The sequence below is a fragment of the Astatotilapia calliptera genome, chromosome 2 (genome assembly GCF_964374335.1).
Source record: "Astatotilapia calliptera chromosome 2, fAstCal68.1, whole genome shotgun sequence".
NCBI lineage: Eukaryota > Metazoa > Chordata > Actinopteri > Cichliformes > Cichlidae > Astatotilapia > Astatotilapia calliptera.
The window spans coordinates 8,176,015-8,248,103 of record NC_137423.1 but is presented as its reverse complement, the minus strand read 5'-3'; the positions used below and the strand labels follow the sequence as shown (position 1 = coordinate 8,248,103).

At 38.7% G+C, this 72,089-nt stretch overlaps 1 protein-coding gene and 1 long non-coding RNA gene across 2 annotated transcripts in view; one reads left to right on the top strand and one right to left on the bottom strand.

The window, feature by feature from the left end:
- The first annotated feature begins 34,637 nt into the window (after positions 1-34,637).
- LOC113028821 (uncharacterized) lies at positions 34,638-39,030 on the top strand. Its single transcript, XM_080305060.1, has 7 exons — positions 34,638-34,796; positions 34,953-35,047; positions 35,437-35,538; positions 35,656-36,399; positions 36,496-36,638; positions 37,023-37,138; positions 37,492-39,030. The coding sequence occupies exons 2-7, from the start codon at positions 34,987-34,989 to the stop codon at positions 37,616-37,618; spliced, it is 1,293 nt and encodes a 430-aa protein (XP_080161186.1). The 5' UTR covers positions 34,638-34,796; positions 34,953-34,986; the 3' UTR covers positions 37,619-39,030.
- A 26,233-nt stretch (positions 39,031-65,263) lies between these two features.
- Positions 65,264-72,089, bottom strand: part of LOC145430282 (uncharacterized) — a 17,061-nt gene continuing 10,235 nt past the window's right edge. The window contains exon 2 of the long non-coding RNA XR_013910752.1: positions 65,264-72,089. This exon is cut by the window's right edge and continues 524 nt beyond it. This is a non-coding gene — a long non-coding RNA (uncharacterized LOC145430282).

Genomic DNA, 72,089 nt, shown 5'->3' with positions numbered 1-72,089 from the left:
CAGCAGGGAAGCTGGTCAGAGTTGATGGGAAGATGGATGGAGCCAAATACAGGGCAATCTTGGAAGAAAACCTCTTGGAGTCTGCAAAAGACTTGAGACCGGGGCGGAGGTTCACCTTCCAGCAGGACAACGACCCTAAACATAAAGCCAGGGCAACAATGGAACGGTTTAAAACAAAACATATCCATGTGTTAGAATGGCCCAGTCAAATTCCAGATCTGGCTGTAATGTGACAAAATGTGGAAAAGTTCAAGGGGGCCGAATACTTTTGCAAGCCACTGTATATGTAGATTTTAAATTTAGCATCTGTACACCATCACTCTTAAAGTTTTTGCATATTAGTGTAACTTTGGACCTCGTAATGAATTTTTCACTCAACAGCAGTTGGAATCCACTCCACATCTTTCATTTGTTAAATTTTTATTGAGTATGACCTCAACTGGCCAAGAAACTGCTTATTGGTCAATAGCCCAATTACATATGGGGCACTGAAAATGGGAGACTGTGTAAAAAATGGCTGCAATACCTAGACAGTACGTTTGTCTGACACCGTGAAATAAAGCTGAAAGTCTACACGCCAATCCTAACTGCCTGATTTAAAATGCACCATGGTAGCATACAGAGGCAAAAAATGTAACCAGTGTCCACAACCTCATGTCCCTAACTGTAAAATGAAAATGTCAACTGTCATTTTTTGGGCCTAATGTTTTTGTATTGGTTTGTATTTGACCACACCACAAACAAACAGGACAATGTCACTTCATTCCTTTCTCATTTAGAGATCCGCACTGCTTTAAACTATAATTACCATAATGCAAGATTGCTAGTATATGTACAATGATGCTTTTACACAATTATAGACAAATGTCCAGGATAGCACTATAAGAGTCTTTTTGCATTCTGTTTTTGATTCTTAGTAAAAACAGCAACATACAGACGTTCAGGTGACAATTAAAATCTGCCACAAATCTACACAGCCGATACCTCTCAGCCAAATAAAGCAAGACCACTTAAAGACAATAAATATTGCAGGGAATATCTGCCATTCTACATGCAATACCACAGCTGACCTACAGGGGTCAATGCTGCATCATTAAAAAGTCTTTGATCAGTACCCCCGAGCTCCAGTGAGACAGTGCAAGTTTTTAACCCCCACCCCCATCAAGAAATAAGCAGGGAAACTAAAAACTGTTTATTCCTCAGGACACAGGCCTGTTTATAGCCGAGTTATGTTAATGGAAATATGGAAAAACCAGAATATTTTTATGGGAGTCCAGAGGGGAATTGGCCAGTTCTCTGCCTTTTCATCTCACAAACCGCAAATAGGAATGCCAAAATAACACAGCACTGGCACAGAAGCCATAAATTTCATTCATTAATTGCTTCGGTTATTTGTAAGACAACAAAGGGATTGCATGTGTGTGTATAATGCAAAAATGGCAAGATAATCAGACATTTATATGCTTAATGAACTATCACGTAATTTTTGCACTAGAGGGGTCACTGATATTTGACTGGTTTTGAGAAAATGCTGAAACCAACACAAAGCTATGAGAAGTACCAATTCAAATGCATTTTAGTTGACTTCTGTAGTCTGTAGCTAAAATCTGTGTGATTTATTTAAAACTTCAAATACCTTGCCACCTTGGCTGTGCCTGTTATTATGCAGTATTTCCAGGGAGCAGATGGAGGTTACACAAAGCAACCAATTTAAATTAACTGAAGTCATTTAAATAACAATCTGACCTTTGATAGGTTCAGATGGGGATCATGCAGTGAGGTGGCTTTCCTATACAAACACTGCAAATTGCTTTGCTGTGCAGATGATCCTGAGTGGAGATAAGAAAAATGAAGACGACTGCTTCTGGATTCCTTTGAAACTGATATGAAACTGTACTCTGACTGAGGCTGCAGAGGAGTGAGGCGGACAGTGACAAATCACAGCGAGTGGAGTGTGCTGCTGTTCATTAGACCCCTTATTCCATTTCACACTAGCACTGGGCCCTGTTTTTTTGGACGTCCTTTAGAAGTGCTGGGTTAGAGATTTTGCATTTGCCCTGAACATGGTTGAAGGACAACTTTAAACATGACAAAGATTTAAATGTGCTGCTCCCTTTTTTTGGTTAAGAGTTTAAGATCTGTCCGTGTGCTTTACTTAATATTATTAAAGTGTGAAGGATTAACGATGATGCTGTATAGGATAGCTGGCACTTAAAGCACATCATTGGCAGAGTCTTACAGGTTGACTTATCCAACATACTTTACTAGGATATTAAAAAGAAGCTCCTGTCACTGGTTATGAAACACTGTTCAATGGAAAGCTACACCTCCTGGATGGGAAAACTAGCTAATGCTACTCTGCAAACAAGACCTAACCAAGATACTGACATAACTACTCAGGACTGTGGTAAATGTTGGGTGTGAAGACAGTTGATTTAATGTTTTCTGTGTGTTTTTTTTTTATATAAATGTAGATGACCCCCAATCCTCCCTCAGTTATGCTGCAATAGGTCTAGGCTGCTGGGGGATTCCCATGATGCATTGAGTATTTCGTCTTCAGTCAGTTTTCTCACTCACTATGTGTTAATAGACCTCTCTGCACTGAATCATACTTGTTATTAATCTCTGGCTTTCTTCCACAGCATGTCTTTTATTCTGTCTTCCGTGTCTCACACCAACCGGTCGCAGCAGATGGCCGCCGCTCCCTGAGCCGGGTTCTGCCGGAGGCTTCTTCCTGTTAAAAGGGAGTTTTTCCTTCCAACTGTCGCCAAAGCTATATAGATAAAATTGAATTGAACTGAATGTTGCATAAGCTATAGCTTCAACCTACACCCTTTCAGTTTGTCATTTGTCTTCTTTTTTATCATTTAATTTCTTGTAATATAAATGAACTGAACAAAGATACAGATAAAGGATAAAATTGTCATGTATACATTTAGCAAACTATGTTTTTTCCTCCATCAAAACTCTCCACTGGTATCTGTAAAACCAAACCCTGCTTTGTTTTTACTTAAAAGAAAATCATTTAAGTAGACATTTCTAATTTCTGCAGAAACAGTTTTTTTCCCAGTTTGAAAGTTCCAGGATTAAAATCCTCAAATCTACAATAATGTGAAGTAATAATTAGTATCTATTTGTGCTTCTTGCTAAGATTTGAGATTTTCAATCTATAACTGCTATAAAGCTTTTTTTTTTTAAAACATCTTATAGATGTTTATATGTAGAGTGTAGCTTTTCTGGTTTTCTGATGCCAACACAGTCTCATCGTTATGAGAAGTAACATTTTAATTCTTGTGTAGAAGTTTGGTCATGTTAGTGAGCAGAAGTGCTTCTTCATAGACCTGTTAAAACAGCATAAAACCTGAACATATCTTCCACGTTGAAAAAAATTCAATGAAATGTAAAATATCATAAATGTTGGTTTCAAAATCTCATTGACTAACAAAAAATGAAGATTTATGTCTATGTACACATAATTTTAAGTCACTATTTCATGAAAAGTTCAGCATAGGGTAACACTGAGCCACACGGTAAACATAGTAATCTGTTTGCCACATCAGAACATCCCATGTCCACTATTCTCATTTATCACCTCACCGTGTGTTCATCCTGTCTGAATTACCAAATATAAATACTGCCACGTTTTCCACTTCTTGCTGTTTTTAATCTTTCTTCTAATTTTCTGAGGTTTTAAAGATATACCTCACATTACAAGAAATAGCTCCCTTGTCACAATTCAAAACCTGAAATGATGGTACTATGTATGTCCTCAGCAGAGTGCCGTTTTCTAAAGCCATGGAAATATGTTAGTTGCAGGAAACCATACTTAGAAAGGTTTATGGTGTGGGCTTAATGAATGGCACAGTTGTTCACAGACTGGTGGCATCTTGGGTTAAGCACTAGTTGATAATCCTTCCAAATGTTCAGGTAATTCACTTGAGTCTGGCCCGACTGCTTTGTCAGCTGAGCTCATATTTGAATTATCCCTGCTGCTCAGCAAGAATCAATGACTAGTATGTGAGCTAGATTTCAGATTACACTGTTGCACTGGGCTTACATACTAAAAGGAGTTTTATTATGAAAGTATCCAGACTGTAAGACACAAAAGCAATTTCGCTAATTAGATTTTAACACTAGACTTGATGACTCGATTGCATCATAGAAGCTTACATGAGGATTACAGCTAAACCTTTTCCTACTGTTACATCATCAAAGACTAATTGTTACACGAGAATGTGCTGTCAGTAGTGATACTGTGCATGAGTTTAAGTCGTGTTTGGATTTTACTTTCATAATTCTGATTTGTGTTTTTAACCTTTGAAGAATAGGATCAGTACACAGAACTTAATCGTCTTTGAATGGAAAAGAAAACTGCCCGACAGCATATCAAATAATGAACATTACCTCAGTCAATGTTACAATTTTGTCTACATGTGAATAAAAATCATAATAAAACATGTTGCTGCTGGAGTTGATTACGAAGATGTTGTGGTCCATTAAAAGAAAATAATGAGGGAAAAGGATTAAATCCATAAACCAGAGGGGAACATGTTAGTTAGTAACACAGACTGTATGGATGTGGCCACAATGCCATTACTCTTTGCTTTATAGACTCATTTTGAGGCCTCAAATTTGCAAATTACCTTCTTGTTGTTTTAGCCTTTTTTAAACCAAATGCAATGGCCAAGTGGGAGATCTGACTGAGAAACTGAGGACAGTGAACGCTATGATATCCCAATAGCAACAAATTACTCTTATAAAATGAGCATCATGCTGTATTAAAGACTGAAATAGCAATTGTTTTCTGAAGTCACAGATCCAGACCTTTATATGCTGCGACTTTAGTTATTTCATTATTTTTTACAACTCCTGCTTGTCATGAAAGAAAGCAAAAATGCAGGTTTAAAAATGTATTCACTGGCTTTACTTCCTAGATAATCAGATTAAGATTATCCTCTGTAACTTGGATCCATGTGTTTCTTTTCACCTGAAGACTCTAATTTCAATATGCCGAGCATAATGTCTGGATGAGCAACAAACTTCAAAAGGGGGACGTGTCGCTTGCCTCACTTTGTCTGTTTAATTAGAAAAAAAAGGTAACTGATGTGCACACTTACAATTGCATGCACACATTATGTCTACAAAACAGAGGGTATAAACTAAGATGCACAGCAGGAAACACAATGAAGTGAATTTACATTTAAAAGAGTGCTGCAAGAGAAAAGCTCATATATAATTAATACATTTTCACACTGGGTCACCAAAAAGAATACACAAAAAAAAAAATCAAGGATAAAAAAACCTTCTTTAAACGATGTCAGGAACTGGCATGCATCATTACAACAATTGTTGTGGTTATGAAGAAATTAAAAAAGTTCAAACAATACATCTTAGCATGTCTTAGCACCGTATTCAAGGCAGGAGAGATACTTTTTCAAAGTGCACAAGCAGAATAATGAATTCACCACACATGGGGACAGATGAAGTTGCAACCCTGTGAGTCTGGAATTTCTCAACATGTCCATTTGTTTTGCAATTTTCCACTGAGATCATTCACAACCTGATAAACGACCTCTTTTTTAGCTCCAAAGAAATGTGTGGGGTATTTCCCAAGCTCTGGCTCGCAACTGCTTAGGAATTAAAGCCATTTTTATATAGAGGCCCCATTTTCAGAGGCTCAAAGGTAAATAGACAACTGACTAACAAGTAGTTTCAAATGTGTGGAACTAATTGTCACTGGAAAACTCAATATGATGTCCAAAGAGATGTTGCAAGTGGAGGAGGCCACCGTACTGTTAGGCTGAAAAACCAAAACAAACTCATCAAGATGAAGAAAAACTTTACAGCTGATAAAATCAACAATCTGGTGCATTTTGATTGGTAATGTCATAAATATCATAAAGTGGATGATCACAGATTGTTTCCTTGGTTATGAAAAACTCTTCACAACATCTAGACAAGTCAAGAAAACTCTTGAGGAGGTTTACAAATGTCATCAATGGAAATACAGAGGATTTACAAACCACTGGTTATACTCAAAAACTGGAAAGTCAGGGTTTGCCATAAAATATTTAAAAGAGCCTTAAAAACTGTTAATTTGTAACAAGATAAAATTGTATCAAAATGATGGGAAGAGAAAAAGAGAAAACCATGATGATGAAGGAAAAAGCTCATGATCTGAAGCACATCGGTCATCTTTGGTCCAACAGTGTAGAAGCAGTGTTTATGGCACAGACGTGGAACCAGGCCAGTACTGCTGATGTGACTGCCAACAGAAGTAGCATGATTATTTCTGTGAAATACAGGATTATATAGAGACCCAGAAATAAACAGCAACTGAAGGTGGCTCCAAAAATTACCTAGCAGAACATTCCAGAGAAGAAACGGAGCTTTTGGTGATACTCATGGCTTCTCAACAGTCATTGACCACAAACGACTTTCATCCAACTATTAAAAACAATCCTTTCATTTAAAATGTCAGGTTGTCCAATTACTTTGTCTGTCTGACAATTGGTGACTTTATATAGAAAAATGACAACACAGATAACAGAAAACTTTTGTTAAACCCTCTGAATAAAACCTGTAACCTTCTTTAAAATGCTAAATCGTGAGACTTCACTTGTAAAGGTACACCAGTATACAGTGTTGGGGAGTAACGGAATACATGTACCGCCGTTACGTATTCAAAATACAAAATATGAGTAACTGTATTCCGTTACAGTTACCGTTTAAAAAGGTGGTATTCAGAATACAGTTACTTTGTTGAAATAAATGGATTACACGGCGGTACTTTCCTGTTTCATTTTGTCGCGGGTCAGGACTGTTTGGGTTTTGTTTGACAGCTACGTTCTGTTGTTCCAGGCGGCAGCGTTATGGTTGCCATGGTTACAGGGCGACGCTCTCTCTCTCTGCGACTGTGTGTTTCCTGGGTGAGAGAGCGCCTTTTCGTTGTTGTTGTTGTTGTTGTGCTAAGCTAACAGGCAGAATGCTACAAGCATAGCCCTAAAGAATGTAGCATCATGGGCAGTGTAGTCCGTGCTGCAGGGAGAATGGACTGCCATACACGTTATGGGTCTGTGAGCGCGAGGAGGGAGAAAAAGGGGAGTGGAAAGGTATGAGCTGTCATCGAGGAAAAACGGGAGCTGGAAGCATGTAAATATAATAATAACCACTGCAGCCAAGAAGAGTGCCTGATGAGCCCAGTTGTAAGTAAGCTATTAAGACTCGACTGTACACCGTGTTCGTGTTTTCCTCCGAAACAATAAGTTCCGTTGGAGCAGCCTTTCAACGCCTCTCTCTGTCTCTCGCAAGAAAAGTTGACCCACACAACAAAGTAAAGCTATTTTTCGGCTACCAGCCGACAGGGACCCCGCCATATTAGTCAGAGGTCCCTTTACTACAGTTCGGAGTCGCGAACCTTCAGTAATAGTAATAAATCACACAGCAATAGTACATTCACGTTGTTGTAAAAAGCATGATAATATATTAAGTAATCCAAAGTATTCAGAATACGTTACTGTCATTGAGTAACGTAACAGAATACGTTACAGAATACATTTTGGGGCATGCATTCTGTATTCTGTAATGGAATACATTTTAAAAGTAACCTTCCCAACACTGCCAGTATAGCATTGTGAGCTCTACATTCTGAATGGGGAAAGTGACCTTATTCAATTAATATCAACTACTAATGCCCATTCTGCGAATACCCATCACCTTGTATCTCTGTTTTGGTCACCACCACCAACCCCTAAGGAAACACTTGGTTCTTTAATAATTAAATGCTCCAATGTCTTCACAACTACACAGTGTACAATGAGATTTTAAGATGATATGATTTTCTGCTTTTTGCAGAAAACAGATGTTTCAGGAAAGCAGCTGAGAAACCCAAATTTAGTAGATCAGTGAAAATCTCAAAAATTAAATTAAAGAGGCTAAAACTGTGCAGATGGGTGTTAATGCAATAATGTTTGTTTACAGCTTTAAGGAGGCTGAAAACACTTCTTCACCATTACATACTTTACATGGTTAGAGAGTTGCTTTAGAAATTATGCACCCATTATCTATTTATTCAGATGTGAAGCATGGATCTCTGTATAGTAAGTGTGTTATCCTTTGTGGCCATGTGGGAGCTGTGTATCACACTCACATGAAAGCCCGAGGCTGTCCCAGGAGAAGTGTGTAAATCTCTTACTGTACATTCAGCCACCTTTTTATAATGACTTCTGCAGTTCTATTATTACCAAGGCATAGATTTCATGTTTGTCAAGGCAGAAAATAATAGCTTTGAAAGTGTTACATTCCTCTATGAAAAATGTGAAAAAGAAAAGCTCAGCTAAAATGTGCTGACTGTGGGCGAGTGCACACTGTACCTCCCACGAAGAAGAGGGGATACCGTGATTTGTATGCCTCCAACCACTGATCACATATCGTGAATGGTGTCGCGATGGGGTAAAAGGGAGCAGGGGTACAGATGGATCCCTGAGGCACCTCCATTAAGCAAAGTTTAACAAGGTAAGCATTTCTTGTGTTACACTGGTGTCAAATGCACTGCTGCCTGTAAAGTGCCTAGGGATACATTTTTCAAGTGTGAACACAAAAGGTACAATAAGACTTTGGCCTTCAGCCATATGGGAAAATAGTTGAATGAGAAGAAAATCTATTTATAACATCACATTTGCCATGCTCAGTAGAAACCAAAATAAACGTCTGTGTGTATGATAAGCTAAAAACAACTTTGGAAAGAAAGGTCTATTTAGCCAGCTTGAAAAGGAAATTGGGGACTCATTAGCCATCAGGAAGCTGGTCCTGAACATTGGCAAGCTCCCGCAGAGAGTTCCACTGAGGCTAGGAGATGTTCTGTAATTTCCAACCCGGAGCTAATCTGTACAGCATGCTGTGTGGTGAGATTGCGATTTCTACTTGGGGCGGATGGCGTGGTGGCGGTGGTGTTGGTGGTGCTGGGAGGGGGGGGATGATGGATTTGTTGCATTTGAACTCCCTCATGTCTTCCTTGTCACGTCTGTAATTAAATATGTGCTCCCTGGGAGACAGAGGGGTACCGAGTAATAAAAAGCAAGCTTTGTAAGAGTCCCTCTCCCTCTCTCTCTCTCTTTTGATGTTTTAGTTTGTGTTTGTTGGCATAGTGACAACCCCCAAGACATGCCTTACATGCAGTTTTAATGCTTGTAAAAGAAAATCTCAATATCAGCCAAGAACCATATCTGCTCATATGGTAAATGGTAAATGGCCTGTATTTGTATAGCGCTTTTCTAGTCCCTAAGGACCCCAAAGCGCTTTACACAACCTGTCATCCACCCATTCACACACACATTCACACACATTGCAGTCAGCAAAGAATGTGGTATAATGTTAATTAAATGGCTGTAATGCACATTTCCTTTCATATAGCCTAAGAGGAAAAAATAAATGGAGGTACTTTCTGTATTTACAGCAATTTTGAAAGACTACTGTATGTCCTAATTAAATTTTTTCCACTTTTTTTCTCTTGTGGTAAATATGAGGTTTGAAACTGCAGAGCAGAGAACGCTCAGGGGTCATTAAAGCATAGTACTGAAAAACAACAACAAAAACTGGCAGTCACACTCTGTCTGTTATATTTTATAGCCACTATTTAAATTTTCTTTGTTAGTCTGTTTTGTGATTCACCATTGGATTTGTTTTTGTCCAACTGGAAGTTCAAAGGGTTCAAAATTTTGGACTTTCAACTGTCAACGGATCAATTTTTATAAAGTTGGTATTTACTTAAATTTCCTGCTCTGAATAATCAAAAAAGGTATCAGTTTTAACTGGTGTTCTTGAAATCTTATTCTGGCAAGAACATTCGGATAGAAAGAAAATGTTCTATGTGAATCATATCCCCAGAACACTTGATTTATTGAAAGTTATTGATCTAACTCATGGATGTTTTTTTTAGGGAGGATAATTTGTTTTAAAGGGAAGGTGTAGAGCCAAAGATGTTGTGTGAGATGAGAGGTACATGGAAAAAAGAGAAGAAAAAAGCATAGGAAGTTAGTTGTTGTTTGGTCCACTTATCAGCACAATCAGCTGTTTCAACAGCAGCTGCAACCTGTAGTACATGGAGCAATCAAGGCAGGCTAACCCCCTTAGTGCATAATTGCTGCAATTTGTGTCAGAAGTCAGACTCATAATTTAGTATCAAAAATCTGAACACATGTATGTGATACTAGCCTAGTCTAACAGCTGTTTGTGAGGTCATTACAAAAATCAGTCTACTGTTTAGTGTGGACGCGTTATCACTGCCTTTTTCATGTCACTGAGCACGAGTTATTATTAAATGTAGTTCAATAGCAAGTATATATTTCATGTCAGGAACATGTGAAATATACCATGTGTATATCACCATGACAAAAGAAAAAAAAATCTTCATGCTTCAATCATTTTAGGACAAAAAGAGGTTGGATCAAAATTATCGCAACCATGTGCAATGAACTTACAATCTCATTGGACCAAATCTGCAACCACTCACGGTTGTTGTGGTCGTTCAAAATGGTGATAAAGACAGACTCTTTAATTTGGGAAGGAGTTGAGTTGCAGAGTCATTACAATGTGTTAGCAATCACAGCATGATCACAGAAAGGATTCCCTCTGCCACAAACCCTCTAACCTCTTTTTGGCCTTTTTAAAAGTGGAAAATATGAATTTTATGAAGAATAAAGAATAAAAAAAAGAATGCCATTATTTGAAAATCTCATAAACTCATATTTTAGTCACAATGGAACATAGAAAATACATTACACGTTTAAATGGAGAAATCTGTTCTAAGTGTCATATCTCAGAAAAGCTGGAACTTTTCTTTGGAAAGTTGAAAAATGTTTGCCTTGTTTATCTCTGTGTAACATCCCCACTTCTTTTAATAACATTCCTGGCAACTGAGGAGAACAGCTGCTGGACTTTTGGGAGAGAAATGTTATCCCATTTTTGTCTGATGTAGGCTTCTAGCTGCTCAGCAGTCCTGGGTCTTTGTTGTGTTTTTCATTTTCATTTCACGATGTGTCAAATGTTTCCAGCTGGTGAAAGGTCTTGACTGCAGACCTCCAAAGCTATGCTGTTCTAATTGCTGCAGGATGCAATAGTATGCAGCTTAAAATATTCAAGACTTTTCCTCAAAAAGATGTCATCGGATAGGAGCATATGTTGGAAAAGGGTAATTAGACATAGTTTAAAACAAACAAACAAAAAACTTTGTTGGATACCCCAAATAAATAAATGTTCTTGGGAAGAAAAATGCAGTTTTTGCAGGACTCACTCAAGATCCAATTTTGGGGGTTTGCTCAGTATCACGGGCATTTGCTTTTAATTAGAAAAGTAATTCAATACAAAAGAGTTGTTTCTTTTTTATGTAAATAGGTTCATTTTATGGGTCATTTTGCATTAAAAGTCCCTCGGATTACCATTGTCAGTTGCACTGTAGCCGTGTAAGTAATGTGTAATTTATTATAGAGCAGCACGTTGGTCATCGCGTGTTAGTACCTCAGCAAGTTTAATAGTTTCATAACACCCCATAATAAATCCCTTCAGACCAATCTGATTCCGTTGTTTGCACTCCTTATTTGTTTTCCCAGCATACAGAACTGGCTGTTAGAGCCGGAAGAGCTGATTTATTTATTTAAATAAGGCACTGCATGAAAAGTGCACACAGCTGCCTAAGCCTGAGTACATGAACCTTACTAAAACTGTAAGTTTGAAGATTTAGATGCAATGTTGAAGCTATTTAAATAAAGTTTTTAGAGGGCAACTCCAGTACAGATTAAGTGTGTATTAGAAAATAAACATTAATCAGTGGTTGACATTACATAGGCTGCTAATGTGTGCTGGCTAGCTGGTTAAAACCGTAGTTGTTTGTACAATGCAGCATTTGCTATTTGTTCCGCGTCCAAATTTCCTCACCAATTCTTTTATTCAAAGTCTCAAGTCACAAGTTATGTTTTTAGGTCCATTCTTGCCTGTGTCTAGCTGAAAGACTATAATTTTTGTGACATGAGTCTAAAAGTCCAGGACTCAACTCTGCTTAATTACTGTATTCGTTCGCTACACTGAACACAGGAAGCTGCTCGCGATGGCTCCTGAACAGTTCAGATTACAAAAATAGCTTACTGTGATAAAATCTCAAAGTTACTTGAATGTTAACAGTTTGGTTGTTTGTCCGTAAATGCGTAACAATATGTGAAATAGTGTATCTGTGATGTGTTTCGACAACAAAAGCAAATTAAGTCCCAACAATGTGGGCCCTGCACTGCCCGCCAGCATATATTACTGGCCATAAATCCAGTTTTATCGCTCCTGCATTCTTGAGGATAAATGTCCTCTCTACAAAGTGATATTAGGTATCACTGTGCAAACACAAAAGCGATGATATTTCCTCTATCTCATGCATTGCTCATACAGAATCTTTGTGATCAGGGTTGAGGGGTCGTTTAGCGCTCAGCTTTTATCTCATATTTCAACAGAACAAGGAGCCAATTTGCCTCTGTGCTTCACTGATGCAGGTTTATTGTGATTGTCTCGTCAGCAGTTTCATATAATCATAATAATTATGTGACACTTTGCATCATGAAGTGCTTTCTAGAATATACATGTTCTACACTATTGAACACGTTGAAATAAATCTTCATTTTCACCAGACTAGAAAGTCAGAGCTGGATCTGATATTGCCATTTTGACAGCCTTTCCAAGATCATATTTCAGGTCTAACATGTTCATTCCTTCTGCATATAAATGACTGTACAGTTTGTACAAGGGAGTGGAATACATTCCTCCCACAAACTGCCCATGCCTATACCCTATCTCAGCAGCCATCAGACTAGATAATGCACACCGGTTCCACTCTGCTGCTGTAGAGATTGCAGTTTCAACAAAATAAAAAATAGTCGGGAAAAAATGCAGTGTTTGTCATATCTGCCCCGATGCTCACTGTGTGAGAGCGTGGCTCCTGTGTTTCTCTGTACACAGGTTGTTGAGCAAACTTGTTATGATGGACTTGGGTTTGTGTTGTCAACTCTGCAAATGATCTGTGACTGAGGCTGTCTGCCAGCCCCGATCATGCAGATACTGCCATAAAGTCATGTTTATCAGTTTTGTTTTATATTTTGTTTGTCCTCAGACTGGGAATATTCATAATTGTATTCAGGAATATGCAGTAAATCAGAGAAATTATACTATTCCTTTCCAAGAAGAATCTTGTGTTTTTCTCAGACATAGACATAGTAGCTTTAAGTTAGCATGAGCAGCCTAGCCATGGCAGTTTTACCAATAAGTAGTAAAAAATGTTCTCTGTCAAAAGTTTTCTTCCTCTACAACAAAAAGTGGTGGATGATGTTTGAGGTTTCAGTGTCACAGACCTGCCCTGAGTTGTTTTAACGCTCTAGAAGCCCGGGATGGCTGAGCACGCATTCTCTGTCCTGAGTTTTCCTTCTCTATAGCGAGACCATCACGCTCATTAGCCACATATATAAAAAGGAGCAGCTCTTGCTCTTTGTCCTTATGTCAACTTCCTAAGTGTGGTAAAGAGGGTATAAATTTGTTGACTTTTAACTGTATTTTACAGCTTTTCCTGCTGATAAAGATGCCCCCACACAGCCATTTATACTATCATTCATCCATTCGCTTCCGCTTATCCTTTTCAGGGTCGCGGGGGGCGCTGGAGCCTATCCCAGCTGTCATAGGGCGAGAGGCGGGGTACACCCTGGAAAGGTCGCCAGTCTGTCGCAGGGCCAACACACAGGGGCAGACAACCATTCGCACTCACATTCACACCTAGTGGCAATTTGGATTATCCAATTAACCTATCCCCACAAGTTGCATGTCTTTGGACGGTGGGAGGAAGCCGGAGTACCCGGAGGGAACCCACGCAAACACGGGGAGAACATGCAAACTCCACACAGAAAGACCCCGGCCTGATGGTGGAATTGAACTCAGGACCTTCTTGCTGTGCGGCAACAGTGCTAACCACCGTGCCACCGTGCTGCCATTTATACTACACCAAGGTTAAATGATTTTTAATTGGAGATTATGTATCGGAATTTCAGGAGTGGGACCACGCCTCCAAACACGCTCCTTCTGGTTGTCATCTATATAGGTTCCCCCAGTTCTGCAAGCTGTTCATTCTCGTTTACGTGCCCCACCCTCCCTCCCTCTTTGTTCTCAATTCTTAAACTTCTTCACTCCTATTTAGTACACGAGGATCTGCCAGGCCCAGGAGCTGTCGCCACTCCCCTTCGAGGCCTTCCTGTGTGTGAACTGTCTACTATAGAAGTTTGGACTAAAAAAAAAACAACCTATCACTAAAGCTCTTATTGTGGAAATACAGGTGCTATGATATAGTCAACTACTAAAGCTTTTTCTGTAATTTCATATAGAAAACTGAGATTTACTATCAAATTGCACATCTGTATCTTGTATTAAAGCATTCAGGGATCAAATGTGCAGTTAAGCATCTTCCCACTGACAGAAAGTAGAATTTCACTCATCTGACCTAGTTAAGTGGGCTGTATATGCCCTGTGATGTAAAGTGAGTATGACATCCCAGGTCAAGATAATATCACAAAATAACCAGGATTTATTCAATTCTCTTGATTCATGGAATTAAATTATGCATGGTGTGGCCTCTGTTGGAGGTATGCAGTCTTAGACTGCTCTTGTATTATCTGCTTGGGATGTTTGCACTATTGGTGAGAACCATAATTTCTCAATAATTGAAAACTGAAAAAGTCTCAAATAATAAACACTTAAAAAAAACTTTATTAACCAGGAACTAAAACACTCGAGATTAAAGGGTTGAATCACTGAGTGTTGGTTGTGAGCTGGCATTCCAGGCTCTGGTTGCCCAGGTAATAGCCCTGTTACGTTTGCTGTGCTACCTGTGTAGTGGGCGCTGCATGACAAATTTAACATGACATCTTGTGTCTTGTGCCGCAAACTTTGTGGCACTTCTGCCGGCCATGAACTTCTCGATTTCTGTAACCTGACACGCTGAGTCTGCCACACCTGGGTTAAAAACACCTGTGTGCGATTGTGTTGGTTTTTACCAATGCCATGGACTGATATTCCAGTACAGAAGCTCAGGGACATACAAATATGTCTGTCCATGGCTCAAGGAAGCATTAGCCTAGCTTGATTTTCAGTAGCAACATTGTAGCTTCCAGAGAAAACCTGTGCAAGGATGAGAACAACATACACAATCCCGAGACAAATAATGTGTCTAGGTATTTACTTAGCAAACAATTCTGTCACTTCATATGCAATTTACTTTAAATTAATCCTTTATGTGCGCCCAAAATGCTACATTTGACCTTAGTTCCTATAGAGGAAGAAAGAAATTGGAGGAGCAACTTTTAAGAAGTATGGAAATTATACTGTAATAATATTAATAATAATAATGACTTAGGTTTGTGTAGCACCTTTCAAGAAACCCATGGATGCTTTACACAAGAGTAGCTAGACGTTAAAGAGGCTAGAGGTTGAGGGTTTTGTTGAAGAGGTGAGTTTTGAGAAGTTTCTTGAAGGACTCCAGTGATGGGGCATTGCGAGTTCCAGAGGTGCCACAAAGGTATTCCCCAAAGTTATTGAGGTTGGTGCAAGGGACAGAAAGGAGACCGAGGGCTAAGGGCTGTAGCAGACTGTGTGTATGTTTGCAGCAGGTCAGAGAGATACCGAGGTGCCAGGGCATTGAGGGATTTGTAAGTAAGAAGAAGGATCTTGTAAGTAATGAAAGCCTTGACCGGGAGCCAGTGGACACTTATGAGGGCGGGGGTGATATGTTCCAAGAACCTAGTGCCTGTTATAAGCCTGGCAGCTGAGTTCTGGACATACTGGAGCCTATCCAGGGCTTTAATGGAAATCCCAAATAGGACCTCATTGCAGTAGTCCAGCTGGGTCGTGACAAAAGCATGGATGAGGGTCTCTGCCAGAGGTGTGGACTCGAGTCACATGACTTGGACTCGAGTCAGACTCGAGTCATTAATTTTATGACTTTAGACTTGACTTGAAAAAATGTTCTAAGACTTGTGACTTGACTTGGACTTTTACACCAATGACTTGGGACTTGAATTGGACTTGAACCGGTTTACTTGAAAAGACTTGATATTTTACCCCAAATATAAAATTTAACATGCATATTATATGGAGATTGAAAATGTGACGTCATTCACGGGTAGAACCGCAAAGGATTCTGGGAACTCGTGGCAAGCGGTACTAGCGCACGCAGGCTTTCAATTGAAATCAGTCACACAGCGATAAAAAGAAACACAAAAATGTCAAGAAGCTGTTGTATTATTAACTGCAATAGCCGGTCGCATGACAGCCACGGGAAGCCGACGGGTAAAGAGATCGGTTGTTATCGGATTACATCGTTGAAGAGAAATTGTTCGAGCCATGTTTCCGAAGTAACAAAGAGGCGACTGGATTGCAGCCATTCAAAGATCAAATATAACGTCCTAGAACACTCCAGCTCACAGGTTAGTCTGCTCCAAGCATTTACACAAAGGTCAGTCTGCTGTTGTAGTTAATGCGTCATTTTTCTTAACATAATTGGTGATATAGGTTACAAGCAAGTCTGGCGCTGAACAGAAATTGTCGCGCTATGCTCCTTTGTTTATTGTGCATAAATAGTAAATTATCCTGACACAATATTGCGTTTCGCTTCTGTTATTATGGTACACTGACAAAAACACATACTTTTATTCACAGGATAAAACAGGGTTTTTGTATCACTAATTGTCCAGTACGATTACAGCTAGGGTTGCCAACCGTCCCTTAAAATACGGAATCGTCCCGTATTTCGAAACAAAAGTACACGTCCCGTATTGAGCTAATAAGGGACGCACTTTGTCCCGTAATACAGTGAGAATCAAAAGTAGTCTATAAATGTTAATGGAATTAACACTTTGTTTGAAAACATAATTCCCAGCCCCTCTCCTGCTTTGTGACCAATGAGCTGACAGCACACTTATGACAATTCGAGTATGACAATTCAGATTACCGCTCATCTCATTGGTCGAGGAAAGGTCGCTTGCGGAGAAAATACCGGAAGACAACAGATGACCACAACAAGAAGCATGGCCAACAGGGGAACAAACGCCGACTCTGCGGTGCAAGTCTCGGATGACAGTACACCTAAAGCTGGGCAGACACTGTGCGATTTTTTCAGTCACGTTATTCAGCTCCTGCTCAAACTGCACGATTGACTCGCAGGGGTTAGAAGTTCGTATGTCACGATGTACTCTCACACTATACCGCCCGATGCTCTGATGCGACCTGAGAGCTCACACTGTGCGTCCATAACATGAAGGTTATAACAGAAAATCTGTCGCTCGCTCTCTCTGTCTTTCACTCACACAGACACACCACCACCATCAACTTTGCTAAATTGCTAATGAAAAACATTGATCAGGCAGCTGTGATTGAGCAGCGATGTAGATCCAACTATTTTCACGGTTGTTGTGGTCGTGATAATTTTGTGATGCCACATCGAAAAGGCTCGGATGAGCTTTCCAAAGTTCTACAAGTTGTGCCTCCATCGCTTGTGTCCAGATCACACGCTGCACAGCCGTGCTGCTCCATCTTTTTCACCAACGTTTACGTTTGCGCGTGAGCAGTGTGAGCCCCTGTGGTGAGACCCTCACGAGCGATTGATGATTGGGAGCTGGTCGTGAGGTGTTAATCACTTCTCTTTACCCCACGTATACTACACGACGCACGATGAAGGCCAAAATCGGTCCGATCACTCAAAAATCGGCTCAAAATGGGCCTAAAACCGCACGGTGTAAGCCCAGCATTAGAGCAGCAATGTTTGTTCCCCTCAGAGAAAGGGAAGAATGGGAAAAGGAAAACACCTGGCTGGAAAACGTTAATATGGGCATGTGCAGTGAATATCAGCGCTATGTGGCCAGAAGTGTGATAATATAATTTATTTTGTGTAATAAACAACTGCAAGGATAGATGATTACAACAAATTGATGACTAATACATAAAAGTAATACATAGATGAATAATGATGATGAGTTAAGATGCGTAATCATGGGAACAAGCGGGTTTACAAACAGGAGCAGCTGATTAGCATTAGAAAAGCTGAAATAATACCTCAACTGAAGCCAATTGTACTAAATGCACTAAATGCGCACTGTTACAAGAATATTTTTCTTTCTATTGTTTTCTATTATTTTAAGTTAAGCAGGACAGAGTGCTTTTAAAGAAAGATTTACTTATATTCTCAAAAGTTAAGCATGACAGGCTTCTGTTTAAGAAAGAGACCTGTTTTACTGTGTTAATGTTGTCATTTTGAGCTAAAAATAAATGGCTAAATGATCATTTGTTTCACATGTGTTCCTATCACAAAGAATAGAATATGCATCTACTTAAATCAACTTCAAGTCAAATGGTTAAAAAAATAATTTCACACACAAAAAAAGAGCTAGAAAATTCACCACACTGGGAAGGGTGAAGACAACTGGGTCGCCCGGCCCTGGCCACGAGGTGTCCCTTATTTATTTTTCAGGGAGTTGGCAACCCTAATTACAGCATACAATATTATTGTCACTGCTACATTTCTGTGATGCTACCAGAAATTATTTCCACTACTAATTAATTACCGTTGAGCTCAAAGGTCCTATTTATAAACGGTTAACGAATGTGTATTTATGAAGACGATTTGTGAGACTGGTAAACTTATGATACGTACGATGGTCTTTCGTTCTACACGATGCATTTCAAGGTCCTGCACCCATCCGTCGGTAAACTGTACCTGGGCTTGTTGCAGTGACCGGAAGTTACTAAACTTCATGAGTGTATGCACTCACTCCAAGAACCGTATAATTATAAATATGCATATAAATATGCTAAGATGAGATAGCTGACTTCATCTAACTAGCAAATGTTTTCCAGGCTACGTTGGTGATACAGTTTTTTTTAATGTGTATGATATTTTTGTCATGCGATTTTAAAGCTGGTCCTACAACCGCATCCAAGAATAACATGCAGCGTATCTCAGAACTGTCGGTGAAAATTATTCTTGGAGCTAAGTTTAATTGAGCTGCATTTTAAAGAGGTGCAATTTCACAATTTGTGTATATTTTCTAAGTTCACTATTTTGTATGTGTTGAGAAAAACACAGATTTTAAAATTACATGGTCTAATATTTACATTTAGCATATAACTGCAACATTATTTTTTCGTTTGTTTTTTTTAAAGACTCGAAAGGACTTGAAATTCAAGGTTTCAGACTTGAGACTCGACTCTGACTTGCCTGACATTACTTGAGACTTGACTTGAGACTTGAGGATAAAGACTTGAGACTTACTTGAGACTTGCAAAACAATGACTTGGTCCCACCTCTGGTCTCTGCTACAGAGTCAGTGAGTGGTGGCTGAAGTCGAGAGATGATCTTTAGGTGGAACAAAAGCTGTTTTGGTAACAAATTTGACATGAGTAAGGAATGAAAGAGTGAAGTCCAACATGACACCCAGATTGCAAACCTCAGAGGAAGGTAAGATGAGGCAGCCTGTGTCAATCTTCTGTAGTAGGGTTTGGGGCCACAACCAAGAGCTCTTTTTTTATTACTGTTAAGCTTGAGCAGGTTGGTTGACATCCATATTTTGATTTCATTCAGGCAGTTGACAAGTGACTGTGGGGGGAGCAAGGTGGAGGGTTCGGTACTGAGATAAAGTTGTTTATTATTAGCACGAGAATGGAAGCAAGGACCATGGCGACGGATGATCTGACTAAGGGGGAGCATTATGATGGTGACCGTGGGGAACACCATGGTTAACTGGAGCAGAGGTGGATTGGGAGTGTCCCATGGTGTCAAACTATGTTCTGTTGGAGTGGTATGACTGAAACCAGGAGAGTACTGTATCGGTGAGACCAAGATAGTTGGTTAGGCTGCAGAGAAACATGGTGTGAGAAATGGTGACGAAGGCTGCAGAGAGGTCCGGGGCGATGAGGATGCAGATGTGGCCAAAGTCAGCTACTTGACCATATATATTTTAAGAAGGACAAACTATGCTCAGGCCAGGAAAAGCTATCCAATTCCAGAAACAGACCATTGACTCTTTCCAAGCATCTACAAAGGTGACAAGCTAACACAAAGCCACCAGCAAAGAACCCAGAATGATGTTAAACTAAATGTATACTAACCCCAGCCAAGCAGCCAGACCAAGCCTTCAACAGATAACAGAAGCAGTCAGACTTCTGGCATATGAACCTCCATTTCTATCCGTGACTGTTTCTACAGTAGAATTGCCACGTTGATCTCTGTGAAGTGCTCTTTGGACTGGTTTTCAGCTTTGCGCTTGGCGATGCTGTCATACTTAAACATTGAAAGAAAAATTTTGTGGGATCGTGTCAGTGTGTGGGCAAGTAACCTAAGGTTTATATCTTTAACTGCTAATTATCTGACAGTGTATTTCAGCCCATGATGTAGAAGTGATATTTATGAATTATAGAGTAGTTCATTACTTTCTGCAGGATGCAATCAAGTGATGTAATACATGTCCTTTCTTTAAAAGTAGCAAGTAATGTATTTTCTTTACTTTTTGTTTGCTCTTTTCTGTGACACTGTCTGATGTTGAAGTGTGCTTTACTTTGTGTATGCTATCTCAAGGCCACAGAAATGAAATAAAAATACATTTGTTCTGTTGCTTTTATTCTTAAAAAGTGCCTGCGATTACATTATTCATAGAACTTCAGGTCTGTCTCTTAAAATGTTGTAATCATTAACACATTTCTAATCTAATAAAGCTTTAATATTCCCACTCAAACAAACAATTTTGAGTTTGACAGATTCAGTAGATTCAGGTTTTCCTTTTCTTTACAGTGTAAGAGAATGCTGTTATTCTTTGAGACCAATATCACTGCCAGATTATTCCTCCATTAGTAAAACCAGTTCAGAGCGCCTTTTAATGGACATACTTGGGGCACAAGCCAAAGTAGTCATTTACAGCACTTCTGTTCTGAGAAATGACTCACAATTAGCTCCATTGAGGTAACTGTCAGCGCACTAATCTCTGGCTTTTTTCCATATAATTAAAGGAGCTGCTTTCAGGGTGTTTACACAAAAACACGATCGGATTCTTGGGAACAGTGGCCTTGTTGATGAGTGGGAGATTTTTATTGGATCTCCCTGAGGCTTCTGCATGTGGGAAGGCAGGTCACCTGCATCATTCAACCAAATCCCCCCACTCCACCTCCACCTCATCTCTCCCTCAGGATAATGCGGGTGGTGGACAGATGAGTGTTGACTAAGTGATGCTGACTTGTGAGTCCTCGCCTCCCTCAGCTTGTGTGTGACTAAAAATCCTCGGGTTGTGTTCTCGTGTAAGTGCATAACTAACTCAGAATGCAGTGTTTTCACATCGTGACAGTGGTATGTTTACTGAAGTAGCCTAAAGGATTCGCCTCCACTAAGAACACCCCAAAGGACTCTGTGTATATTACACTTATTACTGGCTATTTTCTTCGGTGATGTTTCTTCTGCAACAACATCGTAAGCCACTTTATGGCATTTGTTATCTTGTCTTCACACATCAAACTAGCAGCAGCTGAAAAAGAAGCAATTTGATAATTGGTCATAATCAGGTGTGTGGCTAAACTGGGCCACATGTTCCTCCTTCAAACACACCAACCACCTGAGATTCATTACTTCAGCATGGCTAAAAATTAAATAAAAGTCATGTTTTGAAATGGGCTAGTCAAAGTCTGGACCTGTTCCTGCTCGAAAATGACCTGCCCAAAATGAGTATGTCTCTGCAATTACAAACTCTATATAAACAACCTTGGGTTTAAAATAACACTAAAACTTTTGAGACTTCGTCAATATAAATATTACTGCAATAAATGTTACGAAAGATGCTACTTTTTCAAAGTATCCGAGGATGGAACATGGAAATAAGATTTTTTTCCTTGGCTAACTTTTTTTTTGTATTTCATAGCATATAACCCAATGAAATTTCTTAGGTATAGAGCAGCATAAAAGATTTAATTTTATTTACATGTCTAAAAATGCTTGTTTTTGAATAGTTGTTTTGAAAAACTACCCACATGGATGCATAATGGGTCTTGTTTTTGCACAGTGAAATCAATCTCTGTGACTTTAAATTCTAAAGGGGCATTAACTTCAGCTTCTATTGGCCGATTTGCATTAATCATTTGAGCCAATAGAATCACGGTAACATGACCACGTTAACATCAGTCCCACCGATCACAAATTAAAATACACATGGCCCAAAATGCACGCTTTCTTTCCAAGCTCCTTAGACTTACACATGCTCAGACAACCTCCAATGTGGCTGAATTAAAACAATTCTACACAGAAGAGTGGGCTAAAATGAATCCACAGCAATCTGAAACACTCATTGCCAGTTATCACTGGTGAAAAATGAAAAAAGAGAGTGTAGGAAAGCTGAACGCAGATGGAGAAAAACAAACCTCCAGGTTCATTATGACATTTATAAAGAGAAACTTCACAATTATAATTTACAACTGAGGAATGCAAGGAGGTCCTACTTCTCTGACATCATCACTAAAAACAGCCATAATGCTCGGGTCTTATTTTCTACAGTTGACAGGCTAACAAACCCTCCTGTGTCAGTGGCAGCTGAACTTCATTCGACCATGGCCTGCAATGACTTTGCCAAATTCTTCACTGAAAAAATCCAAAAAATTAGACAAGCAATTGGTACATCAACAGCAGATCCAGGATATGTACTGTGTCCACCAAAAAACTGTTTAAACACCATGAAACAGTTTCAACCTATTAACAGCAAAGACCTGGAGGACATCTTAGGTAAACTGAACTCCTCCTCCTGCTGTTTAGATGTCCTGCCAACAAGTTTTTTCAAAAAGGTCTCAAAGACTTTAGAGTCAGACCTGTTACAGATCGTCAACTTTTCTTTATTATCAGGTGTGTTTCCAGAATCACTAAAAACTGCTGTAATCAAACCTATACTGAAAAAGGACAATCTTGACAAGACACAAATGAACAACTACAGGCCGATCTCAAATCTCCCGTTTTTAAGTAAGATCATTGAAAAAGCAGTTTCTCAACAGCTCAGTTACTTCTTAAAACAGAATAATTGCTACGATGCCTTCCAGTCAGGTTTTAGACAGAACCACAGCACTGAAACCGCTCTGACCAAAGTGTTTAATGACATATGTCTGAATACAGACAGTGGAAAAATGTCAGTCCTAGTTTTACTGGATCTCAGTGCAGCATTTGATACGGTTGACCACAACATATTACTCAAACGACTGGAGAACTGGACAGGTCTTTCAGGAACTGTACTAAACTGGTTCAAAACATACGTAGAAAACAGGAAATACTTTGTATCAATAGGTAACTTCACATCTGAGCAGACAAGTATCACATGTGGAGTTCCCCAAGGTTCCATCTTGGGACCCCTTCTGTTTAACATCTACATGCTCCCACTGGCACAGATTATAAACAACAACAAAATAAACTATCACAGCTATGCAGATGACACACAAATATATATCACAATGTCACCAGGAGACCGAGGCCCTGTACAGGCTCTTGGTAAATGCATTGAGGAAATCAATGACTGGTTGTGCCACAATTTTCTCCAGCTAAACAAAAACAAAACTGAGGTAATAGTCTTTGGCGCCAAAGAAAAACGATTACAGGTCACCAGAGAACTTCAATCTATACATCTAAAAACCACAAACCAGGCGAGAAATTTGGGTGTAGTGATGGATGCAGACCTAAACTTAGAAAAACACATTAAGACAATAACAAAGTCAGCTTACTATCACCTCAAGAATATATCAAGGATAAAAGATCTGATGTCTCAACAGGACCTGGAAAAACTAGTCCATGCATTCATCTTTAGTAGGCTTGATTACTGTAACAGCATCTTTACAGGTCTACCTAAAAAATCAGTCAGACAACTACAGCTCATTCAGAACTCTGCTGCTCGAGTCCTCACTAAGACCAAAAAAGTGGACCACATCAGTCCAGCTCTGAGGTCCTTACACTGGCTGCCTGTCCGTCAGAGGATAGACTTTAAAGTTCTGATGCTGGCCTATAAAGCTCTGAATGGTTTAGGACCAAAATACATCAATGACCTCCTGACCCAGTATGAACCATCCAGATCCCTCAGGTCATCTGGATCCGGTCTTTTATCAGTTCCCAGAGTCAGAACCAGACACGGAGAAGCTGCATTCAGCTTTTATGCTCCTTATATCTGGAACAAACTCCCAGAAAGCCTCAGATCAGCTGAAACACTCAGTTTATTTAAATCCAGGTTGAAGACTCACCTGTTCTCAGCTGCATTTGAATAAAGCACCAAATCCACACTTTAAGCTTAAATTTCAAAACTTACATTTAACTACTGATTTTATCTACTGTTCTGATTTTATCTGTTTTGATTTTATATACTGTTTTGTTTGTTTGTTTGTTAATTAGTTAGTTAGTTTATTTGCTTGTTTTAATCAATTTTAAATCATGCTTTTTATTTGTTCTTGTTTCTAATGTCTCTGTAAAGCACTTTGAATCACCTTGTTGTTGAATTGTGCTATACAAATAAACTTGCCTTGCCTTGCCTTGCCTTATCAAAAATGACTGATTGCAGATCCTGTGACCAAGGGTGGCACAACAAAAGTTACTGGGTTTATTTACTTTTTCACATTGTAGGCTTTCATTGTTTTTTTCATGATCATTTAAAATCTGTATTTTGTATTTTCTTAGCTTACCCGACTGTTATTTCTTAATGATCTACAAAAAGTGTCCGTTACCTGCAAAAATGGCAAGCACCATCCTATTTCAACTTTTTGAATTGCAGTTATGCATCAGTCTGCTCTATGCAGCGTCCTTCACTTGGAAAGCCTCACTATGAAGAGATTTCTGAAGAAATTACGTGCATGGTTTGTTGGCTTTACAGATGATGGAGCCGCCTCACTCTTGTGTGAACACATCAACCCTCAGATGACCGTCACGCATCATTCACAGTTAGAACTTACAGTCCATCATTCAGTCCACAGCATTTTCTGCTTTTCATTCTGACATTATTTCACATTAAATATTGAAGTTAAATGGCACAGCTGAGAAAGTGGTGCTAAGCAGAATGGGGATTTAATTTTAACATGCTAAACTGTTTGTATTACTATAAATGATTAATTGTCCGAAGAGGAAAATGAGAGACTGGGAATATTATGCATGTTCTTTTTATTTTTCTTAACAAAATATTATTGTAAACGCTGTGTTTGTAGTTTATAAATGGCAGCAGTACAGGCTTTCAGGTCATGGCTTTTACCCTATTTGAATTCAAGCCTCAGCAAAAAGTTATTTTGGTGAGTCAGTAGTAACATCTGTGCTTTTCCAGCTATGACAAATGATTTAGAAAATGCTATTAATACCTGCTGACCTCAAACTTTGAAAACTCAGTGAGTTTTTCTATGTTTGCAACGATAGGAAAAGAGTGAAAAACTCTTTCAAAGGGGGAGGAAGTCCAACGAAGAGATAATGAAGGTGAAGTAAGGAAGGAACAAAGATCGATGGGAGGAATGGGAGGCCGAATAGTTAAATGTCGGATAAACTTACTGCCTTCAGAATCTGTCTTTGTGAGTGCGGCTGGCTGCTGATAGCTGGTGGGTATTTGGGAAGGGTTGAGACTGGGCCTGTACCTGTGACTCACTGGCCACAGGTGTCAGTCAAACTCGACCTGGCTGCCAGAGGAATGTGGTAAACAAGCCAGTGTGGTCCCAGAGACCCGAAGCAAGGAGCATCTAACAGAGCAGCAACGTGACCGCTGAATCAGACTCTCAGCTGCTCCCTGAAGTGCAGTGAACACCTGGAGGTGAAGGAAGACAGAAAAAACACCCCTATCTCTGCCTCTACTATGACTTTTTTTAGGAGTTGTATGCCAGGTCTTTATGCCCAGAGGCGATGTGAGCCAAGGTTATTGTTCAGCCATCTAACAGTGCACTTTTCTTCCTTCTCGGGTTCCACTCGACTTCTTTCATTTGTCAAATGTGAGAGATTCCCCCCAAGTTCACAAACTAACAGATCTAAAACATACCTGCATTAAATACAAACTTCATCTTTCATTATTTTCATCAGTAGATTTCTAATAATTACTCAGGTACTTGGGTATTTGGACGATGGTACGTTTTTTCTTTTCTTTTTTTTTTTTTTTTACTTTTAACGAAAGTATTGTATTTTCTGTTTAAGAATGCTGTTTTATATGTTGCTCCACTTTTTCAGATACCAAATAAATGAAAAATGTAACTGTAACCGTCCAAGTACTCAGGGACCCTCATTCATCTTTCTTGATCTAAAGTAATATTTCAGAAAGCGTGCTCAAAAACCTTTTCGCTGTGTCATTTCTCATTATTACACATAATTTATGGATGTCTATGGTTTAAGAATTTCATGTTAATAGCACCTTTATAAATATATTTACTTAGAAAACGGTGTTCAATACTTATTTTACCCGCTGTAAATATTTGCATGAATATAAAAGTACGTAATCAGTAGACATGCATTAATTATTATTGATTAATTATTAATTACCTTTTGGGTTGAATCATTACTGAAAAAAGCTAACAACTTAGATTAAAGTCAGCAAAATCTGTTGGCTGCATGTTGCTCTGCTCAAGATATCCTCTAATCTTATATTTTGATTACGTTTCTGTGTGCAACGTACCATATGTCCCCATAACACGTACATATACACAGTGTTATGTATGCAAATGCTTGTGCTAATCTATTTTTCGTTTATTATATTTCCAGGATAATGTGTCTTATCTTATAATGGGCAAAAAAAAAAAAAAAATCCAGTAAATGTGTTTAAATCAGCACCTTAGCCTTAAATAATCTAAGACAGGAAGTGCTGACATCCACTGTGTGAAACTCTCATTAACTACTGCCACACCAGTTTCCCTTTTAGTTCTGCTTTTGGAATGACTGTTTTGAGCTGTAGCAACTATTCTAGTACAGGAAATAATGGGGAACTTTGTGTACATAGTTTAGTTTATTATATTGTTTTTACACACTTTCATGTACATTTTTAGAATATTAGCTGCATTTTTCAGTCATGTTTGTGACACCTTAGCACAGGAATTCAATAAATCCAGGCTTAAAGGGAAAGACAAAACACGGAGACCGCACATAACAATAAATGAAGTTATCTAAGAGTCAAAAGCTAAATGTGTAACCAGTTTAAATGTCATGTGTGTAACATTTAGATGTGTGGACGTGTGCTCTTTAAGTAAATTAAAAAATTAAGTTCAGTCAAAGTGACCTGAAAAGAGAGAGGCTGACTGTTGATGCCTATATTTGTGGGTGAGCAGTCAACCCAAACTTTATTCCAAATAAAAAACTCTGATATAAAAAGGCACAAAATGTGGATCTAGAGGCCAATGGACGATCACACCTCTCCTTGAGAGCGGAGACCCACCTCATAACCCAGAACATAAAGATACAAAGCAAATCATTTTTCAATCTGAACACAGTCCAATTTTTGTAATCAACATTCTCAACCCAATATTATTTATAAATATCACATTTACATTTACAACAAATATCCTTTGTATCATAAAATACACATCCCAGTACTTCCCTACTTCCCAGTCTCAATGATCCGGCAACGTTGGATCCTGTGGATGCATTTTTTAAACCTTTATTATACTCTGTTTTGGGCATGAACAGCTGGAGACCCATTGGCTGATGTTATACTTTGAAGTGTGTTTAAAGTTTGCCAGTTAGACCAGTATTTGGTGAGAGTTCTTTGCTGACAAGTCCAGTTGGACACAAAACAACAGGCAGGTCTGCACGGACCTTCCAGTCAGCAAATGATAACAAACTTTACATCACTAAGACACCGTCGGACCCCAGTGGACTATTTGGAAAGCATAATATAGGCTTCAAAAATACAAAAAGCAGAAATATTGGAATATAATAGATGTGCAACTGTAGCTAGGCATAACTTATATACAAGGGCCACGTGTCAATGTATCTGCCACTATGTTTTTCTTTCTCTTTCTCTTAATGAGACAACCCCCAAGTTAAAGGATTGGAAGAACAAAGCCCATCTCATTAACTTCTGACTCAGATATTGAAGTAACTGAAAAACAGTTAGAGGTGTTTGACTGGAGGGTACAGTGACTGCTGTCGACAACAGTTCTTTCGCCTTTTACTGGTTATGCTTTAAAGCACAATGATTGGTCCCTACTACGTACTATGTAGTCCATCAGGGTTCAGGACAAAAGTTACCCGATTGAAACGTCGAATAAAAGGAAGTCGAAATTAAGCAAGTTCACATGAGAAAAATCAAACATGTAAACTTGATTAAACCAAATCATACATGTGACACTACAGATGAGGCTACCCAAGGTTGACAGAGTTTATCTGCACACAGCTGCATAACACAAGAAAATATTACATAAAACAGATAAAGATGTTTTTCACAGTATTGATCACATCTAAATTCTTAGTGATGTCTTGACTTCAAAAAAGGCACAATCTTACAGTATCCTTGGCTGATCATTCATAAAAATCTTTATGCAAAGCTTTTGCACGATGTTTTACATGAGCCTTTAAGAAAGATAAGATGAAAGAAATTTTTCTATCTCTAAAAAAAGAATTCCGTGTAGGGAAAAAAGGCTGGGAAGAATCATAGGCGTATTTCACATCCCTTTTCTGTTTTATTACTTTCATTTCATTTTTTACATCTTTTCCTGGAGCCAAGCACAACCACAACTGTTTTAAAAATCAATTAATCATTTAAGTTATACTTTTAAAAATATGTTTCTCTTTTCGTTGCTAAGGTTTAATCTAACTTTCCCAAATGCATATGTTCTATTTTTGCTTTGTGATTTACCTGCTAAATCATATAAAGCACATTTTTAAAAATGATGGATGATTAACAACTGCTACAATAGCCGCATATTCATCCCCATCAATCACGGCTGAGTGTTTGCTGTTAAACATTAATGCTACCGGTCAGTGTATATTAGAACCTGTCCTTGAGTATAAATTATAACATAAGAAAAGCTCTCCAAAAGTTGAATCTGTTCATCTGGACGTAGCGTTTCTTGTGGGAGAAACGTTTAGTCACTCATCCAAGTGACTTCTTCAATAAGAAAAGCTCTGCTTTTGATTTCTTTTTTGCAATGTTCTGCAATGATCTGACACGAGGCTATAGTTCATTGAGGCTGTTAAAATATTTCAATTTGTAGAGTAAATGATATGATTAAGAATTATGATCATGAATGATTGTAAAGCACACTCAATGGGGAACAGTTAATTTGTCAGTTTGCCAAGATCTATATGGTCTTGGCTGCCTACTCTTTCAGACTGCTGCACTGCTGCTGTTTGCAAGCATATAGGCCCCGAGCTTTTATGTGGCAGTGTTTTATGGGTGTTTTGGTACATGGTGGTGTTTTTGATTTGTTTGTAATCTAAATGCATCAACGATTTTGCTGTCTTAGCCAAAATTCTTTACAAGGAGTTTAAATATGAGTGTAGTTTGACCAGGTAAAAATTTATCGCTGAAGTAATGAATCTTTTTTTTCTTGAGTTGGTTCATAGTGCAGCATGGATTAAAGGCATGGATTTCTGATTTTGTGTTAGTTGATATATCTTGATATGTTGATGGTCCTCCAAACACCATAGAAATATCTAAACATTTATAAACAGTCATGATTTTGAACAAATTCAATTAATATTTTTGTTATTGACTACAGAATCTACAGACCGCAGTAGATGCAGAGCAGTACAACTGCCTTCATATGGCATCACTTCAAAGCAACAGTCATTACCTATGAAAATCATTTGATCACTCTCGTTGAGAGTGAAAACTTTTTCTTAACAGGAAGAAACTTCTGACAGAATCAGGCTCAGGGTAATTAATTGTTGAGTTCACAAAGGAAAGAGCCACCAAATCCAGCAGCCGGTTTTAATTGGATTTTGGAGATTGGAAATAATAGATTCTGGAAGATTAAACATAACTAATTTTGCCAACCTTCCTGTGCCTTCATTCATCTTTTAACTTCCCAGATTTGTCTTGGGATTGCATATGGGGTGGGAGCTGATGGCATATTGGGACATTTCCTCATGAGATCCATCTGGTTGTCAGATCAGTGTAGATTAATGCAAACTTGGGCAGCTTACCAAACAATTTAAAGAATGTAAATGGAATAAGAAAAATAGTTTAAAAAATAAATAAAAGCTTCTTTTATGGGATAAAACAGGAAAAAACTACATATAATCCATCTGATAATTATAAAAGAAGCATTTAAGTTATTATATGAATATTATGATTATAATATACATATAATTTTGTTATTGCAAGTGATGTATCCGCAATCTACTGAATGTACCTACAGTCCTGAAGATAACCTCAGCAAAGTATTAATTCAGCACTCAGTGCTTTTCTGCGAAGGCGTTCAATCAGTTCAGTCTGAGCCAGAGAAATACTCAGCACTCTGTTTCCTACAACAGTAAAGAGACGGAGCTAAGTGTTCCACATGGAGAGAGGGATCAATACATAAAAACAGCACAGCTGGCCTGACAGCCTGTCTTTTCCCGACAATGTCTAATGCAGCAGTGAGAAAAATCAAAACATCAGCTGCTGGGACTCCTGGCACATGTCAGCTTGACAGCCGTCTCTGTCATTTTAAAAATTTTGACAAATGGCACTTTTTATTTTTGTGGTCACGTTTCTCCAAATCTTTTTTTCTAGCAGTTTGTAACAGCTGCCACTGGAGCTGTATCTGGGCTGAAGCTGCACAAAATTTTGAGGAATGCAGATCGCCTGCAAATGGCTTGTTTTTAATGAAGCATTGACATTGTTCTCAGATTAAACTTGGGACTTGTTCAGTAAGAACTTGTGCATCAGGGTCTTTGGATGAGAAATGTGCTGTGATAATGAAAGAAATTCAAAACTCTAGGAGGTCAAAAAGCATGCAAATTAAGTCTAATTTCAAAGTATTGCTTGTGAATTTTATAAGAACACAAAGTCAAAAAAGTCACAAAGAAAAAGTTTTGTTCCTGTTTAATTACCAGTATGCATTTTAATACAAATATCTTTTTTTGCTAAAGTGCTCAAGTTGGTGTAGGAGGAAGTCACTCACTTTAGATCGATTGTAGTTAAATTTTGTGCTGGCATTTATGATCCTACATCAAAAAAAGGCTCCAGTACCACACAGTGACTATAAATAAACAATGGATGTTGTCATTGTCCTCGCTATGTGAACCTGCAATTTCTCTGTACTCTCTGCCTCGTCTCTCTCCTATCCTGCGTGTGTATATACAGTATGCTTTACATGTGGATGATCATGCATGCGTCAGTCTTTTCTGCATTGCATTTCTCCACTTACCTTTGAAGAAACCTTATCTTTTTCTCTTTGTGCTCAGATCTTTTGGAGAAAGATTGTGTAAGTTATCAGACATACAAACATTAAGTTCAAGTTTATTGTAGTCATTTTGACACCACTGAATTTGGGATAGCAGGAAGCAGCAGAATTGGACACCATAAATCCCTCACTACCTGAGAGACCTGAGCCAGAGGAGTTCCATCTCCTTTGTTGCCAGTCTTCAGAGAGGGTCCTGCCTCCACTACAGTTGTCATCCCCCCGTCAAGCCACCAGAAGTGTCCAGTCACCTGCCCCGATGCCAGCCTTTAGCCAAACCAGAGGTGTCCTGTGGCTTTAGCCAACGTTAGCCCACTAAGAGTCAGCTTCCTTTGGAACCTCCAGAGGGTCTCATTCACTTCCATCACTCTCCTTCAAGCTTCCTAAGGTGCCCAGTCAGTCATCACTGGCTGCCTCCTTGGCCTCATGAGTGAATCCATCACTGGCCTTCAAGCTAGTCCCTTGTGAGGCTGAGCCGCTGGCTGTTCATCTCTGCCATTGACCATCTGACCAGATCCAACTCTGTGTCTACTGTTGAGTTGTTTCCCCTTTGCTGCCCCCCTGAACTGCCATGTTCCCTTTCTGACCTGATGGCTGGACTCAAGAGAGGCAGGGTACACCCTCAACAGGTCACCAGTCTGACACAAGACTAAAAACAGAGAGACAGACAACCATTCAGATTCAAATCTATGGGCAATTTATAATCACTAGTTCTAACCACAACAATTGCATGTGTCTTGATTGCAGAAGGAAGCCAGAGTACACAGAGAACACGTGCAAAAACAGGGAGAACATACAAACTCCACAGCGAAGAGCCCTGGTCCCAAACTCAGGACCTTCTACAATGGCTAATTGCCGTGCCCTCTTTCTCCCACTGTTAAATGTTTCAATTTTTATATAAGTCTTAGTAAATATATCAACTGGACTTCTATTTGTGCAACTCTAACAGCTGTTTGTCAGTGGATTACTGGACAGGTGTCAAAGGCAAAATGCCTGGACTGGCCTCACTGACAGTCTTACAGTGGTCAATGGGACGCAGTCACCATTTGAATTGAAAAAGTTTAAATTTTGTATTTGTTTGTATTTTGTACAAATACAAACAAAAAGGTTCTCATGTCATCACCGCTGCTATAACTTTACAGATTTCCTAAATATAATAGAGTGTAATTTACAGAACTTGTCTTTACTGTTCCATATGATTTTTTATTTTTTCAATTCTTTATTAACATAAAATTAACCATGATTCATCCTAAACTAAAACTGCTTGAAGGTGGAAAATAAGGACACAAAGGATCAGTCTTATATTTTGATGATAGAGACCTTGTGTAAAACTAAACTGCCTAAATCTATTTAATATTGATCCAAAAATTCAGCAACAGGAAATCTTGTTGAACCAGATCTAGAAGTGATTGAATACACTTTCAAATTCAGAGCTTACACAACTGCATCCACAGAGACTTTCACTGCATTAAAATTCATGTCCTGTTTGATGCATTTAAAAACATGCAGAGGTGGTGATGGGGATGGATGATAGCAGAACTCGTACTGTTTCTACTATTGCAAATAAAGCTTAAATGAAAAAAGACAAACCAAAAGTTACAAAACCAATCAGAGGTCAGAAGGTTTTCTTAAAGAGGAGAAGATGGTTTCTTTCTTACCTTGTTGATCAGGCACTGGTACAGCCTGGACAGCCCAATGAATTCCAAAACCAATATGTTTCATCTGATGTGGAATCATGGAATGATCTGTCTTCACCTGCCAATTCTCACCAATGTTGCCAAAAATGTGACAGATTTAGAATGAAATTCACATTTTTCAACCTTCGCGAACAGTTAATTCCCCCAAATTCTTAACAGTATCTGCCGTGCATTTATGGAGTGCTCCTTGAGGTCCTTAGAGAAGAATAAAAAATAGAGAATGAGACAGGCAGGGAAAGCTCTTAAGACATTGTTTATGACACCTTTAAACAGCGTTTGCTATGAATGGCATAACCAGATATTAGTAGTGGCTGAGTGGTGTATTGAAGGCTGTTTTTCATTCATCTGCTTTTCTGATTCTGACAAGCTGTTAGGTTAGCTTGGAGGTAGTGGTGACGGGCAGCTAAGAAACCTAAGTGAGGTGTTTACCAGAGTCAGGCTGCTGACCGTACAGACAAGCAGAATTTAGTCTGGCTGTGAACGGTGATCTCCATGGAGCAAAGCAGGCAAATCTTGCAGGTGAGTAAACAGAATCTTGCAAGTCCAGAATCAGCAGTTCCACCCACGCAAGCCACAAATACATTACAAAGATAGGATGATGTGGTAATGTAAGTGGAAAGCAACATCAGGAAGAAGGAGTAATGGAAAATAGTGCAGATGTGGAAAGTAAAGTCCAAAGTAGTCCCAGTGGTAATAGGACCATTAGGCATTAGGAGCTGTAATCCTGAAACTAGAAGAGTGGCTGCAGCAGATTCCAGGCACAGCATCAGTGGTCTTTGTCCAGAACATAGACCACCCAATGTAAGGTTTGTGCTGCCACTGCTGCTGAGTACACGTAATTACAATAATATTTTTTAAAATTTCTGTAAAGGTAATCAACACTTATGCAAAGCTCTCTGACTAAAATGACATTTTTAAAATGTGAATTTATTAAAACAATGGTTTTTGATTTAATTCTGTGCTTGATAGAATTAAACTAGCACAAATTTGATTTAAAAAATTTGTTTTTAAATTTGTAAACCAACTTAACTTTTAGGTGTAATTAGCCACTGTACTAATGTTAAACTAGGAGAGGGAAAATACTATGTATATATAATAAAATATCTACTTATTACTGTAATACTAGCAAGCTAGCTAAAAAACCTAGCAAGCTAATCCAGAATTTACCATACAGTTTTCTTTGATCTCTTACTTACAAATATGTACAACTTTGCCCTGAGTTCCTGTATATATGTCTCTGTCACATAATATTGATGGGAAATGTGGACAGAATATGTGAGCAGTTTTCCATTTCTATTTATTTCTTGTTTCTCAGCACATTCACACTCTCAGTTATTTAACCTCTGTGAGAACTTAATCTGTGGGAAAAGGGAACAGAAATCACAGAAGGTGGAAGTCTGAAAACGATCAGGTCAGTCAAAGAGAAAAAAATCCCAGTCACTACTTCGTGGTATTTAACCTTAGCTATTTCTATTAAGTCTGAGTGGGAAGTACTTTGAATGTGGGAATGTAGACATCCAGTGGATTTTGCATAGTTTCGTTTTCAACCAATCAGTTTATGTCAAGTGCTTGATGATGTGGGACATCCCTTTTTCACTACAATAAATAATACTGAGTTAACATTCATTTTTTATTGGTCAGTGGCAGAATCTTTTTTGAATTCACTGTTATTGTGCGTATTTAGCTAAGTGCGAGGTAAGTGCAGGTTTAAAAACTATTTAATGTTTAGATAATTGAATGTGAACTTTCTCTAGAACATTAAAAAATGTTTATGAATGTTAGTATAGTTTAGTGTAAAATCAGCACTTCTGGAAAACTTAAGGACTGTTTTTCATTTCCAAACCTACAAAGGTCTTACCTGAACAGAAAAAAATCCAGAACATTAATGGACACAATGGAAATTGATGACACCTTATTATATATGGACGGCAATCTCATCACTCAAGGTACAGTATCACCCCCAAAACCCGCAGACAGAACTAGTGGGTAGACAAAATAAAATGCAAACCTGTTTTTCAGCTTAAATTTCAAACTGAATAACGTCACACTTTTGTGTGTGTGTATTTCATTGCTTAAGACACCTTTGGTTTGCGAACACCTTATTGAATAATAAATTTCTTGTTTAATTCATAAAAGGACCAATATCATGCTGGTCTATGCTCAGTAATACATAATTACACGGTAAAGCATGTTTTAAAGATTTTTAAATGGATTCAAAAATTCTAAAACTTAAGTTAAAGTCTCTAAAGACTTTTTTAACCAATTTTACTTGTCTAATGATATATTTGTTTGTAGTTTAATTTGAAAAATGTCTGTTTTCTTATTTACAAAACAGTGAATTTTCGCAGAAGAAACCAGATCCTCAGAGGTGTCACTGTGAGCCTCGGATTACTGTGTGCTGTCCTGTTGTGCAGTAACATAAGTCAATTTATATTCTGTAAGTTGTTTAGTTTTATTCAATAAAAATAAACCCCTTTTTTGTTGCTTTTACATCCAGTTCATGATAATCAATTGAATCTGGCAAAATATTATTTTTATTTTTTAAATTTCACAGATGAGATCATCCATCCTAAATCAGAAGACCAAACACAGCCATATCACAATACACTCACTCAAAATAAGGAGAAACTCCAAAATGATAATGACAACCTGACTGCAGAGAGGGACAGACTGGAGATCAGTTATGATGCTTTGAGTAAGGAGACTAGACAGTTAAAGATCATACTGAGCAACCTCACAAAAGACAAAGATGAGCTGCAGCACTATTACAGTTATTTGATTACTAAACGAGATGAGCTGGAGGCCAATTTCAGCAATGTGAAAAATGAGAAGGACCGGCTACAAACAAATTTCATCAACTTAAAACAAGAGAGAGATCAATTCGAGACAAACTACACTCACATGCAGAGGAAGCTTGAGGGCTTACAGACTAATCACAATAATCTGACAGCAACTGCAGAGCAGCTACAAACCAGCTACAATAACCTCCAAAGAGAAAAGGATGCATTAAGCGTTCTTTTTACTGCACTGAGAGTAAAAGAAGTCCAGCTAGAAGGTAATTACACTGTGTTAAAGAGGGAGAAAGACCAGTTACAAAGAAGCTACAATAGTCTGAATAGAAACAAACATCAAACTGACCAGAGCTATAACACCCTCCGGAAAGACAAAGAGCAACTTCAAACCAGGTATAATACTTTGAGGAAGGAAAAGGAACAATTACAAACCAACTACAGTCGCTTGACTACAGCTAGAGAAGAGTTACAATCGAAAGTCAAAAGGATGACCACTAAACTAAGCGGTATGCTTCCTATGTTACAGCTTAAATTTACTAAAATTATCCCCATTGTGGTATTCTTCATCTTTTGGATATTTTTTCCATGTGATGAATTTGCAGGCATTCCTTGTCAGGCCCACTGGAGAAGGTTTGACATAAGCTGTTATTTTGTCTCAACCTTGAAGAAAAACTGGACAGAAAGCAGAAAAGCCTGCATCGCTGAAGGTGCAGATCTACTTGTCATAGACAGCGCTGAGGAACAGGTAATAAACAAAGGCAGAATTAGAATCGCTAAACGTTGCCAATGATTGCAAGAATTTTTTCCATCTTTGTACTGGATTGCTAAGGTTTGCATGTACAGTTAAAGATGACTGCAGTGTTGCAAGAACTCCATTAGGTGATGGAACTAAAACAAAAAATTAAAGGATCATTAATGCTGTTATAATCCATCTTGTTGGAGACATGAGTCTCTATCCCAAAGACAAATGACTGTCATCGTGGCTCTACGGGTCATTCAAATTTTTTTTTACAAAACTGAAATGTGTAGAAATTGTCTGTACCAGTCCATTTATTATATATTCCAATTTAGATCAAGATCACCCCCTAACAGTAATGTCATCAGTCTTTTGTTTGTGCGACTCTAACAGCTTTTTGTCAACGAATTACTGGACAAGAGCGAGAGGCAAAATGCTTGGATTGGCCTCACTGACACACTTACAGAGGGGGTTTGGACCTGGGTGGATGGGACCCCTATTACCATAGAGTGAGTTTAAATACACAAACCTGAACAAAAAGGATCTAACTTTACACATTTTCTAAATGTAAGGTTCATTTATCAAACTTTTATGTACAACTTGACTGTACAAAGATCAGTCTTGTATTCTGTTGTTGAACTGAACTCTGCCAAAAACTTTAATATCTATCCAACAATTCAGCAACAGGAAATGTAAGGAAAGGATGAATGCAGAAGTGCACAGTATTATTTCTACTTTTGCAAATGAGAGTTAAATTAAAAAGACAGACTGAGGCACCAAACAATCACAATGTAGGAGTGAATTTGTTTCTTATAGCGACAAAGTGGAGAAAATGATTTCTCTCTCTTACCTTATTCATCAGATACTGGCAGCCTGGGCAGCCTAATGACTTCAAAAGCCAGGACTGTGGAGAATATGTTTCAACTGATAAAGGATCATGGAATGACGATGGCTGTTTCGCAGCACAAAATTATATTTGTGAGAAATAAGATCAACATGACTTACAGTGTTAACTAAAGGTTTGGACTGGGGTTCTTAAGTTTATTAATAGACAATATTCCAGATTTTTGGCTCTGTCATCATAAAAAACACCCACACAAGTTCATTTCAATTCAGTTTTATTTATATGGCACCAAATCACAATGACAGTAGCCTCTATGTCCTTTATTTTGTAGGGTAAAGAAAAATAGCAATAATCCAGCCTGGAAGTAACAAATCCATGGAATAGTTTTTCAGCATCACTCTGACACAAAATGCTTCTAATATTGGAGAAAATGAGCAATTAATTACCCTAAGTATTGTCTTTGAAGCCAAATCCTGATGATTTTAACTTACCATATTCATCTGTTCCAAAGAGTTTTGTTTTTGCCCAGAACTGATAAAAAAAAAAAAAAGAGTTTTGGACTGGTTAATATGAAAAAACACATTCTTGTTTATTTTGGCTAAATACTGCATATTTTCTGTGTCACATCTTAGTCAAAATGTAATTTAAAATGTAAATTAATAGCATTTAAGATAATTGACATTTTCAGACTATTATCATTATTGTTTTAAAATTTTCAAAATGAATAAATTACAAATTAATTACAATTTAATTTACAAATGGAAGGCAAGAGTTTTGGACTTGAGGGCCACAAAAGAAGTCAGTGGTGAGAGGTATTTTTACATTTCGTCCACTGCATTTTATTTTCCATCAGCCAAATCTTCCATCTATCCACATTCATATTTGCTTTCCTGACTCTGGTCACTGGGGCCCTACAAGCTATCACAGTTGACAAGCTGGCAGAATATCATAGCGCTAACAGGGAGACAGACAACCAAGTAGACTTACGGCCAATTTACAGTCATCAGTTAACTGAACTTTTAACTGTGGAAGGACACATACAGGCAATGTTTAAACTGCATGGTGCATGGCTTTTTAAGAAGTAAACTCTGATCATCAATTTCACTTCCTTTTTTATTTATCTAGAGCCAACATCACAAATAATTAGAACTGTGACATATAATAAGATAGATGATTTTAGGACTTTATCTATTTAGCGGGGAAGTAAAAATTACTTAATTTTTTTTCTTCTCTGTTTCGGCATAGCTGTTGTTCTGTGTGATTAAATTACATACAGCTGGTATTAGAATAACTTTTTTTTTTCTTGAATTGTTGTTAAACATTTACATATTAAGTGAACTTGGAGTTCAGGACCAGAAAAGAAGTCATACACTATTTTACATTGTTGATTTTTTACTTAATTTACATAAAAATCATCATTAAAAGCAGACTTACATGTTGTTGCGATACATGTTATGTGTTTAATGTTATAAATAATGATTAAATGTTTTCCCATTACAGACATCACTATGTTGTATAAGAGGTAAATGACTGGCAATAAAAATGTGGAAAAAATGATTTGTTTTTGCCATCATCTATCTTTTGAATGCTTACAGTACATTCACTAACAAAATTAGTCTTCATATAACATAAGTAACAACATAAAAGAACGTTTTTGTGTGTTGCGTAAAAAAAATACATCACTGAGGTTCAGATACAATAATTAATAAGCAGGTTAAAGATGACATGGAAATGGCTTTGCATGGTTAACTATGTGTACAATATGTCCACATTGTGAGGGAAACATTATGGTCGAAACCTAGAACCAAGAATGCTTTACATAAATTTTAGACTTATATTTCCTTGTTCAAGAACAGTCAGACCACTGAGATGATGCTTATAAACTCCAGTGAATATTTAAACTGTCAAACTGTAAAACTCCTAAAACAAATGTGGCTTTTTTGGTCTTTGTTTTGTTGTAATTTCATGGAAAAGTAGAGAACTTTGGTGGTTTGTCATTGTTTTAAATAGTTAGGTTCCATTTTTTTAAGAAATACACCCCCCACCCTACTCCATTTTCAAATGTTCAAGAAACTTCAGTTAAAAAAAAAAGACCTCACAAGACATCTGGCATAAATTTTAAATTAAACATTGTTGGGGAGAGGGAGGGTAGCACTTCATGGAACTCAAATGCCTTACATTCTAAAAAGTGAAACAAAAATAAATTAGTGTAACAGAAACAAAACACTGTGGAGGAAAGGGTAGCTGTTATTGCTGTGCTGTAGCTTTTACTGTGTCCACCCCCGTATGTTGCCCTGGTATAACCTGAACAGACGACGATTCACTGACACATAATGATGCCAAATGCTGACAATGCTCTCTACAGCTATAGGCTACTTGTTGCATAACACAACATCAGAGAAAAGAGTATATTGATACGAACAGCACAATTTGCAGATATATTTAGCACGCTGAGACACCACACTTTGGCATGTGGCTCATTTTGGGTGTGGTGGTGGCTACATGTAGTGCAGCTGCTCTTGAAGGGGGCATCTCAACCATTAATTGGACTAAGCCTTTTCATTCCCCCCCAGAGATGAGTCTGATCCAAACCGTCTGTGGTGGAGTGGTGAGATCTGGCTCCCCCCCGGGATGTAGCCGAGTGGTGCGGTTACGCTTTTGGCCATGTGACTAAAAATAAAGATCAAAGAAGCCTCTTCCAGACATGTTGGTCTGGTTAAACTCACAGAAAAAAGGGCTTTTAAATAGTTAAGAGGGTGATGCGTGTGCATTAGTCTAAAGAGCTAATGTATTTAGAAGGATGAGGCTACTTTTCCAAGTGCATCCGACAACATTATAAAGTGAGCCCACTTTTGTGCAGTTCATACTTTTAACCTCTAGCCTGTAAAACGGGTAACATTCTACCAAACAGGGCATACAGCCTGTATAGTGTGGTAGTGTCTGGGAAAAACTAGCAACATATTGCTGACTAAGTTGGAGACTTTCACTCTGGTGCATTATCTGCACTACTTAACACTTACCATAAAACGTCAGGTCTCTATGGCAGCAAATTAGCGAGTCATGTTAGCTACTACACCTGTTTGTATACGACTCTCCACTCTACCTCTGCTGTATAAAAAATGGATGTAGCTACTGTCAAAGCCTCAAGATTAGCATTTAAAAGATTTTTGTTAGGTTTATAAAAACCCTAGATGCAACATGAGGAGCGGGTCTGAGTCCGAAACTGCTTCCTCAATGACAAAGATCTAAAAATTCTTCCATTCATTCAATATGATCCAAATGAGTGACTGAGGACATAAACATGGCAGGCAAGTGGGTTAACAGAGGTCAAGACATAAAGACATTTTCCCCTGTGACTTCTATAGGACTGGAAAACTATAGGATGGAGAATGTAGGTTTAAAGAAATTCAGACTAACAACAACCTCCTTACGACTAGGAGAAATTGGTAGTTGCAGCCTCTTGCTGAGGTTTAAATTGATCACAAGAAAATTTCACAGTCCATCTGGCGGGAGGCGGCCTATCACCAGGTGCATGCTGCTTCTGTCCCCTGCTGTTGGAAAAGGCACTATTTGGCAATTGCACTTTACGAATGTATTATTTATCAGGTTGATTTGCCACAAAATTAGCCAAGCACAATAACAAAAATCGCATTAAAAATCCTTTCATATGCTGTGGAAATGTATTTTGTATGCATGCCTGAAATTAGCTAATAGCTACACTTAAGATTGTAAAATGAGGATAATGAGAGTAAGACTTTCTGTGCATAGACCATGACAAATGAATGTAATAAAACGAATGTTTTGTATTTTCTTCTATTTAATCTCAAAAAGCTCCTAAAACAGTCAGTGTCACTGTTAACCTCCCTCTGCTTTTATTACCGCTAATCATTTACTTAAGCTCAGTGTTTAAAACCTTAGGATCTAACTAACCTCGTATTGTGGATGGATTATCTCAGTTGTTCTCCTGGCTGAAGTTTGGTCCTTTTACAGCATCCTGCCATGCGATTACATTTGTTCCTGACCACCGAGAACACTCACGTTAACTTTTATTGAGTGGAAATAAAGTTAGCTTGTTTATATTATGCTAACATAGCTGTGTCGCTAGCGATCACGTAGCACATCATTATATACCAGCTAGCCAAACTTCAGTAACCCTGCAAACGTCACTGCTGTTTAGTTTTCTGTCTTCATTTATGCTGGAAGTGATAACAGAGCTGTACGTTTTAATTTGTTTCCAAAACCCCGCAGTCAGGACATGCTATATTGTATTTAGATAGCTTCCTGCTAACTTCTAACTCCGTTAAATGTCATAAATTCTGTTTTCATGGATGCCTGGATGTTAAACTCAATTGTTACACCTGGTAGAGCAGAACGCTGATCATTTTATTAAAGATGAAAGACTTTAGACAGTTTTTCAACTCTCAGTAATGCCATAGTGATCGTTTGATATATGGACCTGCAGCGGAGTTTAGGCCCAGACACGGCTAGTGACGTCAGACTTAACGACTGGATAGGCAGAATGTTACAGGCAGCCCTAAAGAATGTAGCCTCATGGGCAGTGTTGTCCGTGCTGCAGGGAGAATGGATTGCGGTTTGGAGTCTTCTCTCACCCCCGTTCTCTGCGGCCTGCTGGAGCGGGGAGCTAGGAGGAGGAGTTGGCCGTCCGACTGGGGTCTGGAATGTGGGGCCTCCCTGCTGCTGCGGAGTCGGGGCGGTCTGCTTCTCCCCACCGCAGGGAAAAGGGTAACTGGGTCTGGGTGCAGTTCCCCCCTCCGGGGCAAGGGCACCTAGGCCCGGTTCGTAGAGTACGCTTGGGGAGTGTGATTGTGTGTACAGCGTCTCTTTATGTCTGTCTCCACGTTGGTTGAGTGTGGAGTAAGTGCATATGAGAGCATGAGGGTGGGAATGGATGTTTGTATCTGTGTGTGCCTGTATGTCTGTGTCTATATGTCAGGTTGGGTATCAGACGCCAACTCTCTGGGGACATCTCAGGCCCTCCAAGGTTTGGAGGCCTATCTCCCCCTACCACCACTTCCCCTGCCAGTGGCGGACTTCCTCAGACATCGGTGCGTTGGTGGTTCTTTGTGTCCGGGGATGGGTGTCCAGGTACATACCGGCTCACTCCTTGGCGGCCGCTTATCGGGGCCTGGAGCCTGGGGCTCGCTCGGGCCACTTCGGAGGTGGGGTGCCCCCGGCCTCTCGGCCTGGGGCTCGGTCACTCAGGCACAGCTGGCTGCCGGCGGAGCTCACGGGCGCGTCACTGCAACCCCCCCCCCCTGGCTTCTGCTCCGCGGCTGCTGACTGACCCCTCATCTGGGACTCTCCTCAGCTCTTTCTGGGACAGTGGCGCGGCTGCCCCTCTGTTGGTCTTCCTTGGTCTCTTGTGTTCTGGGGGCCTCTGGATGTCTGGAGTTTTGATCTCCTCCATACCTGCTTCATGCCCTCTCTGCTTATTCTGTTGGTTTTTGTTTTTTGCCCTTCTCCCCCGTCCCTCTTCTCAGCTGTTTTTCTTTCCCTCTTTCTTTCCCCCAGTCAAGCCTGTCCTGTATTCAGCAAGTGAAAATAAAATAGACAATAAAAGGTGAATCAAATGGACCATTACGGCAAGGCTGGGATGGTCAGTTTGGTAAAGTAAATCCGTTGGGCATCTTTCTTCGCCTTTAGACAATAATTCTGATGGCAAAAGAGCCAAACGGGACAGGCAAAAAAAAAAAAAGAAAAAAAAAAAAAGAGAATGGATTGCCATACCTGTTATGTGTCTATGAGCGTGAGGAGGGAGAAAAAGGAGAGTGGAAAAGTATGAGTTATCATCGAGCAGAAACGGGAGCTGGAAGCATGTAAATATAATAATAACCACTGCAGCCAAGAAGAGTGCCTGACGAGCCCAGTTGTAAGTAAGCTATTAAGACTCGACTGTACACAGTGTTCGTGTTTTCCTCAGGAACAAGAAGTTCCTGTTGGAGCAGCCTTTCAAATCCTCTCTCTAAAACTTGACCCTGACAACAAAGTAAAGCTATTTTTCGGCTACGAGCCCGACACAGAACATGACATATTAGCCAGAGGTCCCTTTACTACGGTTCGGAGCCGCAGACCTTCACTAATCATAATAAATCACACAGCAATAGTACATTCATGTAGTTGTAAAAAGCATAATATATCATGTAATCCAAAGTATTCAGAATACATTACTCTCATTGAGTAACGTAACGGAATACGTTACAAAATACATTTTGGGGCATGTATTCTGTAATCTGTAGTGGAATACATTTTAAAAGTAACCTTCCCAACACTGCCCAAATGTATCAAGAGACCTGATACAGAGCCACCACTTAGAATTGCTGCTGCTCTATCTCAATGCCCTTCTTGTGATGATGCAGGGAAAAAGCATTTTTCAGTAAATGCATTAGAGGGAACTGAATACAGCACTCACATCATCTGGGTTTGCAGACCATTGCACATGTACATTTGTGTCCCTTCATGCACCTACTCATGAGTTCTCACTCTGGTTATAGGCTTTGCATCACATGCTGACACTGAAGAACTAAAACATTATTCAAATCTAGGCTCATATAAGGTTTTGCAAAGAGAAAAGCTTAGTAAAACCAAACTGCCTTTTGGGCCTGAAGCGATTTTCCTGTTGCAGATAATGCCACATCCAGCGCTCTTGATATATCCATGGATTTTTCCACTATTAAAAAATGCCAAGGTCATTGTTTTATACTTCCACCCCAAGATCTTGAAATGTGATCTTCAACTGCCCATTAGCATTTTTGTTAGTTGAGCCTACAGACTGCATGTACAACTGAAATTCCTGCCAAAATGAACAAAGAGTGGTGCGGTGGCTTCATGTGGTAGACAAGTAATTTTGTGACCAAATTCCACCTTTAAGTCTGCTGTCTGGATTTGCTTATGTGGATGAATAACTTTATTACAGACTTTATTGAGCCAAAGGTTCTTGGCCATTAAAAACACTAATGTAGAGTGTGCCGTCAAAGCAAAAAAAAAAAGAAAGACTTTAAGACAAATTGATTTGCTAATAAAAATCCCTTAAGGTCTTTTTTCTGTTTTAGGACATCAGTTGGTGTAACAATGCTAACTTTTTGGCTTATGCCTGCAGCACCTTGGAAAAATTTTTTATTTATCTAATAATTATAAGAAATAGCACAATAATAATAATAATAATCAATAGAGAAAGACAAAAAAAAACAAAGAAACATTAGAAAATTAGAAACTACCACTATCCATAATGAATTAATTTAATAAACAGAGAAATTGCAGTACCATGGTACATGCTCATATAACGTGAGCTTTCTCAAGGTAATTACAAAACGGAGTCCAGGATTTTGAGAAAACATTTGCTGCAGATGTTTGTAGGTATCAAACTTTTTCCATTTGAATGACTGATAACATGTCATTGAGCCAGACACTGAAGGTGGGTGGAACAGCGGACTTCCATTCCTTTAGGATAAGTCTTTTCGCAATCATCATTCCGAGATCAATTGGCACCTGCACAGTCGCAGGGATAGTTCTGGAACGTACGCAGCCAAAATCTGCAATTTCTGGATTAGGTGAAATGGAGATCCAATAAGCTTTAGAGTACCAATCAAATATTTTGAACCAGAAATTGGTCAATAAGGGACAATGCCAGAAAGCATGAGCCAGTGTGCTCTCTGATATTTTATATTATTTATTTATTTTTAACTAAAGAAATGTATTCCTTTTTTATCCTTTTTGGCAAAAGACATTAAATGCTAACAGAAACTAAACCGGACCTCCTTATCAGCTTTAGGATTTAGTATTAGACTTCCATTTTTTTTGGAAACAAAAATCTGCTACCTGTTGTTTTACGGCCCTTTACAGTGCAGTTATCTCATGTTTGTGTTACATATAGCATTAACTTAAGCTGACAACATGAGTCTGCTTTAATGGCTCCTTCAAGCTATAATGGTGAGACACTTCAGATAAGAATGAATATCAACAGGTGTGATTCCATTTCCATTTTTTAAAGTTCAAATTCCTCATTTTCCCAGCGGCTTCAGGGATCCATTTCCATTAAAAGAGAAAAAAAAAGTGTGACATTTTAAACACATGAAAAAAGCAGTGCAGCAGTAAAAATCAGAGGAGCGAAAATGCCACATATCATAGCATCAAGTATAGAGTGTAATATGTGCAAGCAAAAATACAAATCCATCATCTACATGATGGCCCTAAGATGAATTTAGAGTTCGGTCATCTTGATTGTGTAAAGATTAGCTCATGTTACTAAACAGTGGTATAATCTGTAAGACTGTTATCTATTACTGATGCTATTCATCCCGCTGTTGCTTGTTGTTAAAATGAGTGCGAAAGGGATTATAGTAAAATTACTATTGAAGATAATAATAATTGTGATTCAGCTCACAGTTATGTGCACAAATGAAGACACTGAGAAGATGATTGTTTTTTTCAGTTGATTTCAATATGTTTTTAACATTCATAAACAGTGAATAAACAGTAACATGACAAACTACGGGAGAGTTGTAATGGTGGACACTGTGATTTTAATCACTTAGGCAGCTTTAATACTGGACACATAAAGTGTGATTAAATCCTTAATAGAGCGAAGCAGTCAAAAGATAGAAAAGGACAACAGTACTGTTAAAGGTGGGTTTTATTCTATCGAAAAAACAGTAAACTCCAGTGTCTAACTTCAACAGCAAAAACAGAAATATTTACAGCCTGCTACTAAAACCAGTTTGATGCTAAGAAGAATATCTCCTCTTCATAACAACACTGAATGTGGTGATTTTTTTTCATAACTCATCCACCTGGTGTCTGGACACAAACAGTAGTAGCCTGTCAGTGTCTGCAGGGCCTTACCTGCACTGCTGTGAATCATAACACTGGATGTCAGTTTGTTTATGCATGTTCCTTTTGGAGTATTTCTAACAGCTCATCTGACTAATCCTGTGGGTTGCTGTGTAGTACAGACAATCCAAGAACTGCGTCGGCTTCAGTGAGTGAAATTCTAGTGTTTCAGTATCCATTACTTATCCATTACTAACCATAAATTAGCTGCTATGTGTCTTGTGTTGTCCCTGCAAAGCTTATGATGTAGCTCGTTGCCCAAGATAACTAGCATTAGCTAGTAAATTAGCACTCCACCCTTTCATTCATATAAGGTAATTAAAAAAGCCCCAAACTGGCAGCAGCCAACAGGCCAATGGCCAAAACTAAGCTCACCATATTCTTCTTTTATAATCTTTATAACTCGGATCTGCTTGCAGTAACTTTATTTTTTTTTTATAACCATTCGTTTAATTGACTGTGTAACCTATTGCTGACAAATGCTAAAAAGGAGAAGTATTTTCATAGACTTTCTCCAAATTTTAACCACTTCTCTATTGTAAAGCCATTAACCCAGTTTGACACCACACTGCCCCCATTTCTGTTGTTTTGTTTTGTAGAGTTGTTGATGGGCTAAAACAGTGGAGTGAAAATGGAAGACTGTTTCAACTAAAGTGTTGATCATGTAATTAAAAACATAGTTATACAGATGTTATAATTATGGACAGATTTACAGATAAGTAAATATACCGTGTATAAAACAAGACTCAATAATGTGTACTATTGATGTTTCTTAGCTTAAAGTAGTAATACTAGTAGGAATAAAATGTTTCAGAGCATTAAAACAGCAATTTAATCACTTGTTTCATTGCTGATCTGATCAAAAACAGGGGACACAGCACTGCAACATGTTAAAGAGATGAGAGCCTCAACACAACAAAGCGCTGATCTGGGAATTGGTTTTATCTGAGGGTGGACACATGACTAGTTAACAAGGCATTTAACCTCCCCTACTGCCTTTTTTATTTTTATTTTTTATCTGCTTCCTTGATCTGTCATGCTCCAATATGTCTCTTGACAACTTGGAGAATCTCAGACTGTAACTGAACTCATACACTCAGGAAAGAGATCAGAATTCAACTGACAGAAAACACGGGTCTATTTTTAGCAGCTGGACTGAATTTCCTAATCTCCTCAACTCCTGAATGAATAATGAACGCTATCTTGTTAGTAATATCACAAAAATAAAAACACACTCACATGATGGAAAGTAACGGCAAATGGCATCACACCGAGAGCTGATTATGTTTTTTTATTTTTTTTAATGCAGCAAGTTGCGACCCCAGTGACCGTTACCATGCTGTCATATGCATCTCCCATCGAAACTAAAAAGAGGCTGTGAAAGAGGAGAGTGAAGCTGCTGAGTGTCTGATGGAGATAAGGGGAAATGACTGCGGCTGAGAGACGCCGTCCTTCAGCCTGTCACACCCTACACTGCCCATATTAATTAGGCTCTATAATTCATGAGCTAATGAGAAGCAGACACTTCAGAAAAGAGAGGAGAGGACTTTTTGACATCTCTTCTTCTGCTATCTGTGTACGATAACACAATGATTTGCCTCGATGATATGATGGGCTGTCGATCCTTATCTATTTGTAAAAGTTTCTTTCTTAAACTTAAACTTGAATCACATTTATCCCTTTTAACAATCAAAGGTTCTTTCTAAGTGTCTTTAAAATGTATTGCTTTTTTTTTATAATCGCAGAAAGAAAGAACGGGGGTTTGAAAAAATCTGAAATGTCTCTTCATTTCAGTGGGTTATACAGGTGTGCCTGCCTGTCTTTGATGGACAGCAGCTGGCAGGCTGCCACAGTGCCTACACAGCAGAGAATGAGAGACAAACTGGACTCAAGTGACATTTGTATCTGTGTTTACATGCTGTTTAATGTGCTTCAGCCGAGCAACTAATTAGCTATCTAGTCTGCAAACTGTGCAGTATTCCCCAGTTAATATTTGTCTAGTTGTTCATACAACACAGTGAGGTAGGGGAACTGGGCATGAGTTCATGCTGTGAAACCTAAAAGTATTTACATTTTCATGGTTGATGATTTTTTTTTCTTAAAGATACATGGGCACAAACTTCAATCAGAGACTGAAGGGACAGCTTGATGGCCAGGGATTGGGTGGTGCTGGTGCTGCTGGAGCTGCTACTGGGGAAAAAGGGGGATGAACTAACTCTTAAAATGGACCAAAGTGTTCCTTTATTCTATCAGTATCAAGTATTTAACAGAATTTTAGATGGCGGGGCTTTGATGCTTCTTACAAGCAGATGGAGCACAACTTTTCAGTCCAATTTTGCTGTATTATGATAAAATTTAATTATTTATATAGAGCCAAATAAAACTAGAGTGATGTCAGGGCTCTTGAAAATAGTGCATTTAGAAACCACGTATGCTACAGGTCTAATTTCCCCAAAGCATAACTTGTTTTCATTTTTGCTTCTTATTTTTTTATTACTTTCAGCCATCTGCGATGCCCCTCGTGCTGTGTTGGAAGCGGCCCTTGCCTGCGCTTGCTGATAATTGCATGATATGGGAGAGATGCTGGCTGATGCCCCTCACCTGGGCTTTACAAGCTATAAACTGGTCCAGGTGTTCACTTGCTAGCTTTCTTATCTTTAATTTAAGCAAATCCCACCCATTTATTGCATACTGACTCAAGGTATGTGACAAAGAGGGAGTACACACAAGACAGTAAAGACAAACACTAAAGACAGTTGATAAAAAGTGACAAGAGTGAGTCAGATTATAGAGGTTAGAGCTATTATAGCTGATGGTGCTCCCATGCCAGCCAGTTGTCTGTAAGCATAGGCCAGGACCACCTAGAAGACAGTCGGAGGAATCTCGCTCAACTGCGCGGTGTATTCACATATTTAACTATAAATATTTTATTATACTCAGTTCTGCTGCCATCTATAATTTAATCCTTCTTTTTAAGTGAAAGTAAGGAAATGAAGGAAAAAGCTGGTGTAGTGGCCTTTAGTTTGATGTTTTATGAGAAATCCATATTAATGCAGATGATTTTGGCAAAAGGAACAGCTTTACTGTGTAGTATTGCAGGTTGATGGCTCATGACTTTTTGCGGCATAATGTCAATGCTATAAATATGACGAACTAAGATTAGCAAGATTTATACTTTTACTCATAAGAAAAGAAATGCTTCTTGGGATGAATGCAAAACGCACTGTTAAATTTTAATGATGTCAACAGCAGCCTTGAGCCCATTGATTGTGAAACATTATTCCTTTGTGACTCTCTAACATTTGCCTTTACTGAGCTGGGTAATAAATATGGAGAAGGATTTTAACTTAACTATCTCTAGTGTTTTAATGAGTTGAGTGAAGCACTTTTCATCAATAAGTGTACATTTTACAGTCAGTGTACATGAACCAGCATGAATTCATTAATGAAGAACCATTTATTTTCTGCATTGATTGCTTATGAATCACCAGGAGAAAAGACAAACGAATGCACGCCTCAATGCAAAAACAAAACAGTCATCAATGTATCATGATTGCCATTATCGTGATTATGAAGTTAGTAACCATATTCATGAGTTTGTTACAGTGGTTTGTTATTTATTGTTTAGTTTTGATTCCAGTTTAGTTAACAACAGCTGCTCTTGCCGTTTCCATGACATAGCTCTGATAGTTTGCAGTGTAACACACTAATCAGCGCTTACATGATCATTATCATTAATGAATGACAAACCTATGACTTAATGTGCCTGGGACAGGACACAGAATATTGTAAACTGTGCCTCACTGAAAGAAAGCTCACACTAATTGAGATCCAGATTTACATAGAAAAGCTTGGCTTGTTAAACCGAACCCGCGTAGCATTTATTGTGGGTAACAACAGATAAGGAGTTTTAATAACATAGAATAGTGAACATAAAAGTGTGATTTTCCAGACACAAAAAATGGATGAAAAAGTTGAAAACTTTTAGGGCAGATTGAAATTAGAGAAAGAAAGTAGCATACTAAATATACTTACTGGCCAGTTCATTAGGTATACCTGGTCAGCAACTGAGCTACTCACCTAGCTACATGTCTTTAACATCAAACAAGATTTATTTGTCACGTACACAATCACACAGAGTACAACTTGTAGTGAAATGCTTGTGTCCGAGCTGCAGACAGGCTGCAGATGTAGCCGCACCATTCCATGGCTTGGTTTTTTAGCGGGGGGGGGGGGGGTCTAGCCAAGACCCTTACTAGATACCAGACGGTAATTAAACTTGCAACTCCTACTCCAAAGGTGTGTAGTATTACCACTACACTATCCAGTTGCTTTAGGGATGCGGACATGGTCAAGACACCTGCTGAAGTTCAAATCAAGCATTAGACTGTCTTAATGGGCAACAAAGAGTGAGTGTTGAAGTGAGGGCTCAAAAGCAGAAAAATTAAGAGGCAGAGTTCAATCAAGCAATCAAAGCTTTATTCGCCACATGCAGGTTGCCCTGCAGTGAAATGAGACCCCCCCCCCCCCCCCCCGACCTTACAGACACAACACAGACATTACATGGGGATACAAGTTGGAGATCGGTAGCATTACATAAAAACACTGAAATATACACAACAATGGGAAAGTACAAGAGGAAAAAAAGAGACCTCTACTCATGCTGTGCTTCCATGGTAGGACAGCATGAGAACAGGAAACAAAAAACAGTTCAATAACAGAAGGTAAGCTATTTATGTGACTGATTAAAATCCCAAAACACAAACCCAAACCAAACACAAACCCTCCCAAAATAAAGAGTAACAAAGTCAGTAGTTCAGGAAACAAACAGAGAAAGAGTATGATGAAACAAAAAACTGCATATACAACAAGGTACCAAGTGGAGGGAGCTGGGGCAGACAAGCACAAGCATAGACAACCAATCCAATTGGTCAGGGGAGGAAGTAAAACTAACACACAGGACACAATATGAGATAACATGCAGAATTACCAAAGATAAAACAGGAAATGAGAATCAACAACTAAACAGATAAATATGAAAAAGTGATCAGTTAACAAGCTAAGAATCAAATAGAAAACATAAACCCACTAGAAAATCGATAAATTTGGACATTACTGCTAAAGACCCAGCACTGTGACACAGAATGATGTCGTGCTGCTGGCAGCATCAACTCAAATAATCACTCGTTACAACAGAGGTATGCAGAAGAGTATCCAAACATGTTGAGCCTTGAAGCAGATGTGCAGAAGACCACACCAAATGCTAATCTGTCAGCAAAGAACAAGAAACTGAGACTACAATTAACAACAAGGTCTATTTGACTTTCTATCTACAGGTCAGGCTGGGGATGATGTAATGGTGTGGCCCATCTGTACCAACTCAGCCTTCCTTGCAAATGCTACTGACCGAATCCATTCCTTTATAACACAGTGTACACATCTTTTAATTGCTGCTTATAGCAGGACAACACACCATATCACACAGCTCGCATCATCTCAAACCTGTCCCGACATGACAGTGAGGTCACTGTACTCATATGGCCTTCACAATCACCAGATCTCAATCCAGTAGAGCATCTTTGGGACGTGGCAGAATGGGAGATTTGCAACATGGATGAGCAGCTAAAAAAATCTGCATTGTTATTGTGATGTGATCGTCTCAATATGGACCAAAATCTCAGAGGATTGTGTCCAGCATCTTGTTGAATTAAAACCACAAAGATTTCTGGCAGTTTTGAACTAAAAAGTGGGTGCAACCTGGTACCAGCAAGTGTGCCTAATAAAGTGGCCAGTGACTTATTGTGGCTTTATGTATCCGAGACAAAATTCATAAACAGAAAATCAAAACTTTTGCAAACTTTAGAAAGTTTTTAAACTTTAATATCTAAAAATCGAGACTCAAACAGCCATTCCAACGTTTGTTGGTCTTCCTGCCAGAAATGCAAAAAATAAATCGAGACTGCAACTAATTTTAATTTCTAGGTTTATAGGGGGTGTTTGGCTGTACAAATGCCAATAAATAAATCAATAAAAAAAATTGAAATTGAAAACAGGAAAATAGGAAAGTCATTTTTTTTCCTCCGCCTGTTTGCGGATTCAGATTCGCTGCCAACATTCTGTTTCCAAAACTGCAGCAATGTTGCACATTTCATCAAAACTTGGACCAATTTAGTTTGGAGGAGTTCAGATGCCCGTTTTTTCTCGACATGTCATTTCTCGATGTGTCTGTTCTTCATATTTAATCTAAGGGACAGAGTACAGCCTTTTACTTTTCACGGTGATTAAAGTGCATCACATCTGTGTGACTAGAAATATGACAGTTTCAGTGTAGCTACAAGCATGGGTGGTTACTGAAAGAGATAATAAATAATAAAATAAAATTTTTCGCAAAGAAATAAATGGAAAAACCTGATATGGAATAAGACAAATATGTCAAATTGCTACTCTTTGGGCTGGCCACATTAGTAAGAACTCATATTATAGGTGCTCTCTAGGTATCAAGACTGCAGCAACTGTACCCAGTTTCATTACAACAACTGGATGTTAGAAGGGTTTGTGCTATATTTAAAAGAGGGAATGACCTGACTTTAGGTTGTACAGTCTTAAGTCTGAAAGGGGAAATGACACAATCACAGTGAACAAAGAAAAGGATTGCAAGATGAAGACAGAAATGAATGAAAATGGATTTTGACAGATTTTTCCAAGCATAGAAGAGGCAACCTGCAAATAAATGTTTTGCAATATCACTTTTAAAGCCAAAAGCTGTGACTGACTGCTTCAGAAAACTATTAGATTACTTCAACATGTCTGCTCTTGTGATTTGTTCCTTTTAATATTGACAAATTGTTGCGGAAAGAACGGAATAATAATAAAAATTGCATCAATTAACCTTCAGAGTTGTGATGGGTGAAACAGGTTGCTGCTGCTGCAAGAGGAAAACACACAAAGTGGTGTTAAGCCTCCATTAAAGTACCAAAGATATCAGAATTCAACATGACTAGAGTTTGTGTCTGCAAAAACGTTCCGTGCATGACATTTCAGTTCCCTCCCAAAACTCATTTAAGATTTCATTTGTAGATGATGTCACATACATCAGACTACACGAGACTATTTGTGTAAATCACTTTAGCTCACAACCGAAGAAGCAAAGAACTCCCGAGCCACCCTCCCCCATAGGCACTTCCTCTGTTTTAGTTACAACCTTGAGATGAGAGCGTATGGGTCCCTGAGGAGATACTTTAGGAGGGGTCGTTATCATTTTTGGCAGTCCTCCCATGTAAACCCTCAAAGGCCCTCCTCCATATTCATCAGGGTGATTATGTGCTGACCTCCGTCTGCTGTTAATCCAGAAGTATGCCCACCAGGCAGGTATCATGGAGGAGGGTGAGCAAACCTGACACCACGACCAATTAGGTGTCTATAACAGAAAGACGAGAGAGAGAAGAGAGAGTAATAAAAGGACTGGATACGTACCGCATACCTCGTCTTTTTAATTTGGAACAATAATAATGGTGGACTGAGAATGGCTGAGAACTAAGAGACTTCTTTTTCTGTGGAAAAACAACAAATTAAAAACCCAAAGGAACGTCCATTGTGTAGAAATAAAAATGATTTTGAAAAAGTAAATGCAGTTTTCATTAACATAACAGGGAAAGTTTTTTGTCACATCTCCAAAATTGGAAAATGTTGATTTCACTGATTGCATATTTCATTCCTGGATTATTGCAATAACAAACATGATTAAACTTTCTGAATGGTTTTGTGGGACAGGCATTTCAAGCAAGAATATTAATTTCATTGGAAGTATTCAACTGTTTAACCCACTGCATCAAATGACTCTTCATGATTGTGATAAAACTCGTCCATCATTCTGAGTCTGATGGAGGAATTCAAATATATAGACAGGTGACAACAAACCAAAAATTAACACATCAAGTCCAACTCAGATGTTGGGCCAACACTTTACCCTCGAAGAATATCAATGTGTTGCCAAGCTGTCAAAATGCAGACTTAAAGCAGAGCATTAACATTTCTTTTAATTTGTCACCCATCTGCGTGAAACACACTTTCTCAACAGCTGGGATTTGGTTCATATACACTGATTATAGAGCGCACATCTGCATCATTTGAAGGAGACATTTTTAGATGCAGTGTGAATGAAGCCGCTCACAGAGTCAGACACATATAGAGCATATCGCATCTTACTCCCCAAAATAAATAAATAACAGGAAACATAGTGGGAAGTTGTCAACTGTTGACAGATGTGTCAGCTGGATCAATGCTCAGCTACACCATTGAACCATTATTAAGAACACTAACACCCCAAAGGCTTTAAGCATCCAGAGATGGAGAACCAAAGGGAATGTTGGAGAGACTGAAGGATCACTGTCCTTCAAATTAACGGCCCCATTATTCAGGTGCAATACTGCTACATTATTAAAGCCTGAGAGCACCTTGTTCATGTCAAGCTCAATTATGGGTATGTGTGTTCCTTCCAAGAGTGTAATTAGTGGTGTAACCATGGAAAGTACAGCTTAAAAATATTATCTGTACATTGTAAATATCCATTAGGCTGTCACTCAAAATACAGATGCAGGTTGGCTGACCATCAGTCATAGGAAAAACACAAATTTAAACCTACTTCAAAAGCCTTATATCAAATCATATAGCTAAAGCAGATGTAAAGCTACATCAAAGGGTGGTTGTCAGTAGGACTGAAGTGAAAAAAAAAAGCTAGCTGAATAATTTATTCATAAGCTGTCTCTGCCTCGTACTCTGTATGCTTCGTGCGTTGGTTTTACTGAACACAGGTTGTTTCGTTATGGATGTGAGGTGCTGATTTTACATGTGTGAGCTGTTTTATCTGCTCGTCTCACTCTCTTGGGACAGGAACTGATACTTACCTGAAAGAAAAAGCCTGCCATCAGGGTGAAAATGTTTTACGTTGAAGCAAAAATAGACACAGACATAATAGACAAAACTAGACATTAAGAAACAATTGTATTTTTAATTTATTAGTTTGTCAGTATTTGTAGTTTATTATCCAAACCACACTGGAAGCCATTTGAATGCACTTCTTTCTTGGTTTGAACTTTGGCAGGCTGTCCCAACCTTGTCTGCAGGTCTAAATGCACTGAATTGCTGGCGGGTGATTGGCTGATTAGATAACCATGTTAATGAACATTACAGGTGCATTCAATAAAATGGCTTGTGAGTGTATGTCAACACTAGGAATCAGGTGCTTTTTGCTTACATAAGAGACAGCAGTTTGAGTCCTGCAGAGCTGATACTTTTACACTTATGCCTGTGATTTTCATTTGCAGATCAGTTAGATTTATCCCATAAAATAAAATAAAATAAATAAATTAATTAATTAATTAAAAAGAAAAAAATAGACCTCAAAATTAGACATCACAATGCGTTCACTCAGACATGCATCGTGCCAACATAAAAAAATCCTTCAGTATTTTAGATTTAGTATATTTTAGAAGCTGTTGCATATTTTGGCTGTTTTGCTGTGGATGCTGCAGATCTCACCAGCAGGGTGAGGGTGGAAGGGGTCATGTATGATGTAATTTGTATGGTCAGGCAGCACTCTTGCGCAATGTACTGCTGTGAGAAAGTGGAATCCCAATGAGGTGAGCTCTTTTCATCTGGCACAAAAAGTCCAGGTGCTGCTGACCACTCTGTCCTGGTCTTTTTCCAGTATGATGTGACTGGCACTCAGTGTCTGTTATCTGTACTCCAGTAGCTTGTGGTTACCGCTGATTATCTCCTGATGTTGATCAGTGTCACAGTTTTGCAATGCAAAACCAGCAAACAACTGTTGACGTTCAGTGTAAAATCCACGTTTTATTGACACAATCATATTCGCTTCTTAATTCTCCAAATGTGTGAAACCAGATTGTGATGCTTATCTCAGAAAATTGTCAATTAAAAGGTTATTTCAGATAGTGTTTTATGCAATAAATGGCTTTTCTGCGTGACTACCGAGAAGAAAGAAAGATTCAAAATAAGATGATGGCTTTGTGGAGCTGATTTCTCCTCAACATAAATGAGCATAAATGAGTGAGTGTTTAAACGCTTTTCTCATTCTTAAATGCAGCTCTGTCATCTCAGCACATCCCAATAATAAAGATAATAAAATGCACATTTTTCTCCATCTCTCAATGCAGAAATAATGAACTACTGAAATAACATAAGAGTCAAAAGAAAAACAAAAGTGCGACAGTCTCAAATGTGTTATTTCCCAACCTACACAGGATTATTTGTCTTGGATTGAGTTATTCATTATAAGAAAATGATGGTTTCTCTCTGATCAGACAAATTATGATATCTGAACAGAAAACACAAATAAAAAATGTATTTTCATTTTAAAACTCAACTTAAACACAAAAATCCAACAGTACAATCTACTTGGATTCCAGCCACTGATTATGTTTTTTTCTTTATTTAGAACTAATGCAGTCCATTTAAAATTCACCTTTGCTTTGGAGTACAGATTCAATAACCCTGATCTCCAGGGACTCACCAGTCTATGAATGATGATCACTTGTAATTAAAGCTCACTTGAGTTTCTCCTTTTCTGAAAGTGGAAGGTGGAATCAGCGTGCTCGGCATCCACCGAAGCCTTTGAAACCAACACCAGGATTAAATCGCTGGTCTGAAGACACTAAACAACTCAGTTAAAACTGCCCGAGTCCATTCAGTCTGCTGATTTGCAGCAGGCAGGTCCTGTCTGAGATAACTGCGCTGTGGAAAATGTATATTCTCTGCTTCATGTCTAATGCTTAAGTACCTGTCCAGTTTAATCAGTTGGTGAAGAGTGAATCATGGGAAGTGAACAAGTCTGTCTGCTGAAGCACATAGTTTTGAATTTGCTTATAATAATAAATGGATTTCAGAGATCTTGGAAGGAAAACTGTACTTTCCTACATATTCTTAACATTATTAGTTTGTTAATATTTGCTGACTGATTAACTGACAGCAAACATGTGAAGTGTTGGTTTCAAAAACGTATCTGTCATTACTAGGATAATTGGATGTTAGCTCTTTTGCTGTCTGTCACCTTCTTACACCTGAAAACACCCATTAGAACTCTTTTATCGCAGATATTTGCTTGTCAGGTGGAAAAACCTCTGTGTGGTAATTAAAATTTAAAAATACTCACATCATTAATTAATTTTAATTTCTAAAGTAGTGGCTAGTGCTGGTCAGACTAAGAAAAGTTTAATAATGAAGCATGAAGTTCTAATTAAAGGTCCAGTTTTGTCTCAGAAATTTAAAAGAAGATTAATTCCACTCTCATTTCCATAAAAGATTCACCAGTACGAGCGTCTCTAATACTCAACAGACTGCATTTTGAATCTTGTTTAGTGACGCCCCTCTCTGAACTGATGATGATTGCTTTGAGCTTTTGGTAAACTCAAGCAATACATGATAATCAGTGAGCTTTGGAGATATTATTACATTTTGCTTCCAGTCTTCATGCCGAATTTCCTGGCAGCAATAGGAATCAGGGTTCAGATCTACTTATGAGAATTTGTGTGTTGTCGCCCCCAAGCTTGCATAGGTTTCCTGCATGATCTTCAGTTTCCCTTACCACATGAAGCATGCTAGATGAACTCTCCTATCGATCCCACTGGGATAAATATTATGCAGCTCTCCCAACGCTTGCTCAGCTTTAATGCACACATATGAATCTCTAATCCACTGCCCTGTTAAAACATGTTATTCAAAGCATCGAAAGAGTAACTGATCACCCCTTCATAGCACTCTCAAATAAAAAGAAGCTTCCATCAGCTGCTCCCTTGCCACAAGGGGTCGCCATAGTGGATCGCTCTGCATATTTAAATATGAGATGCCCTTCCTGACGCGACCCCAAAGGGGATGGGTGCTGTCATCTTTTTTTGATGCTATTTACTATCAGAATAATGTGGCAGCTGAGTTACCCCAGTTCCAATCCATGCCCCATACCATCACTCATTCTGTTTGTGTGTTCATGTGGAGGGTTCGCTACATTAAGTGCTGCTCAAAATCAAGTAGCTTTAAGTGGAAATGGGTTGTGGAAAGCCCTCCAGCCACACTCTGTGGAGGTGGAGGCTCCTGTTTTGTGTCACTGAAAGAAAATAGTGCACACTCAAAGATATAGTGTTGTTATTCCAGAAGGACTGGCTCGGTAATATATAAAAGATAAAACAAAATTTTAAAAAATGAAGCAATGTCTTGTGGCAATCAGTACAAATAACAGTAAATAAAAACTCTGTTTTGCCAGAGGCAGAAGACAATGTTTATTGCTACGGTGGTAATACAGATTATATCCTGTGGCTATTTCAAAGAGACTCATAAATAAAATATTGAATGTAAACACAAGTTATATAATAGCCTCAGATAAAAAGACTGTTACTTCATTCATTCAGTGTATCGTTAGGGAGGATATTAACTTTTTTTTTTTTGGTTATTTTTCCAAATTTTCTTCAAAGTTCTTAAACAGAGTTTTATTGGAAGGTATCACAAGACTTTAAAAAAAAAAAAATCTTGTAACTTGTGCATGTGACTTTAAAAATGTGCCATATATGCAGGCATTTATTTATAGGAGCATTCCTTTCAGGTACTCATACTAGCACATTTGGCAAATATCACACATGAATCCAGTCCCGTTTCCTAGGCAACGGCATCATTCCCTTTGATGAAAGAGTTGTGCTCAGCATTAAACCTTGTTTGGTATCAAGATCTTCCCCTTTCTGCTGAAGTACTTGCAGGTCTGGCAGCTGGTGTAAACAGGGACAAAGAACAGTGACATTTAAACCACACAGAATCATCAGCAGAGGTGATCGTGCTGCCTGGATATGCTGAGATCCATCGAAAGTTAGGTCCAACTAAACCCCTGAACACCTGGCTCCTGTAAGTCTTTAGTAACATTTTATATTATCTTAGTGTTTATTTTAAAGAGAGGATGTGATGCTTTTCAAATTTTGAAACATCCTGCAAAACAAATTGAAGTAAATTAACTTTTCAACTATCTTTTCCCCATGGTGCACCACTACAACTCATCTTAGTTGCCTCGAGTTGCCAAATCCCACTTTAGCCCCTGACTGTACTCATTTTTCAGTTTTAGTGTGGATGCAAAGTCACACCAAATTTTGAAACTTGAAATAAAGTTTATATTCTCATCTATTAATATTAAATTAATCCACCACAAGGCCCAGTTAGCTTTGCACAAATAGCTGTTAGAAATGTCCTCCAAAGGATTACTTTGTACTTTTATACTTTCAGTCAGAACTTCTTCATTTTTACTTGAGTAAAGTAGTTGAATGAGTAAATCTTCAACTTTTACCACATTATCTCTAGAAATCTTAAACAAGCGCCCCCCCCCCTTTAATATTTACCACTTGTAGGCAATATAATTCAAGTGAATACATGAAAAGTTTCATGTATTCACCATTGATAGTTTTGTTGTCATAAACTGGGTATGGGAGCACTGTGTACTTTACAAATTATGAAAGACCACTAAAGTGTTAAATGCTCCAGGCCACTGATGACTAGTCAGATACTTTGAAGTCAGTGTTTATGACTAGCCTGATTTCCACTGACTGGCCTGAAGAAATTCATGTAGGTCCACCGGAAAGCCATTTTGGGATACTGACTGAATTTATGGAATACAATATTTGCTTGATAAAGGGTACACTTTTTACATTTTTATATATAATTGTTATTGTTATTTTGCTGTTTTTATAAAAAGTAACAATAGATGACAAGGATCAAGAAAACATGAAAAAACTATTTTGTTCAAAAAAACTAAAGCTAAATTTGCTTTTGAGCAGGTAACAGACAGAACCTCGAATGATTGGAGGTTCCTGCTTTTGTCTGAAAAAAACAAGGGTGACCCTGAGCTAGCCAATATATGTTACCCTAACCTTTGGCTAAAAGTCTTTACTTTGAAAAATGAATACTTTAACACAAATAAGTTTGGTATGAAATATATTCTAATAATTAAAAATGGAGAGGTTAGTGTTTATGACCTTTACAACATCCATTCACCAACGACTGCCCTTTTAAACATGCAGCAGGAATAAAAATCATAAAGCATTTATTAACAATATTATTGGCTACTGCTTTATGTGTCATTGCAGAGTGTTGGTACAGTTCACACTGCCTGTCTGTGACACATAATGTTATTAGTTCCACCTCTGCTTTTTCTTGCTATGACAGGCCAGAGAGTCTTCCATGAAAAGGTTCATTGTGTTTGTGGTCATGCTTTGTTAAAGGATCCCTGTTTGGACAGAGAATTTAGGTTTAGACGTTTACTTCTGGCCTAACTGTCCGGGGTCCATTTAAGCTGATTTACTCTGAAGCTTTGTGTCATTAAGCATACAGAATGTGACTGACGGCTGCAGATTGCATGCCTGATGGGATGCGGTCAGTGCATGCGTGGTTGTAATTGAGTGAACTCTCACCTACCTTAGCTGAATGTGTTGCTCTGTGTGTGATTAAGATGTTGGATGTGGTATTTGGCAGTTCACACTTACTCTCCAATGCTACAGTCACACTTTGGAAAACAGTGGCTGGAAACCAAAATTATTGTGAGAGTGTGATATGAATTTCCAATCTTGTTCAGAAACAGCAAACAGGTCTGTGATGACGTGCAGTCACCTGGCATCTTCAGACAGACTTTAGTTCATCAAGATGACAATAATATGGCAAAAAGACAAGAGTGATTCTGCTATCAGTTTGCAATTTAAAACAACAATTAACTGTGATTATAAATAAATAAATCAGCAAAAATCACAAATCAGTTGTGTTTACGTACACAGAAATTCTCGTTAACTGCTTACATTCAGAGTTCAGCCAGGACCTCATAGATTTAAAACATACATTACAAAATGAATCCACAAATCAGTGTCCTGCTGTAAGACAGTGAATGAACTACAAATTGATTTTAGAAATTTAACTAGAATAAAACCAGTCAGCAATCAGCTGATTCCCATATTGCAAAGAGCTGCATCAAAGAAAAGTTGTGCTCAGATTGACTGACACTGTGTCTGCATTTGTAAATTAGATCACAATTATTTGCAAACCTCTTCCTGTCAGAAAGTGACTGCAGTCCAACTTGGATCGCAATTGTTTGGAGACAGGTTGCCTCCCAGAAGGTGACCTATACACTTGCCTTGCTTTTGGAAATATTTGTCATGGCAACTATTTGTAATTGGTTTACACATCATGGTAATCATGATGTAACTGCATTTTTTTTTCTTTTTGGATACAACAAGGTTACTGTGCTATTTTTATTCGAGTGGGACTGAAACATAAAACATCAAAACAGTTAATACACGCTCAGACAGGCTCTCTTCAAACCCCCACAAGAAAAGCTGTCCAGCATTGTGTGGGCGTGTCTCAACATACTTATTACAAATACTACTAATCAACGTCCTGACAGCAGCTGCAGCAAAAGCAAGATGAAAATAATCAGTGAGTAGGGTCAGTATTACCTAAACAAAATTTTCAGTCTTCATTAGATGTCTCACATTCTGGTAGATATATCATTATAATCCTCTCAATGGATATGGAGATTATTTTTGGTTGCTGAGGGGGTCATGTGGTCCTTTCATAAAGGAAGGAATAAAAAAATATATTAAACTCTGTGACAAACATCTGCTCGAGAAGTTTTATGTGCTACTTTTTCCACTGGCTGAGCAACCCCTTGGATATAGCTAAAACTCACCTGGGTGCATTCTGCCTTAAGCAGCAACTGTAAGGCCATTTTAGTTAGTGGGAATGAATTATTGGGCTATAATGTATCAAGGAGCAGACTCTTAAAATAGAGACATTTTAAATTTTCTTTTTCCCTTTTTTTTTAGAAGTGACTCTTAAGGTCAGCATGAATAAAGTCTTGGGTATAATTGTGAATTAAACACAGAAAAGGAGAAGAGACTTATTTCCTGCAGTGAACAAAGAGTCCTCAAAAAATATGCTCTAATATAAAAGTAGGAGTTCAGCCTGAATTACCACGCTTGTGTAAATAATGGTCCGTTCTTTTGTTTTAACCTTTAATGGATGGGTGGGGCTGAGTGACCACAATGCAAAATACAAAAAGTGCCAGTGAATGGAGACAATAACAGGATAAGTGCTTGAATGTCAATTTCCCTGTGTCTGACAGCCTAGCTGATGGTATCGGATTTATGGAATAACTCCCACATGAATGAAAACACACTGTGACTTCATTTGCAGGTCAATTTAGTGGAGTTAATAACTGTTTGCACCTGCAATTAACTGCTGACCTCTCTGGCCCCCTAAATGGGTTTCACGTGTTTCACTGACAGTCTGAATAAATTTCAAAGTAGATATATATATATACACAAATTGTATTAAAAGCTCCACCATTCTTTTGACTGCTTGTTGCCCTTAAAATTACAGATGGACAGTCTGATTGGTCCAAAGTAGGGTTGAGTGCATTTCGCATTTGAATCAATACTAAAACTTTTTATGTATTTACAACATTTTCTACACCACACCAGCAGCTTTTGTCGCTATCTGGAAAAGTCTGTGAAACTGACATTACTGTCAGTTTTAGTATACTACAGTACTAAATAGTAATGTCATTCTCGGTTATGGTTATGTATTAACATTGTGGACATATTGTCTCAAATTTCAGAGAAGCCACTGTAAAAATACGTTTAATTAATTACCTGAAGAAAACGTTGAGGAAGCTAGCAATGTTTCACTAAGGATTTTAAAAACGTAATCATCCTTTGGTCCATCCTTTGGTTCATATGCAGGTGTGCTAACTGCAGGTCTTGAGGGGAATTTGGGTTACAGCCACTCAAAAACAGTACAATCTTCAGGTCGGTAAGTGTTGTAATGAACTTTCAGATCAGATGTGTTGATGTCCCTTGTTTTCTTGCTTAAACCCCATTATGTTCTAGTACCAAAGTTTAGCAACAATAGATTTAGTGTAAATTGGTACTTAGTAGTGCAGATGTAAATCAGTCAGTACCCACTAAAAGTTCACTACCCATCCTTGGCAGGGAGTGCTTTGGGGTTGTTATGGTGGTACAGTGGTTAGCACAACAATAACAAGGTTCTAGGTTTGCACCTCTTGGGTGTAGATTGTGTGTTCTTTGTGTGTCTCCACCAAAGACACATGGAGGACCACTGTCTGAAGCATTTAGAGATAGAGGGTGGTATGAGCATGAATTCCCTTTCTCTGTATTAGCAATTTGATGATCTGGCAACCTGTTCCCAATGTCCCCGCACAACCTTGAACCTAGATATGTTTGCAGTAAAAAGGATTAATGTGGGTATATGAAGAAAAATTAGAAACAAACTAAAGGACCAGCCGACTAAATTGATGCTTTTTGCTAAATTTAACTGTAAATTGGTTCTCATGCTAAAGTGTTAGCTGTTTTCTTACAGATTAAAAACACACAGCTGATTGTTTTTTTTTTAAAGACAAATTATACAGATCGCAGTTGCAGAAAGCCTCTTCAAATGGCTCCTGTTCAAATTGAAAGATCTGTCTCACATAAAACCTGTGATGAAATTTCACGGACTAGATTCCAAGAATTCAGAAAAATAAAATTGGCAGAATAATTTATGATAAAAGGCCGAAACATCCTGCAAAGCTGAGGCACACAACTGATGATGTGTCCTGCTGGTAAAGCTTCCAGGCTTCCTCATAGTAGCCATCCCTCAGGCTACTTATGTTTAAGCTTCAAAGTTACTGTCAAACTGACTGTGAACACTGTACTTTTAAATTCTATATAGTGATTTTAGATGCAAGTAGCTAGTAATACCAGCTCAGAAAAAGTCCTGGGTTTTGATTCAGGTTGGAGGCTTTTTGTGTGGAGTCCTGTGTCTGTATGGTAAATAGACTGGTTCTTACATAGCACTTTTTCCACTCTACCTGAGCACTCCAAGAGCTTTATACAACACGCTCATTCTCTATACTTAAATGTGTTTCTGTCTTACATTCACACAGGCTGAAGTTAGTAGCTTGCTCAGGGATCTTTGGCATGCAGAATGGAGCAGGGATCGAACCACCAACCTTCCAATTAGTAGATGACCCGCTCTAACTCTGTCCTCCAGTTTGGCAGTGCAATCAAAAGACATTCTAATTAGGTGATTCTAACTTGGCCACAGTGTGAATGGTTTGGTGACCTGTCCAGGATCTACCCTGCCTCTCACTCTATGACAGCTGGGCTGGGCTCCAGCCTTAAGGAGTACTTTTTGAAACTATTTCAGTGCATCTATTTTCACAAAATGCTGTACTCCTGTTTAAAACCCATTTACCAGTTTTTACACAGAGCTTTCAAAGCCATGTGTTGGCAGTTCCATGTGATGACTTTGTGAGCAAAGTTTATATTGCTTGCAAGACACCATGTTATGAACTGAATCACTAAAATAATGTAAAAGCTGACAAAAGATTGATTTAGCAAAACTTCAGATAAGCAATGGAAGCAGTTTTATCCACTGCTAATACATTTACAACTTCCACCACAAACACGGCTCAGCTTTGACGGTGTAATGTGTTTATTTCTTCTGTTGTTTCTTTCAGGTATAATGCACGGTGTTAGTAACGACTCATAAACACTTTGGGTTTTATGCTTTTATGAGAAGAGATTCTTCGACAGGTAACAAGCAGCCAGGTGTTTCGAGATCTGCACAGTTGATAATGCACAGCTACTTTTATCACTTGTTACTACAACTAAACAGTACTTTGCTCTTTCACATGTGGCCCCAGACTTTCTCTCTGGGGCTGCACAATAAAGAACTGTGTCTCCTCACAGATGTAATCTCATGTGCAGGAGACAAAACAAACACACAGAGGTGAAATCCAAGTGATCTAATCACCACACAGACTACTGTTCCATCACATCGTCCTCTTAAAAGAACCATCTGCTTGTGGCGTGTCACAACATTGCCTTGAATTGGTGTATGAAAAGGTGGTGCAGCGAGATTGGTTGCATGTTGCAGCAGCTCCGGTTATCTCGTGGCTGTGGGTTGTTTTTTTTTTAATCTGACTTCAAGCTTCTACGTTTGTGGCATCTATTATTTTGTCAGGCTGTTTAAAAAGAATATCTAGATGTGTGATTGTCTCTCCTCTTGTGCTATCAAACAAGTGTTTGATCGGAATGTGGAGAGGAAAAGAAAGTGTGCGTGTGATACAAAGAAAGAACACAAGGAGGGAGAAGTGTAGGAATTTGACAAAGTATGACAACCTTGATTCGCAGTCAGTGTGACAAGATATTTTAACTTTTTTAAATCAAACACAGAGAAACGCTGAAGGCCAGAAATGTTGGACATCAACTTATGAATTAAAAGAATGGCTTGTTTCAAGAGCCGTCCTCATGTCATCATTGTGTCATCTCACTTTTATATGTTGAAGGTAAAAATGCTTCTGGAAAAGATACGACCCGATTTTAAGCCTCTCCTCTCCTCTAGATGCATTTTAGGAACTGATACATTCCTCAACATGCCATACTAAAATTCATTTCCACGTCACGGGCAGGAGGACGGAGGGCAGAGGAGATGTGGAGGCATAATCAGGAAAAGGAGAAAAGCCTATGGAAGTAGCTGCCTCTGTACAGATCAGGCGAGGAGAGGCTCGCTGCCCCGGAGAGGTGAAGGTGCTAGTGTCGGAGCAACAGGGAGATAACCTCTTTGGTCGTCATCTTCTCCCAGGCACTCCAGGTCTGGCACAGAATGATTGCTAACGCTGCAAACACTGACCCAGTGCTTGCGAAAAGACAAAAAAAAAAACATCCAAAAACCTTGTGTATATTATGTAAGTAATGAAACAATGGTGAAGTACACTTATTTTTCTTGTGTATGATTCTCAGAGACCAGAGATTTCTCTGGCCTCGAACCAGAGATTGTGCTATGTCTCTAAATTCGCTAGGTTTTTTCTCTCTCTACAAGCTGGCCTTAATAATTCAGGCTGAAACCAGCCCTGGCTGCACCACCATTAGTTTAGTCAGGGAAACAATTTCTGATGGATGTCCAACAGACAAATTGCTGAGCTCTACTGTATAAACTGTACTGTTTCTCGTTTTGACACAGATTTTCCATCAGAGCTGTATTTAGTATGAAGACAGAGGTCTGTTCACTCCACTGTGTGGGAGTCCATCTCCACCACATGTGCTCATATAACACTTAAAGCTGCAGAAAATGATTCCAAGGTGGTACGGCTTAAAATAATTGTGCTGCTGCATGCTGAGGAGTTAAAACTCAGACAGAGTTTCGTGCTCATATCTCTTAGTTGTTGATTACCACCTGTGGTTTTAATGTACTGCATGTTTACATTGCTTTGCATAGATCTGCGTTCAGCTGTATTCTCCATTCACTCAGGTCCTGCAGTTCAAACACAGTTTCCTGTATTCTCTTTGGGCATTCACAGTCCAAAGAGGCCTCAGAAATAGAAACAGCATAGCCTGCAATTATACTATCTAAGGCATTGAAATATGGATCACAGAGATGGGTGAGACCAATTGCAATCTGCATAAATAGACATGAAAGAGTAATGACTCACCCACACCACGCTCATTAGCCTACCAAAGCTTAGTCTTAATTCAAGAGTATTTTACTGTCTAACACCCAACTTTGGCAAAAGCCTCTTGCATGGACTGATTTTACTTGAAATGCAGCTGCTCCACAATCAGAAATAGTTGTTTATTTGGAGTAAACAGAAGAACTGACGCAGCATAGATGAGGATAAGAGTGCTTTTTTTAACATAAATATTGACATTGTATTTATTTCTTTTGTTTTTCTGCTACAACCAGCAAGTTATCCTATCCTGTCAACCTGCCTCCACTCCACTCAGCACAGTCTAAGTCTAAAAGCTGTGGGGTTGTTAGGACTGTCTGTACCCACATCGTCCCAGGTGATTCAAAAGGCCTTTGTCACCATCACAGTGCATTACCATGCTGCAGGATTCACATGAGTCACAAGAAAAAGCTGTCTGTGACAAAAAAATAAAAATACTGACGTCAAGCCAAAATGATGAACTCAAAATTCTGACTCATATCAAAAATACAAAATAAAAATGGTATTTTTATTATAACCACGAGTCACACGACGGAATGGTTCTCCCACGTCGCCTAGAAAATAAGCTCTTTTTGTATTCCACACCAACGCCATCTCCTTGGTAGGTCACATAGTGGAGAAAGGACACATCACGGCAGACCCAGGAAAGATCTAGGTGGTTTTGGACTGGCCCACACCGACCTCCAGGAGGCACTTTCACCACTTCCTGGGGTTTGCCAATTTTTTGGATTCAAAGTTATGGCAAAGTTGCTCTTCCACTCATTACTTTGACTTCTTCCAAGGTACCATTCTTGTGGAACGAAGCTGCCCAGAAAGCTTTCAACACTCTTAAGGACCAGCTCACCACTGTACCAGCCTGACACTACCCAACAGTTTGTTGTGGAGGTGGATGCTTCAAATTCCAGGTTTGGGGCCCTTTCATCCCTGGTAGCATATCTCCTTGGACTTCATCACTGGCCTCCCACAGTCTGCAGATAATACCATCATTCTAACCATTGTTGACTGCTTCTCCAAAGCACCTCAATTCATGGCTCTTCCCAAGCTTCTGTCTGCCTTGGAGACAGCCCAACTCATCACTAACCAAATGTTTCGTGAGAGATGAACCAAGAGCTGTAAAGAGCTGGGCTAAATATGCTCACAATTCTCACACCTCATCAGCTACTGGTCTCTCACCTTGTGAATCATCCTTGGGATATCAGCCATGCACTAAAGAGCAGAACAAGCAGCTGGCTTAAAAGTCTCTCCAAGCTTCATTGGACCTTTTGAAATCGACTCCCTTATCAACCCAGTTTCTGTTCATCTAAAACGGTTGTGGAATATTCGCATCCATAATGTCTTCCATGTCTCCCGGCTGAAACCCTAGCCCGTTGTTCCAGCCAGCCTGAGTATTGTCTAACCGCGGCAGTCTTCACCTCACCTCTCTGTAAGTCTGTTTCTGTTAACTCTATGAAGGTTTCTAATGTGCCTCATCCTGTGCCTAGGAAAGTGGTGTTCCGAGAGATTCTGTTCGGGAGACTTGGGAAGGATCGGGGACTTGGATTCACTGAAACTCCCTTCCATTGGATTTTGTACATAGTGCTTTCTGTCTGTATTGTGTGTTTAACCTCTTCATATTTCCTCTATAGTACAGTTTCACCTCCCATTGTAAAATTCATCTGCTCTACAGTCGATACACTTTTCCATAATTGTGACTGGTCATTGTTAGTAACAGGTTCACTAGAAGGACAAGAAAACAAAAGGACAAGAAGACAAAGTTGTGTCTCCCAGCAATCTTGAGATGATTGCACTTTCCCCAGCTATTTCCACCCTGCCCTAACTACTCTTCTATGTATCCTGTATATCACAGTCTCCCTTTGTAGTTTGTCAGGTTGTTGGTTTGTCCCTTTCTCATGTGTGTTTTGCTTCTTGGTCTTATGTTATTTATTTATGTCAGTTTTTGTATTAATATTTCTGTATGTACTGTAGAAAACCTCAAAGTCTTTGGATCTTTGCACCAAGAAACATTACTAATATGTTGCTGGAATATTTGTCTACGCAGTCTTTGATACACACAACTTGATAAGGTTTCCGAAAGAGACTCAGGCGCAGGCCAGGGTATTCCTTTAAGCGAAGAACAGTGCGTTTATTTACAGTGAACACATTCACCAAGTGGCTATATACAACGTGCAGGGGAAACGGGTCCGGGTCGCCAGGGTCCGTGGGAAACAGGGTTGGGAGAAGGGTGCTCCACACTTTCTGTACAAATGTTCCTCCTCAATCACTCCTCTCAGAATCGGGTTCCAAAAAAACGATCTAAACACAAAATATCGGGTTAGCGGGATAATTACAAAAGATTCTCAAAATACAGGTTGGCAGATACACAAGTTTAACTGAGCTCACGATCCAGCGAAGACTAGTGCAGACTCGCCATCTAAGTAGTGCAGTAATCAGCTGGGATCAGCGGCCGGTGCGGTGATGAGCAGGTGTGTGGGCCAGCAGCGGGAGCCCGCAATGAGCGTCGCCGCAGCGAGAGAGAGAATGAGAGAGAGCAAACAAACCACAAACATATTGCCCAATAGAGGATCGACCAGCGGGGCACAGGGACCATGACACAACTTTTGTGAAGTGTTTCTGGTATCAAATTCAAAAATAGCTTATATTAAAATTAAAAAAGAAAAGAAAAGTGTTTTTCCAAAATAAATATAGGCTGAAAATCATTTACATGTGTCCCAACTTTTTGGTAAACTGGGCTATACTTACATTGCACTCAAATTAAAAGTGCATGCAAAATCGCCATCAGTATATGAAATGTGCACACAGGCCAATTTTCTTGTCACCACTCTCTGTGTGTTAGTGGATCAAAATCATCCTCCATTTGCCATCAGCCTGCTGCCATGCTCCAATTCACTAAAAAAGGAAATACATATGCCTAAAGGTGTATCGTGGACAAAGCAGATGAATAGTGTCTGAGGTGGAAGACAGGAAAGGAGCACATTCTGAGGAGATTTCTTGAAAGTGATGATGGTATAATAATGTTGTTGGCTAAAATTGCCAAGATGGTGAATATCATGTCCCCAGAGACCAGGCCAGAAGAGAATAACAGACCAGGAGAAAAACAAATGTAACCTACGTTAGCCCAAGATGAGAGTCACTTCAGTTGCTGAACAGACATTAAAAATTGGGATATTAAACCAGGGTTTTTTGTATGTTAAGCTTTTAGAAATTATAAGCTTTTAAGAAATGTTAATACACCATGGTTTCAACTTTCAACTGCAAATGTGTTAGTAATTTACTAATAAATTCAAATAAAGAAAGCATTGCTGACTTCTGGAGTTTTGTTTAAAATATTTGCATAGACTTTTACAGTATAGATTTGTGAATGAGCCCCAATAATGGACAAAGAAATGATCAATACCTGCTCAGTTTGTAAAGACATAATATATATATTTACATATGTTTAAAAAAATGACAACAAAAACAGTAATCCCAATAGCTGCTTTTTATACATGCTGAGCCTCAGCACTGCACAGATTGAGGTTAAACCCTGCTGCACTGAGCAGTCAGTGAATGAAAAAGCAGCTGCTGGTGCGTCACATCAGCTTGATCTGCATGAGTTAACCCCAGTCTGCAGCCCCGTCTCTATAATGGAGGCTGTCAGCTGGCAGATCTGGCCTGTTCCTAGCAAACCACACCTTCTTTCCACACATTATTTACATCTCTATGACTGCTCCGGTAAAAAAAAAGAAGAAATCTTTCTCCTCTACAACAGCCTTTCAAGGTTAGAGAAAAAGTCTGTGGCATTTTTGTGTAAGATTATGGTCAGATCAGATATTCCTAACATCAGATTTGAATAACTATCTATTTTTTTATCTACAAAAGAAAAAAAATAGAAGAAGATTTATGATCCTGAAGTGCAGGCAATGGTTCATTTCTATGCAAAATTGAAAAATACTGAAATGCTGTTTACGTTGTCGCTATTCAATCTGAAAAGCTATTTTTCTTTAATTTATTTTTTTAAATCACAAACAACAAAGTAATTGCTTTTTCAATCAGCTGATTGAGTCATTAGCTCAATAAATTAACCTTGCGTTGACTACTTTATTAAGTGCACCTTGATAGGACTAGGTTTGGCTCCCTTTTCCCTACAGAGATCCCGTAATTCTTCATGGCATAGATTCAACAAGGTGCTGGAAACATTCCTCAGAGATTTTAGTCTCTGATTTTAGATTATAGACATGATAGCATCACACAGCTGCTGCAGATTTGTTTGATACAAATGCAATTTACCAATGCCCTGGCCTTAAGCTGCTGTAGCCAATCTGCTTCAGTGTTAAATGTATTGTGCATTCAGAGATGCTCTCCTGCATACCTTGGTTGTAACAAGTGGTTATTTGAGTTACTGTCACCTTGAAGTAGTCTGAGGATTCTCCTCTGATTGCTGGCATCAACAAGGTATTTTCACTAAGAGAACAGCCAGTTGCTGCATACCTGGATTCCTTCCTGAAAACTGAAGTAGTTTTCAAACACTCAGAGCAACTTGTCCAGCAGACCATGCCCAATTTAGTTAAATCACCTTTCTTCCCCGACCTGATGGTTATTTCAAGTTACAGCCATGTGATTGGCTAATTAGATTTTGGATTAATGAACAATTGAGCAGGTTTACCTAATGAAGGTGTTCATGTCTTGTGTTTAGTCGCTACCCCAGTAAAGCCAGTGAGCACTAATTTATGGCCAGCAATTAACAATAATGTTCATTTGACTAAATTTAGAAATGGTTAACATCAAAATATTATATGGTTGGAGATTTTTTTAGCACTAAGACATTTATGCAAATGTTCAGGCTTTCCCACAACATTTACTTTGTGTGTTTAATGTTGTTCATTTATCATTATTATATTACTAAACCAAACATACTTGCATCATGTTTGGTTTTGTTTTTTTCTGGTACTTTTTTAACTCCACTCTCTCAGATGCTCATGGCACAGTTTCACAAACTCCTGCTGTCCTTGGACTCTTGACAACCTTTCAGAACCCACCAGATAAACTCCTAGGTTTATGGATCTAAATAAGATGTTTTTCTTCCTGAGAAGTTTCCTGAAGTTTTCACTGGCCACTGATACCATGTGTGCAGAATATCTTATTACATCAATATTGAGTGAATAAAACGTTTTAAGACAGGAAAAATAAGTTTCTTCAGAAGTTTGGAAGGACAACCACCTCAGCCAACTGACAGTTTTCTTCTTTACTC

Bases quoted from the DNA above. Each gene is read 5' to 3' on its own strand.
- LOC113028821 (XM_080305060.1), top strand. From the start codon at position 34,987: ATGGACACAATGGAAATTGATGACACCTTATTATATATGGACGGCAAT. The intron at 35,539-35,655 runs GTAAGTTGTTTA...TAAATTTCACAG, and splicing joins CATAAGTCAATTTATATTCT to ATGAGATCATCCATCCTAAA. The intron at 37,139-37,491 runs GTGAGTTTAAAT...CTTATTCATCAG, and splicing joins GGGACCCCTATTACCATAGA to ATACTGGCAGCCTGGGCAGC.